This window comes from Glandiceps talaboti, chromosome 10, assembly GCF_964340395.1.
Source record: "Glandiceps talaboti chromosome 10, keGlaTala1.1, whole genome shotgun sequence".
Taxonomy (NCBI): domain Eukaryota; kingdom Metazoa; phylum Hemichordata; class Enteropneusta; family Spengelidae; genus Glandiceps; species Glandiceps talaboti.
This window is the reverse complement of record NC_135558.1, coordinates 19,616,517-19,667,384: the sequence shown is the minus strand read 5'-3', so window position 1 is coordinate 19,667,384 and position 50,868 is coordinate 19,616,517. Positions and strand designations below refer to the sequence as shown.

At 35.1% G+C, this 50,868-nt stretch overlaps 2 protein-coding genes across 3 annotated transcripts; one reads left to right on the top strand and one right to left on the bottom strand.

Moving 5' to 3' along the window:
• Positions 1 to 303: 303 nt before the first annotated feature.
• LOC144441046 (folylpolyglutamate synthase, mitochondrial-like) lies at positions 304 to 47,684 on the bottom strand. Of its 2 annotated transcripts, none has more exons than XM_078130558.1 (11): positions 47,598 to 47,684; positions 13,223 to 13,354; positions 10,597 to 10,715; positions 9,611 to 9,803; positions 9,105 to 9,269; positions 7,192 to 7,269; positions 6,391 to 6,535; positions 5,899 to 6,018; positions 5,409 to 5,559; positions 4,667 to 4,812; positions 304 to 4,152 (listed from the first exon to the last, which is right to left on the bottom strand). In XM_078130558.1, exons 1-11 carry the CDS (start codon positions 47,646 to 47,648, stop codon positions 3,560 to 3,562), a joined length of 1,893 nt encoding a protein of 630 aa, XP_077986684.1. In that variant the 5' UTR covers positions 47,649 to 47,684; the 3' UTR covers positions 304 to 3,559. The 2 variants fall into 2 exon arrangements, with proteins under 2 accessions (XP_077986684.1, XP_077986683.1); XM_078130557.1 differs by lacking the exon at positions 47,598 to 47,684 and adding an exon at positions 22,604 to 22,890.
• Positions 23,177 to 33,704, top strand: LOC144441215 (dual specificity mitogen-activated protein kinase kinase 7-like). Its single transcript, XM_078130773.1, has 11 exons — positions 23,177 to 23,309; positions 25,905 to 26,016; positions 26,544 to 26,610; positions 27,089 to 27,202; positions 27,835 to 27,954; positions 28,488 to 28,595; positions 29,098 to 29,149; positions 29,963 to 30,090; positions 30,580 to 30,660; positions 31,079 to 31,221; positions 31,721 to 33,704. Exons 1-11 carry the CDS (start codon positions 23,177 to 23,179, stop codon positions 31,863 to 31,865), a joined length of 1,203 nt encoding a protein of 400 aa, XP_077986899.1. The 3' UTR covers positions 31,866 to 33,704.
• Positions 47,685 to 50,868: the final 3,184 nt, after the last annotated feature.

Genomic DNA, 50,868 nt, shown 5'->3' with positions numbered 1-50,868 from the left:
TGGAAGGCATTCAGTTTATATCTGGTCATTTTAATAATTTACCAACCAGACACCCTACGAGGAAGTAATGCCCACCAGATATCATAGCGCTTCATTCAGCATTATGTTATTATTAAGTCATATACACATACATATATGCATACACACCACATTTTAGCATGCCTATAGCACTACTGAACCTTACATGTAGTTCAGTCCTGCTAAAAAGAATTGTCAAGAAAATGGGTCAATTTTTCTAAGAAAACAAAAAAACAAACTAGTCTTTTGCAAAATTAATAACAAAATGTTTTATTTTATTGCAGTAGCCAATATCTAACCCACATTATACATTTCATAGAGTTTGCAATGCTACAAAATCTAGTTTTGTGTTTCTTTATTACAAAATGCACCTAATCTTGAGGGAACCAGGGAAAAGATTCATGACAACTAAATTGCCATTTTTTACATTAAATTTGCACACATACTTTTTTAAAACTTGAAACCCTGATTTTTTAGACACCATTAAAACTAAATACAACCGTGACATGATGTGCGGAGAGTAAGGAGCCATGAGGGTTACAGGTCACACCCTGGTTCTGCCAACAATTTAACCTCAAATTGTGCATAATTTTATTTTAATAAAATATTTTTTCTCCATATTCTCCCTGTTAGAGTCTATAAATCAAGGTATCCCAGCCATTTCAAAACTTGTAATCTTTGGATATGTCATATAGGCTCAGCGTTCAAAGTTTAAAGGTGAAGATCATTTATTAACCTGAGTGTGTATGTTCTGTACATTCATAAATTTCTTTTTGACAGCAATGAGAATGGCATATTCCACTGAGGTAAACAACATTACTGTTCATTCAGAGCTGCGTGACAAACTTTACCTTGCCAATGAATTTAGAATACAGCTCACAAGATCACTTCAGAAATAAATATTAAACATTTCACTATTAATAATAGTTGCACCAAATGACATTTAAGACTGCATAAAATATTGCATTTTTATAGGAAGTGTGAATAACTTCACTAAATGTAGCAAATTGATGTCTTTCAAATTAAACGACATTGCCATACATCAAAGTTCTACCCCTTGAGGGACGGTGAATGCATCTTTTAAGATTTGCTGGAATGTTAGTTGTAATGGTTGTACTTGTACTTGGACAATGTTTTGTGCAAGGCTACTATAACTCATAAGGAAGCTTTTTTACATTTCAACTGAAAAGTACACTCAATAAATGTATGTATTTTCCTCTTCTTTGATATGTTTTCATAATGGTAGATACACTCTTATAAGTTAATATGAGAAGGATTTCATGACAAAAAAGTAGAACCCATGATGGTGGAGTGCCAGTGTTCAACACACGCTGGGTATTACTTACGACTAGTTGTAATTTCTGTGGCCACACTTATGAGTAAAGCGACTGTCATCACAGAGGCACAGCAGAAAACAAGGCGAGCATATGTATGAGTATAAAATGTACCTACAACGTCACCTACACTTCACAAAGTTCTGTATTACTGCCCGTTTCAAGTTATCATTCACTGATTCTGTTTGATACAACCACAAACAAACTAAAAAGAAACTACATTTTCTAGACTGAGATAACAAGATCAAAATTTCTTGCAACATTTTGTCTATTATGTAATAAACCATGAATGATCTGCAACTTGACGCGGACATGTGGCATCAATGTTATGATCATCTGTGTTAGATGTCTGCATTGTGCACTTTAGTTCATTTCCTTTACACAAAATGCCACAAGAAACTGATTTAGTCGATCTGGTTATATTTAAAGTGTAGCTGTACAGCTTACTCTTTTCTGCATACTTGTAAACAGCAGAGCTTGTTTTTAGTAACTTGAAACGGGACGGGCAACGTGATGTTTACCTGAAACAACAAATTTCACAGAAATATAACTAAGTTTTATGTCAATGTGTACATCCTGCACTGCTCACAAACTGATTAATCACTGGTACATGTCTTGTAACAAATAAAACCAACATTAAGACTTGCGTAATGTATCCTGGCAGAAAGAAAAAATGGCACACAATGCACATATTCACACCTTGAGACAACACTTAACTCCACACACTATTCAAGTAATAGAGAATACATTGTTCATGATTCTAAGAATTGATAGGACAGTACAGTATAGTTAACTTGGAATGGTAAATCAGAAACAAATGCGACGTTTGATCTATCTACTATGGACCTTGACCACGCTCTCCAAACTGAGGGATTGATATGTTCATAAACAGTTCATAAGTATGAAATTGTCCTCCATTTCAATTATAGTTACTTTAGAATGATAAATTAGAAACAAATCACTCAACATTTCAAGCCATCTACTACAGACCTTGATTACACAATGATTTCATTATTCAGTGTTAATAATAGCTCTCAAAAACTGGCAGAATAAATACATTTTACTGTCCTATTGATTCTAGGAACCATGAACAATACATTCTCCCTCAGTTGTATATATGTTTGCTGACTTGCTGATGTAATTAATGATCTTGGTTTTCAAAATATTTCAGTGTTCCCAACTAAAAACATTTAAAGAGAGACTAGATATAAATTCGATTTTAATTATTAAAGGTTTTCACTTCACTCTTGTTGATGGTTACCAGGCAACTATTAAAAATTAAAAATATGACCACAACTTGCGCCACATGGTAAAGCAAACTATCAGTGATTGGCCTTATAATTTAAAAAAATTTAAGACCGTGGCCTAGAAATTTCAGAAATATGAACATGGGATACATATCGTGTCAAAAAACGTAACTGGCACATAAATACCCCAATGATGGGAATAATATCCTATTCTCAAAAAAATCTTCAAAAATATTGTCAACAGTCAACCTTCAGGATTTCCCCATATGTTTGTATGGGTCCAATGTGACTGTAGGGAAAACAAACCTTGTTGTGGTGAAAGTAAATGCAATCAGATAATTAGGTACATTTTGCAATAATGTTTTGCAGCAATCTTCACAAAACATTACCCTCACATTTAGTAAGACTGATCAAGGGTAAAATCGATTTGTAAACTTGTATTTGGGGAAAAACATGTTTTCAACAAATTCAAATACCCAGATGTCTTATGGTTGAGAACTGTCATCGACTGCATACAATTTCTATAACATAAACAGTTAATGAGGTTTAAAAAAATTTATATCACGCCAGCAAAACTGTAAATTTATATAATTCATTTAAAGTGTTCATTTTTGTGATTAAAAAAAATGACACAAGTGCATTCCATAGAGTCATTGTAATAATTTATATTGGTATATCAAAATCCAGATATTCTGTACACCAATGGCAGTGCAGATTTACCATTACATTCATTCAAATGTGTTGGGTCATTTAAATATTTTAATATATGCACCTTGTTTGTCAATATGCAAATTTGGATATTATAATCTGTCCACCTGGTTAAGAGTTTATATAAGTGTATACATTTTGATTTCAAATAAAAGAATTTAAATTTAAAATATTGGCAAACGAACTTGTAACATGTACTTTGAATGAACTAGCCACATTTCATTGTCTTATTACATTTTAGCCATTATACAACTAACATATATGGATGTCATTGCAGTCATCTTTAGTTGCCAAGTCTGGGTTCAGCACTTTGATCACACCCCCTACTAAATGTAAACTCCCAGTAACTAACACCTGAATGTGTTGTGCATCTAGCACAATGTCAGGGGGAGATGGGTTCTCACGACTCGGTGAGCTCAACCGAGGGTCTTTGGCACATGCTGCCCATTGCAGTGCATCTGTAATACACTGGAAAGTCACAGATTTTGTTTTCATTAGCTTTACTGCATCACCATCACCATTCTGTGCGGCCTTATTCAGTATATTTCCATTTGGTGAACCATAATTATGATAAGGCAGTCCATCCATTTTTGGTACATTTGCATTCGGCATGTTCAGACCATGAGCTTTTAAAAGACGACTTGCATCTGTATCTCCACCTCCCTGAGTAAGGGCCTCGATTGCTTTGACAGAATCAGTTAAAAATTCTGTCCTAGAGGTTGAGGCTTTTGGCGACGGAGGCTGTGAAATTGCTCCGGCTTCTCTTTCCATGGTTTGCCAGCATCTCCTGTGTTTCTCACATCTAGCTAGCTGTTTCTCAATTGTCGTCATAAAGTTAGTTTGATCTGTAGAGGAAAAATAAAACTTAATGATGAGAATCACAAATAACCATTCAACACTATACTTGATTGTTCTCTGTCATATTTGCTTTTCAACTTTTTACTTTGTCAAGTTTATAGCTCCCGAGGATAAAATCTGCCTCGCCTTTTTTCTCCTTTAAATGGCCACGGTCAAGTTTAACAGTCTTGATATTTGCATAAAGCAAGTTCCACTCTCTCTCATTGACAAAGTGTTACACAAGTGGGATAAGCCTTAATAGGTGGATATAATCACCCTGTAATCAAGATACTAGTGTACATGTGAACACTATACAGTTGAATGCACTAAAACTTGGGGAAAAACTCGCAATGAAAAACATCATCCTACTGTGGGCATAATTGTTAACATCCATTGACAGCTTTACCAACATATCACAAATTATAATAGTTGTAATTTGTGTCCACTGTTGTGTGTTAGCCGATAGTTTATATTTCACTGTTGTATGCCATCATGTCCAGATGTTAAGTGAATAAAACTTACCTGCTGATGTCTTTCCATTGTACACACTTGCAATATTTGGACAGAAAGCAGCTCCATCAAACTTACAGTTGACTAAATCTGCCAACAATGTCCTCTCATCTCTGTCACCTGTGGCATTAAAAACTAACACCCTGGCAATTGGTCCTCTGTGAAGAAAGAACACATTTACAGAAGTTAGGGAGACATGCTTTGATACGTGTTGTGTACGAGTCCTTTGCTTTCCTTGTCTCTCCAACTTACTATAGTGGAAATCAAGCATTCAGTTTACTCACATAGACACTATTGGTGTGTAGTCAATGTGTATTTCATCACTCTACTAGTTTGTTTTCTGTCATGTCTAATGCAATACATTGTCCTGTATCATTGTTGCCATGGCGTTTTGAATATCCCTACATGGACCACATTAGAAATAAGGTTTTTCACAAATATTTTTAGGTGTTATTCTCTGTGATTTTTTATACCTTGTATTATAATATGTGCTTTTTTTGATCTAATAAATGCAAATTCAAATTCAAAAGATCAATTTGGTAAATTATACAAGTAGGTGATACTAGTAACTTTGTTTTGTAGATATACATGTAATCCCTGTAATTAACATTGCAAACTGCAAACACTGGAAGTCCCAAGAAATGTATGGTTTCATATAAATATAATTTATCATATTCACTTTGATAATTATTCTTTCATACTTTTTAGGATAAGTGACTCTTGCTTTGAGTGTTCATACTTTGTTAAAACTCACTTGAGTGATTTTGCTTCCTCATCAGCAACTTCTTTGAACCATTTGACACAGGCCTGTATACTGCGTGGTGTATGTGCGCCATCCAAAAAGTAACTCACTCTACCCCGTGTTATAGTTTGATTCCTTCCTGCCCAGTAACAACTTCTTAAACCTAAAACACAAGCAGTTCATCAAAATAAGGTACAAAAGGCCTTGAAGTTGTAAAATCTTACAAAATATCTACTTGTAGCTTGTATACATCATTACATATGTGTAGCCATGTCACATTCTAACATAAAGAATTTGATTTTGTTTGTTTTTATGTGTGTGCCATCTGAATGTGTTGTTCCCAAATGGTTCCGTTACTCTATGCCACAAGGAACACATTCATTGTCAGTTTTTTATGAGTCGGAAACCTTCTGAAAAATTGTAAATTGATACAAAATGTAGTCAGAATTCATGACAGCTGTTGAAACTACTTAAACTAATGGCATATGCAATTAAGTCTTACCATAAATAAAAGTGTCAATCAACCTAAATGCTGGAGCAGGCTGTACACTAGGATCTGATGGGTCCATATAACCATTCAATCTTTTCTGCTTCTTAGATTCAGGTGGTCCCTCCGTCAGAGCTGAAATCAAAGGACAGGTGCATCTTTAGAATAAAAATGATAAGTTTTGGTATCTACAATAACCTAATTAGAGGACATAAATAAAACACGCCTTACTGGTAGGTCAATTTATTCTTGCACATACCTAATATTTATAGTAATGCATGTGTTGTGTCTGGAGTGGAAGTCATGATGTTGACCTGAAGTCAAATGGTTGTTATTCTTATGAACCACCATAGAGTAAATGTATATCAACTAAAAATTCCCCCACCCCCACCCCACCCGACCATTGTCACAGTGATTTAGTCAAGCCCTTTTTTTTCTTTAGATCTTTCAATCATTCCACAAAGGAGTTTTGGCCAAAATTGGGGAGTGAGGAATCATTTTACCTACCTGCTTTGTGTTCTTCAATCCATGCACGACAGAGTTGTATTGCTAATGAGGCATTCAGTTTTTGATGTTCCCCTGCTAATCCAAGCTCCATAGGCCGTCCTTGCCAGTCATAGTCATTTAACATTGGTGTTACTTGTATTGGTGCCTGTAAGTGGGAGTGAGATCAAAGTTGTCATACCTCATACAAGGCCTGCCAGAGGCTGAGTGGTTAAACCAATTGCCTTACTCCAGTCGGGATGGGGTTTGAGCCTTTACAAGGGATTGATTAGAAATTTGCTATACTGTAACTTAGCGTCATTTGGTATACAAGATACAAGAAAACTTTATTATCTCAGTAGAGAAATTACGGTGATGTGGATCCATACATTAAACACATATCAAAATAAAGATACAATAAATACAAAATAAAATGTACACACTGTTTATGTCTTTAAAATGAAATATGATCTTTGACCTCTGTAGGTCAGATAAAATGATAATAACAAAGCAATGCAGAGCAGATATCTCTAAAATACAATAATTTAGTTTGGTTTAAAAATCTTATTGAAGTGTGCACAAAACTTGGTATGACTCTTCCAAGCAATATAGGTTTTTTCCCAGGCACTACAGTTTCCCCCCTGCATTAACACCTGAACCTATGAGGGTATAGGCCTCACTGGATCAGACTTCTTAGGAGACAATAATTCATTATTGAAACTTGAAAGTCTTATTGCCTTTAAAATGTGACATCATGCTTGACATGTTTGTGCGACCATTTCTACATGGACATTTTCTACCCATTATGACATCATGCAACTTTACCTGTAATTCTTTAGCCCGTTTAACCACTGCAGCCATGGCTTCTTCTGGTTGTGGAACTGTAAATGCTGGTCTACCAGGCTAAGTAATATATATAAAACATAACAAAATTGTGGTTACTCCTACATTCTTTGTAGTTTTTGGAGAATGTGCAAATTTGTAGCCTAATGTTTGGATCCGACATTTTCGCTTTAATTTTATTTTATAAGAATTAGATAGGACCATTGATCTGTCCTTGACCAATTTTTTCTATAGCTCTTCTAAATAACAGTTACTGTTTTTCATTACCAATGTTTACTCCTAATCTGACATGGCCTTCTTTAAGTGATGGATAAGGAACGAGGCAAGTGTACAAGGTTTTTACTTGCCTCTACGCACGTTTCCGGTAAAAAAATTAAGATACTCAAATTGACTGCGTTTAACTTTAAGCCAATTGTTTATACATTTTAACACATCAGTTTCTCCTGTACATAATTACATCTTTGCTCTTTGCTATCATTTCACCAAGCGGTCCTTATAAATAATTTTATACATATATACAATAAATTATAATAAATTATAGAAAACATAGTGACTGATATTTTTCTATCATTTTACTAAAATCCCTGTACTAATATGTATACTATAATAATAATAAATTGTGGAAAGATAAGATTTTATAGTGCTGGTAGATGATAACACAGAATTATTGACACACTGACATATCCACCTCTGAAATCAAATTTTCCAAGTGATAATTACCAAGGATAATGCAGTAAAAATCCCTTGATTATTCAAGATGTATCGTACTACATGTACACAGAGGTTGTGGTCATTCTTTTTCTAATGCGTCCCTGGGACACGTTCCTGCCAAAGTTAGCATCAAAATCCCATTATGGTGCATCTTTTCCAAATTTGCATGCACACCACACATATTTCAGATGTACACTAAATATGTTGCAAGTATTTACATGTACATGAACACACGCCATTTTCCCTGCACATTGTATAAACGTACATAGTTCACACTTCCAAAGTCACAAGAATAATTTATATGCAACAATACTCTATATAGTGGTTTAATTTCATCTTTCTAGACTTTCAATTTGCTATGGTAATCACTCTCCAAATACGTGCATCGAGAATGAGATACAGTTGTAAAGGCGTTTGATACAAATTTTGTGTCGCTGAGGAGAACTGGTAACTCGCTATACACCAAGATATTCGTTTATTCTTGAACAATGCCTAAACATAACGTGAACCATGTTCACCTCAGACAAAGAGCATGTAGTGAATGGTAAATTCACATAATGCCATGGCTTCGATCTAGTAATAAAGCTCAAGAAAAAGAAGTTCCAGTTTTAGTGAGAATGAAATGGTGACGTAGCAGTATGGATTTATCTAAGTGAAGTCTTCAGCATTGACTGTCTCCTGATGTGGTTCATTTGATCATCGCTTTGCCCATGGAGGGAAGATGCTTCGGCGTAATATGACCAAGCTATCGATCGATGAAAACCCTTTCTAACCATGACCTCTCGTAAGTTAATAAGTAACCAATCTTAAGAAAACGTAATGATAATATCAGGTAGTTTCTAAACTACCCAAGACGTGCTCTCCACGTCAGGAAATGGTCATGGGGCACATGAAACTGTTAAATTTTTTTGCATACAATGGGTCATATTCAAATTTCATGGGTCACACTGCACGAAGAGATTTAGAATATTAGTTACAAGGACAACTGACTAAATCCTAGCTGTCTTCTTCTACAACTTCGAAGCAACGATAATTGTAACCATACATTTGCCAACAGTAAGCCCCATGTGTCCCCTGTTCATGACACATACCCAGTGACGTATACATCCAAACAAATGCATACCAAGTGTCAAATATGGCATCAAATATGCACAAATAACGCGACCCTGGTACAAACACCTTACCTTGCATATACCTGCTTTATGCCAGGCAATTTTGTCCAGTGAATTCCCCAGGATTGAAGTGTGATCCATTCCTAGCGAAGCAATACCTGTCACAGCAGGACATCGTACCACATTGGTAGAATCATACGCACCACCAATGCCTACCTCAATTATAGCAACATCAACCTGAAAAAAAAAATCTTTTTAAAGAAAAACTCTGGACACAAGTCTAATATAATTCTGTTTTGTTTATGTTATGTGTATAAATTACTGTATTATGTTTTTCTTGGGCCACAAACCGCACTAATTTGAACAAACTATTTTGTGGTCCAGTCAGAAGTTCTTTTTTATTTATTTTTTCAATTCCAATGTGTTTACTTAAATAACTAATTCATTTTCCTCACTGGATATGTAAAATGTTGTTTTCTTTTCAACCTCTGGCAAACAATTAAAATATAGTTTAACAGATATCAAACCCATAAAGAACCGAGAATTGTGAGATGTACGTATGTGAAAAAATGTCATACCTTTTCTTGGATAAAAACATGGAAGGCCATAATGGTGAGAAACCTGAAATAAGCAGGCATGGTATCATTGTGAAGAGGTTTGGTAGCATCAAGCTGGTTGTAAACTTTGAAGAAATAATGGCTGAAATCTTCTTTAGTGAGTGGAATTCCATTGATGCGTATTCTCTCTCGGACTTCAACTAAATGGGGAGAACTACAAAGGAGGCAAATGATATTGGCAGTTATCATTACAGGCATTTTGTCTTCATACATGCATGCTAGACTTTTCTTAACATTTTACAACACTTTGTAGTTGAACTGGTAGTTAGCGGTAACACATATAAACTAGATGTAATACTGCACAGTTCTTTCCCTAACTTAATAACTGGTTAACTAGTATTGCGTAGTTGTGCATAAAATAAGTGTGATTCAGAATCGGCAGTCCTTTCCAGTACAATGACTTTCACTGCATCCAAAGTGTTTTGTAGTTCCTGGGTAGGGAAGGCTATCAATATCCTTAAAGTGTGTTTGCATAAGTTTAGATGGAAGTCACACAAAAAAACATGGTAATTGGCCTTTCCAAAGTTTGCCATAGTGGCACTCTACAAATGTACTTCCTGTCTGTGTATACCTTGGGTATATACATCATCCATGGTATAGGTTACTCAGTTAATCATAGAGCACTGATGCTTTCCTTGATGTCTGAAGAATACGAAAAACATCTCTGACCTGGATTTACACTGCTATAGAATATCAATGGACAAAGCTCTTAACAAACGGTACTATCACTCGTATGAGGTGATGATACCCCCAATTTGAGCGAGGGTGCTGTACTCTCTATTTCCTGTTTGCAGTCTGAAATGGCCTACAACTGAACTTCTCACCACAGCTGAGAAAGTGTGTGTGTGAACAAAGGCCAACTTTGAAAGGAAGGTTGATGTTGATAACGTGTTAGTACCATATGTTATAATCAATGAACAGTACTGAGAGACTAAATAAAACTTTACCTGTAAAATCCAGTTTTAAATCCATTTGCTCGAAGTATGCTTTCACAGAAAGCACAAACAGAACCTTTGCCTTTAGTACCACTGACGTGTATCACAGACAAGCCGTCAATATCGTCCAACTACACGAAAGACAAAGAAAAAAAATGGGATAAATATCACAGAAGATGTACTAATTTTGACATACTGTACATGTATAATCTTAGCTCTTAAAAATTCAAAACTTTGAGTATGTAAAATGTACAACAAATTTCTTGGATTATGTTGGCAGAAGAACATTACATCAGATTCTTAGGTCAGTCTACTTTTACTGCTAACTTGGTGTAAATAATGGGTTGGGTCAAGCATAAAGGTTACCAGTTCCCAAACACATACATGTATACACCTTGGATATAACAGAGTCATTAAAATAAATCAAATTGCATGGTTCGCATAAAACAGATGTAAACTTCGAAAACTATTTAGAAGACATTAAAAACCCACAGTACAGATCAGCAATGACAAAACTTAGAATTAGTGCACATATATAGAAACTAGAAGATACACAAACACCACCTTATCAAGCAGGACATGTCCTCTATGTAAACAAGGTGAAATAGAAAACGAGGAGCATTTTCTATTTCGCTGTACAGGATATCAAAATGAAAGGAAAGAACTCTTTAACAAATTATATGTTCTAATACAAGCACAGATAATGAGAATCTCCTAAAGATTCTTAAAGTTAAAGACAAACATACATTAGTTGAAATAAGAAAATTTATTCAACATGGATTCAAAATTCGAGAATATCATTTGAACAAAAATATACCAGCTGCCTTGTTATGTACACTTACTACCTTTAAGGCCCTCTGATTACATCTGGCCTCAGAGGCTCATCACTATCTACATGTATATAACCAATTTGCTGTGTTGATTTTCACATCCTGAAAGTACTTCTTTTTTTGTTTTGGTCTATACAAGTATTCTTCTTTATACTTAATTGTATTGCATTGTACTGATATCTGGTAACATAGATAAGGTTGCAATAAAGTTATTATTATTATTATCATTATTATTTGCTATTAACTAGGGTATAATAATAATAATAATAATAATGTTTATTTTCGCCAGAAAAAAAAGACACAATATCTCGTACAAAGAGCTCGACATTACAAATAAATTTACAGAGCTTAATGTTATAAATTATTCAGATTAGAAAACACACACACACACACACACACACACACACACACACACACACATGTAAGGTGAACATTTCTGGCGGGGATCACAAATAGTTCATTCGAACTAGTCTGAATGTGACCCTCAGACACAATGCGAAAAATACTTTTAAAGGTGAACGTCTGTGAAAGATGGTCGAACGGTATAAGAAGTATAACAGCTGTATATGCCGATGGGTAGATTAATTAACAGTAAATGATATCTACATAACATAACAGTGGAATAGCACTGAAAAGAGAAGTTTAGCTGGTAAGTAGCCAGTTCTTCAAGTGATACTTAAATTCATGGCGTTTATTGAGATTCTTGATAAAGTCTGGTATTGAGTTCCAGTGTTTGGTTGCAGCGTACTTGAAGCTATGATGGTTCAAAGAAAGATTAAATTTTGGAGTATAAAAATTGTCACTTGTTGCCTGTCGTGTTGAGTAACTATGAGGTAAAATGTCGAGGTAATAGCTTTGTGTGTGTAAGCTTACCTCACATGATATGTAAAACTAAAGGGTATAGCCACACACAATTTTTTTTAGGCCCTACCTCACATGTTTTATAAAGCTGTAGGCCTGGGTATAGCCTTGTGTATATAGAAGAATTAGGCTGCACATTTTGTTAAAACTATTATCTACTAAAGGCCCACTTCGGATTTGGATTGAAATTTAGGAGTGAAAACAGTTGCAAACAAAGTTTAAAACAACCACATGTATATCTACAGCAGACAATTTACTCAAAAATGTAAAGTCATGTAAGAATCCAGCCAGACGTGCATACAATATTTGTACATCCAACACACAAAGATGTCTCTCAATGTTATAACATCACAAAAATGAATCTTTGCCCATGTCAAGTTCTTTCACTGGAGAAGTCTCTTTTGTGTGTGTATGCAAATGCTACAAAACAAGTTAAAGGCCAGTGAATCAATATAGAATCATTCTTTTGCTCTGGACCACACAAGTTTTGCCACACGTGGCACACAACTGTTATTCACACCAAAATGTCAATCCTAATCTCAAGTTGCCCTTTCGTACGGAGTATTTTTTTTTTAAATTAAAGATTAAACTAGTCTGAACAGGTTCTACAAATGTACACCATGCAGTACATGTACTTCTTAATGGATACACCCGTTCATTCACATTAGTTGTCGAGTATTGAGCCCAGTCCTCACAATTTTTCTGACCTTTGTGCATACATGTATTATTGGTACGAGGACTGCGGTTTTGAAAAAGAGGAAACTTAGCTATGGAACAACACAGATTTCCTCAGCTACTTGGGTATCTTCCAGTTTCAACACAAGGGCACTATGGTGCTGTTCAGCGGCAATAATCTCAGCACAGTACTCCTGAATCTATTTGGACCAGTAGAGTTTTACTGTCATCTATTATAATATAAGAGAAAATAATGGGGAAATAAAACTCACAGTTATTCCAGCTCTCTCAAGGTACTCTACGAACTCTGGTAAACTTTTTTCATTGAGGCGTCCTCTTTCTTTGCGGATCTTTTCAAGGACAGCAGCATTGGTTTGTAAGGTATTTAAAACACGAACAGATTCCTGTGAGAAAAGAACAGAAATGAGGATATCCATAATATACAGAGCTCAAATTAAATTCCAATAATAGACTTTCTGGTTCCAAGATAAAATGTAAGGGTGAACATCACATGAGTGTGGTTATATTTTAGTTTATTTTGTCTTTGAAATAACCATGGAGGTATAAGGGGAGATACCTCCATGACAACAATGAACAATGGAACGTCAACATATGTTATCTATAGACAAAAGACAATGTGGCAGCCATGATGAATGAAATACCTCCAACTTGTAAGTGCCAGGGATGGTTAGGTAACATACATTCCATAGCATATGCAGAATCCCTTCTGTGTACAGTATATGGTATATCATATGCAACTCTATTATATGGAATGCATGTAGTACACTGCAGTACACCTTCAAACTGGTAAGTGGTCCAGTGTATAGTCAGTCACTATTCCATACAGCTAACTTGCTATTTTGTGATGGACTATACATGTACCACATGACAAAGAACTTGATAGTAACTAGCTAGCGTTATTGATTGATTGATTGATTGATTAATTGATTGGATTGTAGGTGAACACGACATGACTTCTACTGTTAAGATCTTTATTTCAATGTTTCTGCTTCACACAGGCCACCTTCATCAGGATACTTTAATTGATTGATTGATTGATTGATTTTTTATTTCTTGACAATTGCTTAGGGTAATGTGTTCCAGGAGCAGTGAAAGTCTTTAGTCATTGCAGGATACATGTATATCATACACACATTGTACATTCTCACTATAGTGTGATTTATTTAATTTTATTTACATTATGATTAACATTATAACAAAAAGAATTACATAACAGTAACATATTGCTAGGGCAAAGTATGTCATGTCAGGGTGTCCTCTAGTCTTGCTGCTAGACGTTCGGGCTTTCTTTCGATGCTATAACTCTAAGCGAACGAAGTTCGCATGTGAGGGCCTGCCCGAACAGTCTAGCGAATGTCATTTTCAGACCGGACATTCCATTGAGATTACATTGAGCGGTGGGTTGGGCCATCTATGCATATATATACTTTAATATATTCAATAACCTATGACCTCGGGGAATTTCTTCATGCTAGTGTTGACAAACACATTTACGTCATTACTATGGCTTATCGGTTTATGGTAATTGTGAGTTTGATGAGTGTGTAGACGTTGTCATTCACACATTTCAGTTAACGCATTGGTGGTTATTTATACAAGCCCCTCCTTAAGATGAATATGCATGAAAATTTAGCTATTGTCCTTTGTTTGTGCTTGTTGCTAATACAGTTCTCTGATTGGCAGTTATTTATATCCTGATGACATTCGCTAGACCTCGGATGTTCCATCCTCGATAGCGTTGTTCGGTGGTGTGTCGTATTTTATCGGAAGAACATCCGAGGGCTAGCTGATAGACTAGGTGTCCTCATGTATTGGCCAACACATGACAGAGATCAAGACAATGAGGCTGGAGGCACACCACATATCTTACAGTCTAGATAAGGAACCAATAAATATTTTAAGAAGTTCCGAAGATAGTACAAATTAGCTATTAGGTATGATTGAATAACACCAAAATGAAACTCAGGAATTATGCTGTCACTCTAATCCGTCTGCAAGTATGATTGGGGAAGGGCTTAAAGGGATTAAGCTGAGTTTATACATTGTAATAGTCAGTTTCTTATGCACATTAAAAGTTGCCTATATAGTATTCTACCAACTAAAGTAGAGTTAACCACTTACTATTGGCTAGAAGTCAAACCTGTATTTATATCAATACTACATACATTTGTGTCAATGACATAATATATTATATGTGTACTAAAAATATAACATGTCAAGGAATCCAATATTAGGTCTTCTACTGTGCTAACATTAAGTGATGTTTTTTAATACCATTGGAGGCATGCATCAGCATTAAAGATACAAAATGTATACTACATGTAGGATGGTGTCAATCTAGGTTTAACGACAGTATGTACACTTTTGGTAAAAATAATTACAAACTGCACTTGTGGCCCTTTACAGTGCAGAGTTACTAGTACATGTAATATGTACCCGGTACATCAGTGTACCGGGGTAGTTTGACAACTGGCGTGATTTGAAAATCTCCTGCACAAATTGTATTACAGTTACTCCACAATCTTGTTTCACCATCTACATTTTTGTAAATGGTAGAATAACACTGCACTGTTACTCAATCACACCTATTTTTCATCAGATTTTATCTGCACTACATTAGTCAATCTTAGGCAAGTACAATTTTGGTACATAAAGTTCATACTTCAAATAATACAGTGCAATAGAAGTTAGCTCATTTTCCAAGCCTCCATGGAAATACTCTGGAAGGACTGCTTGGCAATAGGAAGAAGACAGCTGGGTGTTTTTCATGGTTTACTTTCTCATACATACCTTTGAGGGTGATCTGAAAGTTTGCTTCTGTAGAGTTTGAGAATTTCAATCATTTAGTAATAAATCAAAATAACAAATAAACTTCAAACAATTCTGACAGTGTATCCTTATTCCCATTTTAAACAAATTACACACTTAACCAGACAATACTGCACAAACTATCAAAATGAACCTGGTAAACACCAGCCATGACCATGAATGTGAATATATATCTATATGTACTACACACTTGGAATAACCACGGTAGGAGTGGATCAGTTATCTGTATTACAAAACTACTTCATGTCAGAAGTATGCCTATATTATATATTACCCCTTACTTGATTTTAAAATGCAACTGTTATGGTGCAATGGTGCCACTAAACTGCAGACAAATCAGTTCTCCCCCCCCCCCCCCACACACACACATTGTATGAAGAATCGGGGTTTTGCTGGCACTAGTAAAAAGTACCAAATGTAGAAGATAAAATCTGAATTCCATAGAATATTTATAAAGCTTCCTCTTCACAAATGCAAATTGTATTTAGAATTTTCCTCTTTGTGTGTTATCCATATTCTCATTCTAATTGAATTCTTATGTATACAAAATATTTTTATTGTACAATGTACGTCTACCCATTTTAAGCTTGGTGGCATTTCTTTATTGCCCCTGGCCAATACTATGATTTACTACGATTTTCTTTTTTCAAGATGGCAGCATCCATCAGTCATGTAATAAGTGAGTGTGAGTGCTTTCACCATTTGTTTTAGGTATAAGGTAAGCTTTCTGATTGGTCAGGAAATTGCAAGATAACAACGTTTTTATGGCTATTCAAGGGCGTAGTACATACATGAAAATCAGGTGAGTGGCTTGAAGAGTTCAGAATGAAAGGAAACAATTCATGATCAAGATATATGGTGGTTGATACCAAAGGGCCACTCTTCTGATTGACCAGAACTTAAAAACTGTAAAACATAACATTGCCTTTAAACTTCTCATCAAATAATTCATTCAACAACGTTATTCAAAATAGTATAATGTTCAATCATACATTGTAAGTCTGACTGGACTAATTATACACAAGATACATGTAGTTCATCTCACAAATGTAGTAGTGAACTATCATTACTTCTGCTGCAGTATAAATGACTTGCTCAAGATAGAACATTATACACTCTGTATATCAGTTTCATCTTAGTGGTGAAGTCTTATAATTTCTGCAGGGAGAAGATAGAACACATACACTTTATATGTCAGTTCCATCTTCGCGAAGTCTTAGGATTTCTGCTATAGTAGGAAACACGAAGTGTAATGAAAATTGAAGGATTTTGACAAGTGCAAGTTAATGATATCTTTCAGGAAGTGTGCAAAATAGAAAACCCCATAACAATGTTCTTCAATTTTTTCATTTAACAGTATGAACTTAACATCCCAGACACATGCATGAACATGAAATTTATGGTAGAAGTTATCTAGAACTGCATTGCCCAGTTATCCATTACCAACAAAAAAAAAACAGCGGTTCCGACACAAAACAACAGAAAGCGGAAAAATATACAAATAGCTCATGACTGGTTCAAAAGCAAGGAAGTGGGAGATGGTAGCATTTTTGTTGGTGATCGATACCTGGGCAAGGAGAAATTTGTAAAAATTGTGATGAAAGTTTTTTTTCATTTCACCTGACTGGGTTGATTATTCAATTCCGAACTGCTTCTGAGATCTTTGGTCTTCGACTTCATTGCACCTTCCTTGAATAAGAATACATAGACAGTGTAGCAGACAGTTAAAAGTTAGAATGAGTTTGTTCAAGAAAGCAAGCTTTAGTAGAAAAACAACACAACAATATATAATGGGTTGTCGGTGGCCGAGTGGTTAAACCACTTGCCTCTTACCACTGCGGTCGGGGTTCGGCCCCCATTCAGGGTTCAATTAAATTTACTACACTGTAAGTAAGAAGAGTGTCGTTCAGTTTGACTCTACCGAACAACACAGGTTTTTTACAAAATTTAACAACTTGACAGTGACATGGGTGAGAAACTGGTAAATGTTGCATATATATTATGATTTGGGTGGGAAACCTTGAATAAAATTCCCTGGGAAACTTTGATAGATTTACCTACTGTAAAACTGCCTTCAACAAAAATACTATAAGTACAATAATATTGTTACAATCAGCAAGTATGTGAATATCTAGATTTTTGTACATGAACACCACTGGCTGTCCGTTTCATTTATTTTGTTAGGGATTCCCACAAAAATTATGATGATAGAGAAGTGGAAATGCAGTGTTTTTGTTAAAGGGGAATGCCACTCAGAGAAATTGGGGTATTTTAATAAACTTTGAGCTCTGGACCATCATGTCATGATTTTACTAGGGAAACACTAGATTGAAGTTGTGCCGCATTTGCAATGCATGATTTTTGGAATTTTGCTGTGGTCCACATTGTCTTTTCAGAGTCAGCAGAAATGCGTACACAATAGTTTATAATGAATATTCATGGTGTTTTAACTGAAGATAATTATCACTTTGGAGTCATGAATATTCATGATTTCTAATAAAGACAAAATTCCGTGCTGTGAGTCAAAATGATAAAAGTACTAGTATAATAACTATGAATGAAAATTTGTACTGGCAGAGGCAAAAAGTTTTGAAGTCAAATTCGAAAATTTACTGACATTATTTTGGCATCATAAGTTACTCCCGACAATGCTGACGAGAAGTCAGAGAACATTTTGGGATTACTTCCAATTAGTAATTGACTCCAAAGTTTACATTTGTAATTATGAAGACAGGGTCTGACAGAGAACATTCATTCTTGTAATAACAAAGAAAATTTTCTTGTGAGTAACCATATAATACAGGAACATCAAATGTTGGTGTGTCACAAGAAAATATGGTTGTGTGCCATCAATTGCATATCAAATTGGTTTAACAACACTAGCTACCACAGAAATACAGTATGTGAAAAACACTTCAAGCACTGTATTATAGGTCGACATGATTGTAGAATGCTAATATCATCTTTACAAATGTTACATTAACCCTACGGTACTACACAGGCATGGGAGAGCAAAGTCCATATCTCTTCAAATGGCACAGAAATGAGTTCACAAGCTTTTGGGGGGAACCTGGGAGAAAATACTTTAAATGTGGAAATTCCCATTAAACTATTCTAGTATTAAATTTATGTACACTTATAACGTTATTAATCTCCTTGCACAGTTTTAATGGTATTTAAAATCGTTTCCTGGAATTGTACAGTTAGTCTCATTTCTCAATATTTTGGTATAAATTAAGTATGCCATCAAATCATTTAGCCGGCATATCAGGTTTGAGTTGGGCCAACAATAATAAATGATACTTATGTTATGTACAATTTGTTACAAAACAGTTATTGTCCACATAGTCTGTTTTTGTCACTGACATTTACAATTGTCATTTTACTATATTTTTAGTTATCAGCAAAGTTTTAGTTTGTCTTGTATGTTTTTTTTTTTTTAAAGAAATGTAACATTTATAATTAGATAAAGATCACAAAATTTGGGAACAAACCAGATTATTATTTATTAATATCTATGCAGATTCAGTAAGTAGAATGTATTTGTACAAAAACATACTTTGTAATATGCACCAAAAAATCCAACACCCCCCCCCCACCTCATTTTATGCACCTTTAAAGACCCTAGACAGCTTAAATCTCTAGTAACAAAAATAATAAAAATAATTCTTAGTTACCATGGCAATAACCACAATTATGGCAAGGACCTCCAGTACATGTACTACCACAAACCACTAAGTCTGTACATTTGACCCACTTCTGGTGACATTTGTGTGATGTACATAGACCTGCTTACCAACTCTTCTATGGAATGAAAGAATCTTCCGCTACCACATTATGTAATCTTTGGAGACACTATCTACATACACAGATTGAGTATACTGAGGTACAAACAAACTTCTAAAAACCCTGATGACAATTTTACATATCAGGTATCAAAACCATGGTATTTAACTAAGAACAATAGATAAGTTTTGGCTTGTGACTTTTGACCTTTGTCCTTGAAATAAAGAAATGTCAAACCTCTGATGTTTAGCATTTGTGGCTATATTGGGAATGTGAGAGACTCACTGTCAATATGTTACAAACCATACACAGGTGTGTCAATAAGTTTTTGTTTTTTTAACATGGCAGCCTGTGAAGACACAAACAATATAAGCTCTCGTCTCTATAACAATATTGCATTTCAATGATAAAACATCATTGTATGTGTAATTCCATAGCCATGTCACATAAGGATAGATTTAAACTATCGTCTGGTGTTGGATTTATCATATCCCTCTATCAGCTACCTAATAACTGTTATGTGTTCTACTGCATGTACTCATTTCCATCAACAATACATTTGTATAAAGTTGTGATAAAGTAGAGGGCTTTTGAACAATGTGTATTGTATTCCATACAAGTATGGTCAACAAGTAAGTTAAACTGTGGACCATTCCATAGGTTGAAAACATGTTTAGGGTCGGCAGTGAAAAACTACACATGTAGGTGGGGTCAGGTAACCGGAACCAAACAATTTTTTTTTAGGCCTCACTGCTGGTCTTTCTAAATACTGTCAGGTACATTGTATGGTTTATCATTTATTAGAGAAATAACAAGTAAAATTCTATTATCATTATTTCCCTAATATCATTGTCTCCACATGTACAATATAGGAACAATAATGCAGGAAGTGAATACGTACAAAATAAAGATATTTTAAATTTTTCCTAATCAGCTATTGTCAAGAGAACATGCATGTACCTGCTAATTGGTATTTGCACTGCAATGCATATGAGCAGAGAATTTTCTAACGCGTGGGTGCCAGAGAGGGTACTCAGGGTTTTTACATCCATGCTTGCAACTAATATTCTACACCACTTTTACTTTCACTTCAGCAATGAAAGTACTGCGACAACAAGAGTATACACAAAGTATACTGCAAGCACTTGTGCAATACACCAAGTATCTTATATTAGTACTTACACATTATTGGCTTGTTATTACAATATACCAATTATTTCATATTTGGTGTCACTCAGGGCTCAAAATTAACAATAGTCCCAAATCCACAGACTACTAATTCTTGTCATGGGGCTACCATAATTTACAGCTGGTAGCCAACTCAGGCTACCACTGATTGTGATGACTTAAGGTTGGAAGATTTATGGACATGAAATTATTTTAATAACAGTGTAACATACACGTATTTCCAATAGAGGAACTCTGTTTTCAGTTCAGGAATATGGGACTTACAGGTCACAATCCTTGGACTACCACTTTCTGAAATTGGTAGCCCACTAGGACTACCAAAGAAAAAAGTTAATTTCAAGCCCTTGTCACTTGATATATTCATAAACCCTACACGTATGGCATAACACATATGATTATGGACAAAATCAAGAATTGAAATTGTCTCTCTTGTAGATACACAGGTACAATTTGTGGTCTCTGTGTACAGTAAAATGGAAACAGTTTCATTTCCTGCAGGCATGCAATGACAGTGACAGTCCTTGTTCAATAGTGCACCATGGGAAACTGAGACTGGCAATCCATCATGGGTTTCTCAAGGTAAACCCAATTACAGATAAGATTATGTATCTGTCTTGCAAATCATCAGAATGTCAATTAGTACATAATCACAGAACAACATTGAAATTAAGTGAATGTTATGAGCTTCATAACACAGAGACCAATTGTTGTATGAGTGCACTTGGACATCACATGACCTGTTATTGACCCATAAAAACTCCACTGATTATTTTCTAAGGTCAATATTTGGGAATGGCCTGACATTGACCTAATGAAAACCCTAAGGGTTAATTTCAGGTCAATGTCAAGCCTTTATCCTTCACAAGACACATTTTTATTGAAATGAAAAACTTACTTGATCAATGATCAAATACATTGTTTTTGGAAATTGATATAGATGGTCACTGACCAATCACGATAATTACCATTCCATGTATTCGTAAAAAAAAGATAAGTCATCAGAGATGCCTTTGAGAGGGAGGATACAATAGAACAAAAACTCCTCAGAGTCAGTGAGCTTGCATTCAAATCTAAAATTCCCTTATTCCACTTAACATGTCCATAATTGGGTTGTTTTAATTATGGAGGTACACAGGGAGATAACTCCATAATTTTGATCGACTAAACAGTACTCCAACAGAAAACAGTAACTATAGCAACAAGCTGATGTAAAATCTGCAGAGAAACCTACATTGTACCATGCATGGTGTGCTGCCATACATGAAGTTGACTAAATGTGTATTGAACTCAAAACACTGTGATATACATCACAATATTAAAACTCAAAGTACTATGTTACATCCTAATGATATACAGTCACTACATACTTCCCGTCAGATAGATGGTTGCTGGTGACAGAGAAAGCCATGCTAGTTCAGTTACATAATATAAGCTAGATTAACATAGCCCATTCTCTGTATGCACATACCAATCAGGACAGTAGCAAAATGTGTGAACGGAAGTATTTTCTCTTTCACGTGAAAATCATGCCTCGACAGTTATACAAAACAACAATACAATCACACCCGAAGGAGAGTGGTCACGTCACTTCCACTGCGAATGTTCTTTGTTGACCACGCGGTGAATATTATCGTGTATGTTTATATAATACGTACTAACCATTTCTTCGGAGTCGGCAAATCCACTGTTGCCACAGCAAGTGCTGTTACACGCCTACATCGAGTAGAACTCTGCCCCGTGTGGTACAAAGTTCACATTTAGAGACATGAACTCTAAATTTATTCAAGGGCATACACCATGTCAAAAAAATCAAAAGCATCGGTACTTACTTCATAATTGACCTTAGAAACAGTGTCCCCGGCCATCACGGGAGCAGCGATGGTATGTTGCTTTGCTGTTCCCGGTGTCAGACAGGTTGATGAATTTGAAGCCCCTAATGTCTCCGTACACTGAGATACTATAGTCCTATTTCTCATTATACGCCCTAAAACTTTCAGCATCACAGTGGATTTTGTACTGACCAGATCATTCAATGTTAAATTTTAGAAATGTTCAACCAGCTGACAGGTTTATCTTCCATTTGAGATACCGGCGATAAGATCATGTGGTGGGCAAATAGTCACACCGCGCGAAAACCTGCGCAACAGGAAGTGACTTTTGTCCTATATTTGCGCATTCATCGTTCCAAGCTGTAATATTTTACTTGAATCATTTGCATAGAACACTATAAGAAATCATTTATACGAATTTAAATAATAAAAAAGAAAAGTAATAATATTTTTTTAGTATGCAACATGATCCTATTTAGTGTGTATATTACATCCAGTTATACATCTTCGTTCGTAAGTATTCGAACGTGGACAAGCTTGAATAAACCAACACGCATGCGCTAAAGTAAGAAAATGGCGACCTTCTTGGAGAGAAAGTTGAACAGTCTCGAAGCTCGATTAAAAGCCGAAAATGAAGCGAAAAGACGTGATCGTCCGACAATAGATTTTACACTGGACAGTCCAAGAGAACATAAGCCAAAACCAGGTGAATTTTCGTTGCTCTAAGATGAATAGAATTGAAATAATCGTATATATTTTCGTTCGAAGCCCTTTGTTTTTTTCTTTGAATATTCAGTCGATTAACGTTGTAAATTATATAGCTTCCTAGCTCAGTCTTTCATTTATTGTCCAATACTATTTTGTCTTAATGCTGGTCAAGTTTCATGATTTACGAGAAATGGCCACGCAATTAACTCAAGAAAGCTAACCGTCTGTACGAATCACGATCGGGGCATAATCTGTTATGCTTCGATAAATAACATGAATAACCCCCAATGTTTTGAATATCAGATCTATAAATAGACCGGGGTTCCCCATTTAAATCCGACTTTTTTTAAGCGAAAGATGGCTCGTCAACACAGTCTGTCCCCTGTTCCTCGTGCTCTGCTCCAACCGCTGTCGTTTACCCTGCCGAAACTTCATGGAAAGTATCAAATTCAGTTGCTGTTGTGACATAATACATGTAGTGCTAGATTTGTAGTATTACTGTAGTAGTGGTACATACATGATGTCGGACAAAACGCATGTAACGATTAATTCATTATTGCTGTGATAATCATTTCACCATTTCTATTTTTCTGTTCACTATTGTACTGCTCTTTATTCATCACGAAAATAGATTTGATGGCGATTCACAAATTGACAACTTTCAAGGTCAAGCTTCATACATGTAATTATGTACATTGTGCAATAATCAACATTTATTCATATTTAGCTTTGCCATCTTAATCATTTTAGCTTGTGAATGTACACTGTTTTTTTGCATTGTTCAGGTGTAATTTCATATGTGAGGAGGAAGTGGTATACCTGAGTCAGTGAATGTACTGGTCTGCATTTTATCCAAGATGATTTTAAATTTTATCAATCTATTTCATACAATTGCACTGCTGTGACATGACTATATCCATTTTGGTGGTTTTATATTTAAGCATTACATTGTATATATTTGGCCACAGAGCTTTTTCACTTTTAGATTGCTTCATACAGGCTATACATAACATTTGAAGTAAAAGTCAACAAATAAACTCCTTCCCATTTTGGATACTTTTTTCCTGCATAGCAATATTTGAATCCTGTAAGGCACTTATATAATCATGTATGGCAATATTTGAATCTTGTATGGCAATATTATAATCCTGTATGGCAACATTATAATGATGTATAGCAATATTATAATCCTGTAAACCAAAATTATAATCCTGTATGGCAATATTATAATCCTGTATGGCAATAACATAATCATATATGGCAATAATATAATGTATGGCAACAATATAATCATGTATGGCAATATTATAATCTTGTATGGCAATAATATAATCATGTATATCAATATTTGTATCCTGTATTGCAATAATATAATCATGTATGGCAACAATATAATCATGTATGGCAATAATATAATCATGTATGGCAATATTATAATCAATGTATGGCAATATTATAATCATGTATGGCAATATTATAATCTTGTATGGCAATAATATAATCATGCATGGCAATATTATAATCATGTATGGCAATAATATAATCATGCATGGCAATATTATAATCTTGTATGGCAATAATATAATCATGCATGGCAATATTATAATCATGTATGGCAATAATAGAATCCTGTATGGCAATAATATAATCATGCATGGCAATATTATAATCATGCATGGCAATATTATAATCATGTATGGCAATATTAGAATCCTGTATTGCAGTATTGTAATCTTGTATTGCAATATTAGAATCATGTATGGCAATTTGTATAGTCTTGTATGCCAATATTAGATTCTCGATTCCTGAATGGCAATATTAGAATCCCTGTACATGTATGGCAAATCCTATATTAGAAGCTTTTATAACATAGCAAAGTAACTTTTATGTCATTCCAAATGTTTATCGAGGAAATATGCCAACAGCTGTTTACACCTGTCAATATAATTTCCTTTCTAAATGAAATTTATACAGTAAACATCCTGACAAACTTAGGAAGTCTGTAGTTTTACAACTCAATCTGAAATTGCATCATTGTGTTTTAAATTCTTGATAATGTGAAGTTAATGCAAACTTTAAATAAATGATAGACTCTTCAAGACTCAAAGTTAAGATTGTGTTTTGATAAAGTATTCATTTAGCTGGTAATGCAATGTTACATTGGACTGGTGGGTTATCCTCATGTATGTCGAGTAGATATCTAAAGTGTCTGGAGTCTGAGAGGATTATTCTGACTGAAGCCATACAAGTTCATGTGTTATGTATTTATGTATTTATTTATTTATCTAGAATACTGTTGTGTAATTTTCAGAATGATGTAATAAGAATGACATGTTACCACAATGATACGTAATATTCATCTTACCTTGTCTATAGACCCTTTCAAGGTTTCTCCCCAGGAATTTACAGCGTACCAGGTCCCACTCTATGATTTCATGTAAACAATTGATTTTCTACTAGTATACAAATGCTCATCAGCTCCATCATTGTGCTCTGGGGAGAACACTGCTTTCTATAATACTAACCTAAGTCTTGTAGCTTTTGTTGAGTGACACTAATGTCAAATTAATGTATTTGTTATTTGATGTCACAGGTTTAGATTTATCAGGTAATGGGTCAGCAACTTCACAGGGTAGACAGAAAAGGAAAGAGTTTATATTTCCAGGACCATCACCACCATTTCATCAACATAGAACTCTTGACGGGTAGGCACATCACTTTCTGCTTTCCTGATTTTTTTTTCTTGTAGGAGCCTATCAAAAATATCATGAATGTTTTCCCCATTTGTTTTCAGCTAACTACCCCACTCCCTGGTAAGCCAGTTGACCCCCCCCCCCCCCCATCTATGTTAACTCAGATTACAATATTTTTATCTGACTGAGTATTTGGACAATTCTTCAACTTTCTTTAATTCTTCAACCTTTGTATATCTTTATGAAAAGTTATTATGAAAAACTTGGTTTCACTTTCATACCCTGTAAGTGCTATTTCTGAAATGATCTACAGTTGTGGCATAGACCAGAATATATGTACATGCTTTCACTTTCATGTCCAAGAAGTGTCATTCTATTTGGTGATCTACATTTGTAAGATAGACCAGCATACATGTACAAGTTTCACTTTCATACCCTATATCTGTATTTCTATCTGATTATTTACATTTGTAAGATAGACCAGCATATATGTTTCACTTTCATACCCGTTATGTTTATTTCTATCTGATTATTTCCAGTGCTGATATAGACCAGAAATTACAAGAGATTATGAAACAAACGGGAAAACTTACATTTGAAGATAGAGTAAGTTTCAGTCATTACTTTGTGAGGATTATGTGACACTTTGAGACTTTTCAATTATTAGTCTTTTTGGGCAAGTGAAAGTAAGTGTAAAGAGAAAATACTGCAAGCATGATGAGTGTATATACCACTGAGCACCTACACTGGCACTCATGCAGCACGTGGTTATGTTATTATTACAGGTAAATATGATTATCCAAAAAAGCAACTTTATATAAAAGTGATATGGTTCAATCACGAGATTTCATGTACAGGCATTGATTGTATGCTCATTTGCATGTCATTTGCATATGGATGCACAACAACGTTTTCGGTATTGCATTGCCATTGCAAGTAACACTAGTATGCAAGCACAAAGTGTAAGTCATCCAAAGTACGTAATTATATATAATACCATGTACTATGCATATGCACACTGGTGTAAGGAATCTCTGGTACATGTGTAATAATAGTGTGTTGTTATTTATACTTCCTTCTGTAGAAATATGTTGTAAGTTCTACTGATTTACTAGATTTAGGAGAAATTGGCAATGGTACTTGTGGACATGTTGTTAAAATGCTGCATCAAGACTCTGGAAAAGTCATTGCAGTAAAGGTAAGTATTTCAACATTGTAGGAGAGCAAGTGTTGTTCTACTATAGCTCAGCTATTTTAGCTTACCCGTTAACACAGTGGACTTTCCCATCTACTTGATTATTATGGATTTTTTGGTAAACAGTGTTGTGAGAATTTTATGTTTTAAAACCCCTATAGTTATAGGTATACCATTTTGCAGCTAGTTCAAAGACAATCGGAACTTGATTAACAACAGTTTACAGCTAAAATGATGTCGGTTTGTTGTTTCACTAATGGGATATTACGTTTTTGACACATAGACATATTTCAACTCCAGACTAACAATAACAGAGACACAATAAACACAGTAGGATTCTTTGCCCAATCATAAAATAAAATAAAAAAATCTACCTACCCCACCTATTTTAAAATCGAATGTAATCAGAACCACACAAATTTTATGCCTTCTGTATGTTTTTCGTAATAACTATTATATCATGTGTGTTATTATCAATATCCCATTTCAGTTTTGAAAACACCAGAAATATGACTTTGTGTGATGCTTCAATCAATGTCCCTTCCATTTCAGCTTGTCCACAAGCAAAATATTTTAGCATGCATGTACCTAGGCATGAATCTATTTTGATTTATTCTTTTTCCCCCGATTTTCAGCAAATGAGAAGGTCTGGAAATAAAGAAGAAAACAAGAGAATATTAATGGATTTAGATGTAGTATTAAAAAGTCATGATTCTCCATTTATAGTGCAATGTAGAGGAGCCATAATTACACCGGTAAGTTACATAATTTATGAAAATGAATGTTCATGAATTCTGGGTTTATACATTTAGTTACACAAATTTCTACTCACAGCGTCAAAAGAAATGTTGACACACAATCCAAATTTTTGCCAACACCTCATCAGTATCATCAGGGGTGAAATACTTCTGAATTAAAAGTTGATGATGTTGGTGAGATATCAGAAAATTTGGGATTCACTTCGCGTTGGACTCAACGTGGGTATAAGTTTTCATTTGCATGGGCTTCATTTCATGCGGAACTCCACAGGGTATAAGTTTTCATTTGGGATTCACTTTGTGTGGAACTCTACAGGCACAAGGTATAAGTTTACATTTGTAACTAATAACTTGTGGGAGAGAATATGTATATATTATCAATCTTTTTTGCAACAAACAACAATCAGAAAATTCTAAAAAGTGATAACTTGTTGAAATCAGTTTCCGCTCTGTTCAAAAACCTCACACAGCATACTTCCATACTTTTCCTTCATGAATTATCTACATTGTACTGTATTACCATTTACTAGAGTGATGTCTGGATATGCATGGAACTAATGGCAACGTGTGTTGAAAAACTTATGAAAAGACTGCAAGGTCCAGTCCCTGAAAGGATACTAGGAAAAATGACAGTTGCAGTAAGTAAAAAAAATCACCAGTTTAAATTCACAAGAACTACTTCCATGCATTTAGGTTGACCGAACATAAATACAGAATACATATACTGGGGTATATACATTATATATAAATACAGATGTATGTATGGACCACAGTATATATCATATATATAATAATATTATATGAATATGCTTGAGTATAGATATAGTATATACATATAGGTAATACATATTACTAGGGTATATACATGGTATATACATAATTATATAAATGTGTCACCTGCCCTATATGTAAATACAGGTACATACCAGGTATATGCAGGGTATATAAATGTATGGACCCTGAAATATTTTACTGTGTATTATTATGTACCATGGTATATACATGTAGGTAATACATAATACTGGGGTGTATAATACATGGTATGTACAAAATATATGACTGTACAGATATATCCAATTTCCAAAACTGATTGATTGATTTAGTTGTTTTTTTTATTCAATTCTTTGATTATCTTTACAGATTGTGAAGGCGCTTCACTATTTAAAAGAAAGACATGGTGTTATTCACAGAGGTAAGTTATATGTGGCAGGTCAAAGGTCATTTATGTCATTGTGTCAAAGGTCATTTATTTAGACAGTGTCAAAGGTCATTTATTGCATTATGTCAAATGAAAATGTTATTCATTACTTTATCTCAAAGGTTACTTACTTAGATCATTCATTACATAGTGCCAAAGTTTATAGATTACATGTCAAATAGGTGAACCATTTGATTGGCCTACTGGACCATCATGTATGTTCTGGTGGGCTATTGTTCACATGTGCTTACTATATACAAATTTTTTTTTTTTTTTTAATAAATTTTGGCATTCTTTCTGTATTTATTACATGATTTCAAGGATCATTTATGACATTGTGTCAAAGGTTATTTATGATAATTATGTCATATAATATTTATTACATCACATCATGTCAAAGGTCATTTATTACATGTCAAAGGTCATCAAATGATGTAGATAAAGGTATATTACATTTAGTATATAAGTACAAGGGTGGATTGAATTCTTGACTTAGTTTCACACCAAATGTTTTATCAAGTTTTCGTTGCACTAAATAGTCCAGGATCTGTAAAAATCTGTGAACAAACACACACTAAACAAGGACACATGAATTAAAATTGCAAGACAACCTGTGAAATTAAATTACATAAAAATGACCTGTGAAATTACATTACATAAAAATGAAGAGGTAGTGTACATGTAGTGTCTCAAAACACAGATTTATACCTTATGTCGTAAAATGATGCAAATGGCACCATTAATCAATGTAAGTGAATGTCACTAACATTTCTTATCGTAATATGAAATGTGGGTTTCTTTTTTCAGATGTCAAGCCCTCCAATATTTTACTAGATGAGAATGGCACAGTGAAACTTTGTGACTTTGGCATTAGTGGTAGGTTAGTGGACTCTAAGGCAAAGACGAGAAGTGCTGGCTGTGCAGCTTATATGGCGGTAAGTGATCATTTTACAACATATTCATTGTAGTGCAATGTACCATTTGCATATAGTCGTACAGGAAATGACATCATAGGTATATTGGATTTGAAGATGAGATTTGTGACCTCTACCATGCAAGTGATGTCAATTTGCACACTGACAGGAAATGACATCATAGGTATATTGGATTTGAAGATGAGGTTTGTGACCTCTACCATGCAAGTGATGTCAATTTGCATACTGACAGGAAGTGACATCACAGGTATATCGGATTTGAAGATGAGGTTTGTGACTGCTAGAGTGTGAGTGAATTCAATATAATTTTCACATAGTCATACAGGAAATGACAACAGAGGTATTAAGGGATTGAAAGTGAGGCTAGTGACCTCTACTGTGTGGTTGATGTCAATATACAATTTTCATATTTTTTTTTATCAGGAATGCAAATCTGTGTCTATCGGTTTCTGATATATTTGTTCTTCTTTCTGTCTGTCTTCCTTTCAGCCTGAGAGGATAGATCCACCCGATCCAACTCAACCAGGTTATGATATAAGAGCAGATGTTTGGAGTTTAGGAATCTCACTGGTAAGTGTGTTGTCATAGCAACAGGGATACTAATTTGTGAATTTCACTGGAAATCTGTTGTCATAGCAGCATCAGGTACTAGTTTAGGAATCTCACTGGTAAGTCTGTTGTCATAGCAACATGGTTACTAATTTGTATCAATATCATGGGAATATAACTGATAAGTTTATCTTCGCAATGTTGGCATTAGTCTCCAAATATCGCTGGTAAGGTTGTTGTCATAGCAATGTGTGTACTAGTCTCTGAATATCGCTGGTAAGTTTGTTGTCATAGCAACATAAATACTAGTTTCAGAATATCAGTGGTAAGTTTGTGACAGCAATGTGTGTACTAGTTTAGGAAGTCATCATTTTGTTCTCTGAAATAGTTTAACATTGTTATATATATATTATATTTCATTTGTTTTATTTCATTGCAGGTTGAAATGGCCACTGGAGAATTTCCATATAAAAATTGCAAGACAGACTTTGAAGTTTTAACCAAAGTATTACAAGAAGAACCTCCCAGACTACCTAGAGATTTTAAATTCTCAATGGACTTTACATCGTTTGTTTCAGATTGGTAAGTCATTTGATTGTATTGTCATTATTAAAACCAACATTTCAACAAAATAAAGTCTTGGATCTTTAGAATAAATGGTTAATTTGTGTCATTTTTTTGTGTCACAGTTGTGTAACAGTGTTAGACCTGATTATGAGAATACCGACAAATTCATCATTTTCAACCAAACAGCGATAAATCTTTAAATCTGATATCACATCCGGCATTTTTGGCAAAAATATGCAAATTATCCAATTTTTTTTATATTTCGTGGCGTACAAGTAAACTTTCACCTTGGTAGTAAAGTTCAGCTTATTCCCCTCCCCTCCTTCCCCCCTTGTTTTTAAGTTGTTCCTATCTGCTGTACAACAAGTCACAGTCTGAAAAAATTTATATTTAGTCCATAGAGATTATTTTGACATGCCCACAGCCTCTCCACCCCCCCCCCCCCCACCCCCCGAAAAAAAGAAAAGAAAGAAAGAAAAGATTTTGACCATTTGTTTACATTTCTTCTCTCTAGTTTAATAAAAGACTACACTAAGAGGCCCAAATACAAGCAACTTCTGGAACACCACTTCATCAAAAGGTATGAAGTTATGAACGTCAACGTGGGATCGTGGTTTGCTGAAGTTATGGCTGCAACAAACAGTCCCAGGCCACTGTAGTCTCTACTCTCTGTCTCTGTACTCTGAAACGCGTTTCCAGACTTGTAAATATGTTCACAACATGGTGATGACAAAGTGCGCACCAAAAAGACTTATTTCTACAGGGTGACCAAAAATTAGATGTAAAAGTCATACAGTGCTGGCAAGTATAATGTGGTGTTTGCACTGTAGACATATATAAACAAAGAAACTACAGTCGTATGAAGTTGGTTATTGATGTTATTTGTAGCAAGCACCCTGTTTCTTTTGTCTTTGATGTTAACCACACAGTCTTACATGAGCTTGTAACTTTCACCCCGTAGATAAATATTAATGATTGATGCCAGCACTCCTTTTTGTTTATGACTTTATCATTTCAGTTCATGAAACCATGAACTGTTACATGATAAATTATTGCTGTACATGTAAAGCACTAGATGTGATATGTATATGTCACTGCCAAGTTTGTGATATCTCATTAATTATCTCTATGTGTTGAACTTATTTCCTGATGGAGTGCTGTGTGGCCAACATTACATCCACAGTGAAGTCAATTTCTACAGTCACTGCATTTGCGGTTCCGTATACTTGACAGTCACACTATAGAATTGCACCAAATCTGGAATTGCAGCAATTCCGTTGTGTGGCCATCATGTATACGAAACCTAAAAATGCCACCCTTTCATGCAGTGAATCAATGTAGTTATTTTAACTGTGATGGTTTCTGTGTTTATGTAGACATAAAATTAGATTACAATAATTTACATCTACAAAGCAACCACCATGCTATCCTTGCCAGTGCTGTATGTTTTCAGAATTCAGAGAAAGTTTTTGACACCCTGTAGCTACCTACACACTGTAAATTAGATTGCAATGATCTCGGTCTTTAGTTTACATTATATAGCCTCTCTGAAATCATTTGTAGTCAAGATCATAGTGTTATTGTACGTAACTCTGGTATTTGAGTCTTCAGTTTTCTAAGAATGACACAAACTAAAACTATTGTCGCAATATGTTGATACAACTGTGATAAGCGATTGAATGGATGTTCATTGGAACGCTATCACCCACTTGTGTAACCCTGCCAAATGGAAGAACAGTATATTTAGTTTGCCTCTAAAGAAAACTGAAGGTTCGATTACCAGCGTTGTATTGTAACTGTCAAATGACAAGTCTTACCAGATTTATTTGCCTCCAAATCACCAAGAATTACTCAGAAGTTTACTTTCTCACAATTTTAAAATTATAAGAATGTTGTGAACTTCTTCCATACCTCAAAGAATTCTTGAAAAATTCAGGCTGCAGTGCAGCACGAGAATGTTAAAAAAGCAACAGTTATTGGCCGAGAAAACAGAGAACCTGATAACAGTGGTTGTTTTCAACCAATCAGCAGCTTTCACATGAAAACTAGGTATGGTACCGATGAATGAACAATTCTAAAAAGTGTCGTCTGTCAGACAGAAGTGATAAAATGATGTGTGAAATTATGAAAATTGATAAAATGATGAACTTGAAGTAAGAAAAAATTACCTCAGTCTGAGATTTCATTGTGTGACAAAGTAATATCTGGTGAAGACCTTGTGCCACTCTAACATTGTTCAACTTACTCTCAGTCATGTCAAAGGTTGATCATGTCAAATGTGTTACTAACACTATAATACAATTCCTTATGGATGCATAGTATCTGTTGCTGTATATTAGCAAATATTAGTCTTGTTGTACATTGGAATTAGAAACTTAAAATTTGTAGTACTATAATCGATGTCTGTGACTATTTGGTGGTGTTTTCCCCACCCCACTACTGCTACCAAAGTCTGTCAACTTGCCAAAGTAGCATGTATCTTTCTCCCTCTGTGTCTGTCTGTGTGTATATGTGTACATATGTGTGCATAAGTGTGTGTCTGTCTGTCTGTATGTATGTATGTATGTATGTATGTCTGTGTCTGTCTGTCTGTATGTATGTGTGTGTATATTTGTGTACCACATGTCTGTCTGTCTGTCGGTGTGTATGTATATGTATGGATGTATGTATGTATGCATGTACATGTGTATGTGTACATTTTGTATGTATGTATGTATATGTATGTATTTGTATGTATGTGTGTATGTATGTATGTACATGTGTGTGTATGTATGTATGTATGTATGTGTGTGTGTGTGTGTGTGTTCCTACATGATTCAGTTGCTCTGTGGACATTTCATACTAGTATAAATATACATAGAGCAAGTGAAGTTTCAGAACAGGGAAAGTCAGTTTCTTCTAAGTGGTGATTTTAACACCAGATCAAGAAATGTTGTTTGGCAAGTCGATATGATTTTACTGTATACTACTGAAATCTAGCCTGTCTCCATGCATTGTCCCAAATAGTGTGTTTGCTTTTCTGTATATAGACTAAAAGCTCGGCCGCTGAGGGCGCTCTTCTCCCTAGCCACAAACAGGGGGAAGAGATTGTAAGGACGCCCTCAACGGCATTTTACAGTCTAATCCTTGTGAAGAAGACGACAAACTCGAGCCAATACCTGTAGATAGGCTATAACTGTTCAAGAATCTTACACTGCATCCCCCCTCTGATTACAGAATGGTTCATTCTTACTTATGTAGTACAGGACAGTCCATTTTATAACGGGTGGATTGAGTTGAGTGTTTGTAAAATATGACCATAAAGCACTTAGGTGTTTAGATCAAGTTGCCACATCAGTTGGTGATAATTGTGTGTTTGAATTCATTGGAATTTTATCCCAAAACTATGTAATTCCATGGTTAATGTTTGTCATCTAAATTTGACACAAGTGAAATGTGCAATCACAAATTTTTCACTGAAAAAGTTAGAATATGGAATGTAGTCTTAGGTAGTACAAACCAAATTTGATCAAGCCATTCACCATGTTGTACCAATAGTATGGCAGTCATTTCATCTGATCAAGCCATTCGCCATGTTGTACCAATATTATGGCAGTCATTTCATCTGATCAAGCCATTCACCATGTTGTACCAATAGTATGGCAGTCATTTCATCTGATCAAGCCATTCACCATGTTGTACCAATAGTATGGCAGTCATTTCATCTGATCAAGCCATTCGCCATGTTGTACCAATATTATGGCAGTCATTTCATCTGATCAAGCCATTCACCATGTTGTACCAATAGTATGGCAGTCATTTCATCTGATCAAGCCATTCACCATGTTGTACCAATAGTATGGCAGTCATTTCATCTGATCAAGCCATTCACCATGTTGTACCAATATTATGGCAGTCATTTCATCTGATCAAGCCATTCACCATGTTGTACCAATAGTATGGCAGTCATTTCATCTGATCAAGCCATTCACCATGTTGTACCAATAGTATGGCAGTCATTTCATCTGATCAAGCCATTCACCATGTTGTACCAATAGTATGGCAGTCATTTCATCTGATCAAGCCATTCACCATGTTGTACCAATAGTATGGCAGTCATTTCATCTGATCAAGCCATTCGCCATGTTGTACCAATATTATGGCAGTCATTTCATCTGATCAAGCCATTCACCATGTTGTACCAATAGTATGGCAGTCATTTCATCTGATCAAGCCATTCGCCATGTTGTACCAATAGTGTGGCAGTCATTTCATCTGATCAAACCATTCATCATATTGTACCAATAGTATGGCTTTCATTTCATCTGATCAAGTCATTCATCATGTTGTATCCTATAGTAAAGCAGTCATTTCATCTCATCAATCCATTCATCACATTCTACCTTTTGTATAGTACAGGAGTCTTTTCATCTCAATCCATTCATCATATTGTACCTATAGTAGGGCATTCATTTTATCTAATCACACCATTCACCATATTTTACCTATAGTATGACAATCATTTCATCTGATCAAGCCATTCAACACATTGTAACCAAGTGTGTGAATCAATGTTACAAATGGATCTGTATGCCATTCATTGTATTGGACCAAGCCATTCACCATATTGTACCCAGTAATGTATTTTCCATGAAATCTTGAATGGATGTCGTCAGTTTTGACAAGGAATTATGTGAATGTAAATAAATGTGTATTTGTCAAATGTCTCTGGCTTGTCTTCTTGTACATCTGTAATACAAAAAACCAACATGTAACGAACAGGCAAAATTTAGTTTCTTGCTTTAAGTTTGTTGAAGTAATTTATATTATGTATAAAACCGTCAAAATATCCTGCTATGAGTTAATGATGTAACATTTCCAGGGTTGGACATTTTCCTGTTTCTCATAAATTGAACAGAAATCTAGACATCCCTTATTCTCGGTAGTTTTAAATACTGCAAATATGAATCCCAAATTGTACAAACACCGCAAGGTATGCAACATAACACATTCAGATAATAATAACATTAGAATAACTTGGTCCTAGAAAACCCGTAAAAGATCAACCCAGATCTGTGCAGTTAGTGAACTTGGGATTAGCAGTTCCAACTATGTAGATTCAAAAAGAATCAGACACAATAGATTCTGCTTGTTTTGTTAAAAACGAGTGTTGTCTTGGTGATACTTGTTTAGTGTTTGTACTTGATAAAATACCAGACTATCTGAAAACTTATGTTACTATTGACGTACCATTAGGTGGCTGGTGTCAGAAATCAACATTGAAAGGCTGACATCATCACATGGTCAGTTTGACACTTTTTAGAGCATAATGACATTTACTTTGATTGGCTGCAACCCACTCTGGTTGGCTTGTAGAGGATATTGGGTAGATAGGGTCGAACAGTCTACACATGCAACTACCCAGGCACCTTTGGACTGATTTATGCACGTTCTATTGCATTAGCAAGTAAATGCGATTCACAGGGTCAGAACTGATAAGGTAAGTTTATCACTTATCAAATATCTCGTTGTTTTCATTTAAACGCTGTACGTTTGCCCAGTAAGCACACACCATACTGGATGGTCAGTCTTGACCTCTTTTCTGGGTTCATGTGTCTGGTGTTGAGTATTTTACGGTCGAAGGGAATGTACTCTATCGACAGTGTCCCTTTTAGACCATAGTTACAGGTGTGTGAATCTGCCATCAAAATACTTGTTTGTCGGTTGAATGTGTCAGGTTAGATCCAAGCAGCAGCAGTAACAACGTTAACAACAACAACAAAAACATGAAGTATTTTCTGCTGATCTAGGGGTGAGGGTTAGGATTTGTCGTACAGCTACCTAAATATAGATCTTTGAAAGAAATGACACGTCATGCTTTTCAAACGATCTACAGTTTAAAAAAAAAGTACCAAATGATATATGAGGTAATGTAACCATGCACCACGTGACGTTCGTTGCATTCATACAACATTTTAAAATCAATTAACACTTGTTGAGCTTGACATTGGGCCATTTAAAAGTCATCGGATCACTTTCAAATTTGTACCAGTGGTAGTCCATGATGGGAGATTTATATCTTTGGATGGCAAAAATGGGGGTCCACAGTCTAGGGCGCCCTCTAGAGTTGTCTTGGTTTCGTTCGAAAAAAGCATGTTGTCAGTAAATGAATCCCTGACAATATCATATTTGCATGAATATAATTTTTTTCAGGTCATTTTGATTTTTTTATTAATATGGTGTTTATATTCATGTCAAATAATAGGAATATTTGTGTTTATTTCAAGATTAACAATCAAAAAAGAAAATTGCCATATTTTTTTTCAAATTTTTTGCTATTTCTCCTTTTAACTTTTTGAAATAACTTGACGAAAGATAAACCTATTCATTCATCAAATAGATGAAAAAATGGGGTCGCCATACAAACTTTTCATATATTTTACATCAAAGTCGCATGGTTACAATGCATTCCAATGTATTTCAATGGGTATTTATGGTATCTTGTTGTCACATTGGTTGCCATGGAAACAGTAAATAGCGGCAATCGTTGTTGTAACAAATGCTCCCTCCTAATAATAATATGAGATTTGGTTGGAAAACTATAAATGTGTGTAACTATAGTTACCATAAAAGAATACAACTTGAAACATACACCCCGCGAGAAACCAAGATGGCTTCCCCCTATTACAATTACTGGAGGTATGATCAAACAACCATAACATAACAATGTATGTATGTATGGATGGATGTATGTATATGTATGTATGTATGTATGTATGTGTGTATGTATGTATGTAAGTGCATCACCACCAATCTGCCTTGCAACCTGAGAGGATGCAGTAAAACTTGAATAGGTAAAGGCTACGTACAGCAGTCAAAGTACACAAAGCAAGAAACAGAAGACTTGATTTGATCCAATCATTCAGAGACCATTTTTATCCGGGGTTTTTTCAGATTTCAGTTTTGCTTCCTCTTAATTTCATTGTTTCCTTATTTTAACAAACTACTTGTATTTTATTTTTGGATGTGATATTATAAGAGTTTTGTAATATTATTCAAGCAAGCAGCTTGTATAGAAATGAATAGAACTTATAATCGACTTACCATCTCTCTTACCATATACCAACAAATGGATCGTTTGAACATGTTCATAAGAACCACTTTTAAAGACACGTGACCTGACAAATCTTACCAAGTAGAAATTTTGTCAAAATTCCAGAACACTATATCAATTATCTTGAGAAATACGAAAATGGTGATGATAATCACTATTATCTTCTTTACAATGCGTGAACATTCAGTCATAATGAGCCTAGTCGAATTCATCAAAAATCTATGTACGCTCATCATGGTACACGTATTAGTATATTTATGATAAAAATATGGCATTCCCATCAAGACAATATAAAGCATATATTATTGTAATTCCATCTAGATCAACTGTCTGCCCACAATCGAATCTTGTATACTGAAATGAAAAGAACAGTTATACGTTACATGTTTTACATAAGGAGGTATTATTGTTGCTGGTGGCAGAATGAGCACGGCGCCCGATTCTGACATGGCATTGTCTGTGAGAAGGAAAGGGACGTTGTCAGAATCGTGGCAGACCTACTCCGTCTAACAGCTGGACTATTTCAGCATAATTATTGCCTGCTGACGGAGTACAGGTCCCGCTTACACACCGTCTGCAAGCAGGATCAGTTATATCACAGTGTAATTTGGGGCACCGTGTTAAAGGTTAATGTCCCTTTAGTTAAATTTGGAAAAACTCACCAAATTTCGACACTCTTTTCTTGAACTGTAAGAAGATACACCTGTACGGCGGCCCAGAGATGACATAGAAACAATACATTTGTGGAAGAAATAATACATTTTTTGAGAGCAAAATATTCAGTACAAGGATAAAAAATTTGTTTCATATGACAAAACATTATTTTTTGGTTCAAAATAGAAATATCAAAGCAAAAAGTTCAAATTTGTAAGACAAAACTTCCTTTTACAAAGCAGAAAATTTATTTGCATAACAAATTTTTTTACTTCATGAGCCCAAACAATTTTTTTTACAGATCCAAATTTTTTTTTTTTTTGAGGCCAAAACTTTTTTTTTTTTTTAGCTCTGGATGTGTATGCAACGAGATTTGAGACTAGTCTGAGATATACCGCAGTATCGTAATGGTCGCCGGTTGAGATGTATTCTCTATATATAGCGTAGTACCGTAATGGACAAGCTAAACACATCGCACGATAAAAATGTGAGAAATTGTTTGTGTACATTAGCTGTGTCCTCAGTCAAACACACGGTCAGTAATTAGTGATCTAGGAAACTCTGCATGGTGCTGTACCATAACATCGGTGACGGATCCAGATCATCTCTCCCAATTTCAACTTGTCCCATTTCAACTCGCCCAAGTGTCAACTCGTCCCGATTTCAGTGCATGGGATTCCTAGACTGAATGTTATATTTTTCAGTATCTGTTACGACAATAGAGGTCTGGTTTTCCTGCCAAAACAAGGGAGGGATAAACCATGGACCATAAACCAAACTGAAACGGTTTTTACGTCTTTGAAGACGTAGCGTCTTTTATATTTACTAAAATACATGCGCATGCACATCATATTGCAAAGATCTGTAAATTACTCTCCTACGTGATTTTGAATGAGTGGGAAGAAATTGGAGTTGACAAAGGGGCGAACTGAAATTGGGGCGAGTTGAAATTGGGAGGAAGTAAATCGAAATCCCATGTCGACTAATGGAAATTTATGAGTCCTTTAGGACCAGAGACTGTGTAGTGATTTTATTACAACCTGATTGTGTACGTCATGTCATTGACCTTGTGTGTCACATGTTTGTCATTGTTATTAGGGTCAGATCTAGAGTCAGCTGTATTTATAATTATGCAGCGCAACTACATTCGTTTTGGAAGCATACGCTCGATAGGTCAGCAGTGTCACCAGCGCTAAAGGGCGATTGATGGGGTCAAAGCACTAGATCAATCATTTGATTGTTAGTGTGTGCGTTTTCTCAAACCATTGATGTCTCATCGATGCTAAAATCATGTTTGTCAAGTTACAAGAAAAACAACAATGATAATTATCAGAAACCGTACAACCGATCGTGGAGAAAAAAAGTGAAACGCTACGTATACTTCTCGTATTTAAAAATGAGGCCACGACCGTTTTACCAGTGGAGAATCGACAGTGAAAACAAAAATACTTCTTCTTCACTGGGCCATGACCCTGCGACTGGTCGTGGACAGCAATGGAGCCCCCGGCCGGCCGCGGCCATTACATATCCCTGTATCAGTATAGTAACGTCCTGCCAATTTAAAATTATTGAATTTATAGTTTGTTTTAAAGCCTACAGTTCAAATTGCAACAAATCATACAAGTTGTATAAAGACTATCTACATTGTGTCCCCATGAAAGAAGTATCCATGGTAACATTAATAAGATTTCAATGAGAGGTTCTACCAAAATCAAAATACATCTAGTAGCTACAGCTTTTGGGCCTCACAGTGTGTGCAACGCCATTTTATCATGTGGCTAGGTACGTATACTGCATGCCGTGTTCAGTGGATCAACAGGTACTGATATGATATGAGTTATTTCCTTTTTCATAGTGACCATACTCCAGAATATAACACTAGCAATTTCCTTACATGAAATCAACATTTAACTGTTTCAACAATGTGAGAATGAAATATAAGGTGCGAGATCAATATATATTTCAAATCAATGTAGGATGAAAAATTAAATTCTTTAACTTTTGGGGTGTTTTTTTAGTTGTCTAGTTCTCATCCTGCAGAAACGATTTTACTTTTTAATGGGTCTGTTTGTACCCCTAAACATGCAATTATTTCTTTTTTAAAAATATTTCCTAAATTGAGAAATGCAAGAATTTTCACTATAGCACAGCACTAAAATCAAGTGTCAACATAAGATCTATTTTTCCTCACTACATACTGGCTTTGTATTCATAGTATTACTACATACTGATTTGAAATTGGATGGACATTTTTAATTTTGGCCAATTAAGTTAGGGGGTGGGACTAAATGTTTTTAGCTTTTTATCCTACATTGAACTATTGACACCCCTAATGTGTTGATTTATCATACATAATTATGTACTGACAGAACTATCCCTTGGTACCCATGTGTTCCAGTATTATGAAATTTTGAGTCATGTGAATTGTGTCCAAAAATGTTGAAATTAGGGGTGGGGTCATAATTATGAATATTATGGCCACTTTGGCTTTGGGAGAAATACATAAACCCTACACATTAATAGTGCAGTTGATTTATCATACATATGAACTGACAGAAATATACCTTGGTGCCTGTGTGTTCCAATATTGTACAATGTCAAGTGATCTTTGTTCAAAATGTTGAAATTTTTATGGGGTGGAGGGTAGCATTTTTACTGGCATTTTAAAGTTAGCATTCACACAATGATTTTTGTTGTATAATCATTAAGAGGCATTAGTACATTATACATATGTGCCAAGTTGAACAAGCTCATTTTAATTTTTGTCAAAATTCAACAATATTTCATTAAAAAAATTCTGTCAAAATGTCCAAATTTAGATGGGGTGTGGGGTTACGATTTCAATTCCAGAATTTAAACGGACATGGTGACCCAATATTATTTTGTCATTGATAAATAGCTGGAATAATACATTGGACTTTTATCCTTTTTTGCAGTTTTCTTACATTTTTCTTTAAAAATCGTAAAGTAGCTGGGGATAAAATAACATAGCATTTTATGAAATAATGAAAAGAAATTACAAACAAACATGTCTGGACATAATACACATTGCACTAAAATTTGTAAGTTCATTACGTGCTCCAGGGATAATCTTTAACTGCCAAAAATTGTGATGTAGTTAATTGTTGTAAATCTACTTATTTTGACCCAAAACAACATGTGTAGATACAAGAAACGGTCATTATCTTGAAAACAAAGGTTAAGGTGGTGACATAGCATTTTCTTTGCATTTATTTTTTACATATTCAGATATCACTGCTTAGGTATGCAAAGTATAAAAAAAAATCTATCGACTTTTTTGAATTTGACACCTCCCCCTTAATGAGCTTTTCGTCTGCCATGTCGAATTATACGTCACTCTGTATTTGCATAACAATAGACTTTCGTCAGCGTTCGTTCTGAAATGTGTTATGTTTTCGGCTGTTTTCGTTCTAAAATTTGCATACGTCCACTTTCGTCGACGTAAAATATTGACAAAAGATAATGAGTTTCGTCGATTTATACGACGCATTTTATTTGCATAAGGATATCATTTTTTTCCCACTGTCTACACAGTCAAGTAACTTGTTTTGTGAATGTGCATAAAGCCGATGAAGCGAAGAAGCCGAGAACAAATAAATAACCGATCTCCACTCCAAAAGTGTTGCAAAAAGCTGTGAAACCTTAACAAATGTTGATGTAGTCATGACGTATACTATTCGACGATCGGGTCGTTGTGTTATTGTCGACCAGCACCATTACGAAACCCACTATACATCCTTTATAACTGGCTATCAAGGTATCAATAATAATAAAAGTGTTCATGATCACAATATTCCGAGTCCACCCCTGTCATAAATTCTGGTCGTTTCCTATTTGTGCAAACAATTGCCTGTTCTGATGACGTTGGACCCTTATTCCACGTCTTACTACAGGGCGAATAATGTAAATGTCTTGTAATTTGCACGAACACGATCTGCTATCAGTTGATACTTGTTAGCACACTGGCCCATAGCTTCCAAAATCAATTGACGTTCGGTACGTGTCACAGGAACCCGGATAGCACGTCCGCACCAGGCCATTTTTTACTAATTCTAACATATGTTAACATGAATTCCATATTTAAAAAGAATTAGAAGGAAAGTGAGCAGATGGTTCAAATCATGAAAAATAATTGCGTTCTCGTTTCAATCTTGCAAGCCCATCAACCAATCGCCATGTTCTTTTAATTCATAAACACCTGCAAACAGATGTACAAGAAAATGTATTGACAAATCTGTAAGCTTGTGATAATGAAATGCAAGTTACTTGACAAAGGAAACATTCTCTTTCGCCCACTCGGGCTGAAGACGTTAAATATTGTGAATAGATTAATGAGGTTTCAGTTGATTTATACGTGTCATGTCATCTATTCATGCTTACGTTCGTATTTGCATATCAATAGTTTTTCGTCTGCATGTATCGTTCGTCTACGACGCAATTTGATCGTGTTGTTATCGGTGCATCGAATTTCAAATCGCGTTAGTTTGTGGGTCCAATACTTCTATTATTTTGTTATATTCAGACGTTGAAGATGAATCCATTTTCTGTTAATTTGTCAAAAGTACATTTTTTCTTTGAGAACTGAGCTTCCTCCAGCGTCTTCACATCAGTGGAACCAAATTCCAACAAATTTAAATAATTGATGTGTACGTATTGTGATTTGTTTATGATAATTTGTGTAAAAACAATGTCTGATAAAAAATTACATACAATACTGTATTTCAGGCTATTGGATCACCATAATATTCGGATTTATTACAAATTTCGGCAATTATTACAAACGTCGGTTTTATTACATGAAAAACGTGATTTTTTATTACAAATAATAAAATTGTGGATTAATAATAACACCATATAAACTGATTATCAATTAAGTACTAAATAATGATATAAAGCTGCCAATTAATGGTAAAATAATGACAATATCATCAACAAATTATGAAATATTGAATTAATAAGTACAAAATAATGATAACACTAATCATTAAATAAAGATAAAAAATTACATTATTATCACAAAATGAATAGTAACTACAAAATAACGATAAGACTGTCAATTAATGATACAATAATGACAATATCATTCAAAAATATGAAATATTCAATTAATAAGTACAAAATAATGGTAAAACCATAAACTAATTATTGTATGATTATTATTATTTCACAATAAATTAAGGTTTTTAAAATCATTTTTCATTATGTAAACATTATTTAATGGTCACAGTGTGATCGGGATTTCACATTATTTATTGCAGCGATATTGACATTTTTATTTCTATGTCATCAATCATGCCATCATGTTCAACTCAACACATCGTAAACTATGTTCCCGGGCCTCTCCTGTGTCATTTCTTCGAAGTTCCCCAGTAAAGGGCTGATAGTAAATAATAAGCACTCAAAGAATGAAATGGCGCCTTCAATGCTGAGCAGTTTGCTCCAAGATATTCGGGCTTTAGTTTGAACTTTAGACTTTGAAACTGAGGTCAACTAGTTGATAATTTATGCAAAACAGTTTCCACACAGGGAGAACTTGCGTATCTAGCTGTAACCTTGAATATTCCCAATGGTGTTTTCGATAGCATAAATAAAGCCATTATCATTTTAAGAGCTAGAGGAGGCGATCAGGCTAAAAACGTAAACATGTACTACGAAGGTCAATTCAAGCTAAATAACGATGGTAAGATAGCAATGCACGATTAGCCGACATCTACATCGGATTTTAATCAGATTGTAGCACTGACTATACTTATACAAAATGACTTAAAAATAAATGTTTTCAACGATTGTTTAAAATTTTCAAGTGATTGAACTGCCCTGAGTTGTGCCGGCAAAGTGTTCCATAAGTGTGGAGCACAGATTGAAAACGATCGACCACCGTAAAAAACTAGGTTTTGTAGGTTAATAGCACCACTCGAAGTAGAACGGAGGGTGCGACCAGAGCCTCGGATTGTCAACAGCTCTTCTAAGTCACTGTGCCATGACCATACGACCGGTCGTGGAGAAAAGTCATTGGAAAATACACGCCACGACCATACGACCGGTCGTGGAGAAAAGACGGTGTAAAAAATACATGCCTATTTTTTCCAATGACTTTTCTCGACGACCGATCGTATGGTCGTGACATGTATTTTTTCCAATGATTTTTCTCCACGACCGGTCGCGTATGGTCGTGGCCCACGACCATACGATCGGTCGTCGAGAGAAGTCATTGGAAAAAATACATGTCATGACCATACGATCGTATAAGGTACTGTTATCCACGACCAAAATTTGGTCGTACGACCGGTCGTGTAGCGTAGGCATTGAAAACAGTGGTTCATTTTGGGGCGGGAAAAGCAAAGACAGAGTCCCTGTGGCATCAAACATTCGAAACTTAACTTCATATAGATCGTCTGTCGATCCTAAATTCAGGGGAGACAGAAAAACTCGATTTTAGATTGAGCATAAATTGGTAGAATCCTCCTTGATTCCTTTCTCGATGACAACCCGCCAAGTACCACTGCGGGCACTGCCATTTCGAATAAGAAATCACGCACAAAGGATTGTAGGGGCAAAATTAATTCGGGACATACACAGAATTAATTCAGCACATAGAAAAACTTAATTCGGAACATACATAAAATTAATTCTAGACTACATGAAATTAATTCTAGACTACATAAAATTAAGACCGGTACATAAAATTACTCGAAAACACATTTAATTAATTCAAGGAATACATAAAATCAATTGTAGACTACATAAACGTATTTACAGTATATAAAATTAATCAACTCACATTTAATTAATTCAAGGAATACATAAAATCAATTGTAGACTACATAAACGTATTTACAGTATATAAAATTAATCAACTCACATTTAATTAATTCAAGGAATACATAATATTAATTGCAGCAACCATACAAACTAATTCAAGGAATACATAAAATTAATTCTAGACTACATAAAAATAAGTCCAGTACATACAATTAATCAAAACATGTGTAATTAAGTCAAGGAATACATAATATTAATTGCAGTTACTATAAAAATTGATTATAGTCCACATGAAATTAATTGAAAACACATTTAATTAATTCAAGGAGTGCATACTATTAATTGCAACCATTATAAAAATAAATTCTAGACGACATTAAACTAATTCTAACACATTGAAATAATTTGGGGAATATATAATATTAATTACAGCAGTAGTTTTATTATTTCTACATAATTGTGACCAGAACGGGCCGCCATAAACTCCCACGCATTGTTGATATACATGTAGTATAGTACACCACTGCCTTCAATGGCGGCCACTGAAGGCATCGCTACCTTGGAAAGTTGGTCCGGACGTTGTGGAGGTCGACTTTTGTACGGTTGCTATAGCGCTGCATAGGAGCTTACAATTTACAATGGTGAGGTTTTCATTTGTCCATTGGCGGTATTGACAAGAGGTGGCAAACTAGTTTACTAAATACAGAAATACAATAAATTAATACATAAACTTGCTGGCGCTCACTGATAGACATGCTTATAAGCTACTCCACCTGCTTGATTACGTACACATGTACTGATATTTTGGGTTCATTTACTAGCCCTTTGGTCTAAAATCGGGTCTGTTTTTTCGAGCTGAAGAGGCTACAACATGGAGTTCACGCTATATTATTTTCAATATTGCTAAGCGCGTGGTCATGGTTGCTAGGGCCAATCATGATAAACAATTCTCAATCTAAACACCACTAAGATCATTCCCATTAAATTTCAACCCATTCTACTCAATTATTTTGGAATTCCAAATTTTTGACCAAAAGGACGAAATTTCATACCTAATTCACATATCACTGATGGGATCATCATGTCATGAACAGTTCTGGAGTCTACATTTTTTACCAAAGATCATATTTTTCAAATCACCCAAATCATCACCCATCGGTGGTAAGATCAGTTTGTTTTGAACAATGTCCCAACTAGACACCCAAGGTAATCGGTCCAGTGGTATTTGACTTTAAGTTGTTTACACACACACACACACACACACACACACACACACACACACACACACTTCAGCTCAGTTGAGCTAAAAATTAAAACATTGCAAATTGTTCTTGAATAGTGTGTGCAAATTGCATGAATTTCGGTTTTTGTTGAAATGTTGTCCAAGTTCCCGATATTTATAGTACTTTTTATTAGTAACTCTCTTATGTAAAATGTTAACGTCTGTACATCCCATCATACGCAGTTTTCCCAATCCATCGATGTGGAATTCAATGTGTCCCATTCTGTTGTAAACTGGGTCAAAACCAACGCTCCTGGTTGTACTGGTTCGAGCCATGAAAAAATTATCTGTGCCATCAGCGTAGAAACATTCGGGAAATTCTTTTACAGCATGGTATTTCTTGTTACTGAGAACCAAACAGTCTCCGTCATCATTTTCATAGTTATTAGTAACTTCAAGTGTACGACAACCTAAGCAATCTGTGTTCGTTCGGCGTTTACCGTTCGCATCTCCAAACGTCCCACCGACAACGTCAATTGTCAAGTTTGGATGTTTGAATTTTTCGAGGAAATTTTCAAGGTGAGTTCCTTCAGTGAACACAAAGTCGTCATCTACCCAAACAAAGTACTTGGTTCTTACCTGACTGAGTGCTAAATTTCTACCAGCAAACCATCCTTCTGCAAAAGGCATAATGTAATGCTTTACATTAGGAATGTTAATTTTTTCAGGAACCTCGGAATCGTCGGCGACAATGATGGCCATATTCGGATAAAATTTATGTATGCTAGATATTAGTGTTTTGACTGAACCATACCGTTCAAACGTTTTTGTGATAATAGTTACCAATGAGTTGATATCACCGGAAGGGCCTGGGTCGTACAACGTTGGTACTGCCGGTTTTTTTATGTGAACGTGAACAGCGATATCAAAATTTAACATTGTGATATAGATTATATCTCTTGTATTGATATCATAAACTGTGCTTTTATAGTTTAAATTTGCCAAAACTGTATTGAGAGCATGTAGTCCATCCTTGTTAGCTGTGATAATCATTTCGGTAGAGTCATTTCCACTAACTCCCACACTCGTATTACCCTCATGTTTGAATACAACTAACACTCCCTTCAAATTTTTACATCTTAGCACAATCCGAAGCTGTTGATCTTCAGGTAGGAAATCAGCGATAGCGACGTGTAATCGTAGACCATGTAGACGTGTTGACTTGAGTGGTTGAACGGTAACACCACCTGCAGGATATCGTAGTGGTGTAAAGGCTTCACACATCATCAACGGATCGCTGGATTGCCTATGCTGTCTATTCCACTCTGTCAATTCACGTTCTCGCCGTAGTTTTGCCGAAGAATTCAACTTGTCTGTAATCTTCGTGTTCGCACATTTGCATGGTGACTCAATCTGATCGTCTTCTTTTCCAACAGAAATATATTTAGAAATCGGTGAAAAAATTCTCATGTGTGGGTTTCTTTCGAAATATGCTTGATTTGGTCGAGGTCCAGAGTGGCTGTTTTTCACAATTCTCCATTCCATGTCTTCAATGGTGGTATACCAAACCGTGACGACAATACCAATTATACCAAATAAAAGTAGAATAAGCCACGTTGTACGAAACGCTACAGTCCCCATGGCGTACAACCTAAACACCTAGAACGTCACAATTCCTATGCAAAGGTAGATACTATAACCAGGTATTATTTTTCCTGTGTAAATTTTCACTTGAGAACACGACATTTCCGTAGAACTTAACAATTTTACCCTTTAGTGTCGATTTGTGTTGAAAAGGGGAGATGGTGACGCGTTTCACATGAATAGCGAGGTTCAACAATAGGCCTATACCACTATTATTAGATCTAGACCAAGACCTATTTAATACTAAGTGTCTGCACATACATTGGTGTCCTTACCCTACAAACTTTGGACAGACGTTTGTACATACGACCTAAATACATGCACCTGAATTGGTAATGTACTACGTAAGTGGTTTAATACTACTAAGCATTGCTGCTATCGTCTGTGTCGTTCAGATTCTAGATACGGCCATGTTCAAAGAAGGAAAGGTGGTGTGGTGGTTGGGGTTTTTGTTTGTGTTTTTTTTTGCCTTTTTCAAAACTGAAAACAGATCGCGACAAATCGACACGATTGGTGAATGCATGGGACGATTTTTCAGTCAACAAGACCACCAAATTTAACATATATTTGTTTTCTCCACCTTGTTCGAGAAAAAGATCATACATTGGAAAACCTGCGACAGCATCATCAGAAAAGGGATGAGACACTTAGTTGAATTACGTACGATACATGGAAATAATTCAGTTGGGTGCGTATCGGTACACGGTCTCACGCCAGCTTACCGATCACAGTGTTCATCACGCTGTTTGGTTATGTTTGGTTAGGCCTACATTTGGTACAAATGACAATAGTTCATGTTCACAATACTTACCTGCAATTCTTTCTTTCCTTCAAAATGTTAGTGATCATATACAGTACAGTGACCATTTATAGAATCACAAAATGCTACATGTTTGAACATTTTGGGTGGTAATGTAGAACAATCAGTGCCGAATGCTGGCTTTTTTGCCAAGTTAGGGGTACAGCAAAACGATTTTTTTTGAAAATCCTCCAGCCTGTATTTTATGCAAGCTCCCCGGATCATTGCCCTAACCTAGAATGAACAAAATGTATTAAATGTATTTTGTACAAGCATCCTTGATGACCGCCAGCCGACCCTAGAATGTATTTTGTGAACTCTTAGAATGTAAAAAATATATATTACATGTATTTCACGCAAATTCCTGGACGCCCGCCCACCGAAACTATAGTGTATTTCGTACAATCATAAACTGTAAAAATGTACTAATTGCATTTCATGCAAGCTCTCTTGAACATCGTCCGCCCCCAGATTGTATTTCATGCAACCATAGAATGTAAAAAATATATTGAATGTATTTCTTGTAATATTTGTAACTTCTGTCAAAAAAATATCAAACGTGTTAAGAGTAAAATGTAAACCAGATTTAAACTGAATGCCTCCCACAAGTGCAAAATCATAGGTTTTTGGGTCAACATACATTGTTGGAATACAAAATTGTAAACTATAGCTATTCTACATGACGTATCCCTTACTTGGAAAATTAATTATATGAAACTAAAAGCTTGTACAGTTAACATATTGCCTAATTATTTTTTTTTTAAACATTGATTATGCAGATTAACCATATATATATATATATATATATATATATATATCTCTCTCTCCATATATATATATATATATATATATATATATATATATGGTTGATGTATGTGCCAAATTGTATGGAATTTTAAACATAGCATTTCCAAAGATACAGCTTAATTACTGAAGATCATTAATTATTCAAACAACTCAATGGGGGGGGGGTTAAGAAAAATTGAGCATTCAGGGGGGGGGGGGCTATGAAAGTTCTGATGATCTAGAAGGGTGCTCCAGAAATATTATGCTCAGCTCATGATTTGAACCAAATGAAACATCAGGATCGGTCGTTTACTGAGTAAATTTAAAGATTTCTCGCTGTTTTGCCACAATACCTTCTAAAGCCTATATTCAGCGAAGAGTTGGGTGACAGCCATGCGAATGTATTTGTATATGTCTTCCTCTGTGGGCATATCTCTAGACTCTTGTGTCTGTCTGTCTGTCTGTCTGTCTGTCTCTCTCTCTCTCTCTCTCCATGTTTAAATATTCAAACTTCAGGAGCAGTCGTTTGCCTTGTACTTTGCAAAATTGTACACTTCATTTGCCTATTATACAGTTAATTATGAGGCAGTCAATAGCTAAGTGAATGTGTGTGTGTCAAACTATCTCTGTACGTAATAAGTTTAAAGTGCAGATAATATAGCCATACTAGTACTGTTGTAA

What these genes read in the sequence shown, in the direction of transcription:
- LOC144441215 (XM_078130773.1), top strand. Translation starts at nt 23,177, where the DNA reads ATGGCGACCTTCTTGGAGAGAAAGTTGAACAGTCTCGAAGCTCGATTA. An exon ending in AGAACATAAGCCAAAACCAG is followed by an intron (nt 23,310 to 25,904) that starts GTGAATTTTCGT and finishes TTGATGTCACAG; the next exon opens with GTTTAGATTTATCAGGTAAT. An exon ending in GGAGTTTAGGAATCTCACTG is followed by an intron (nt 30,661 to 31,078) that starts GTAAGTGTGTTG and finishes ATTTCATTGCAG; the next exon opens with GTTGAAATGGCCACTGGAGA.
- LOC144441046 (XM_078130557.1), bottom strand. Translation starts at nt 22,774, where the DNA reads ATGCTGAAAGTTTTAGGGCGTATAATGAGAAATAGGACTATAGTATCT. An exon ending in TTTAAAACTGGATTTTACAG is followed by an intron (nt 9,804 to 10,596) that starts GTAAAGTTTTAT and finishes CCTCCTTTGTAG; the next exon opens with TTCTCCCCATTTAGTTGAAG. An exon ending in ATGTTTTTATCCAAGAAAAG is followed by an intron (nt 9,270 to 9,610) that starts GTATGACATTTT and finishes TTTTTTTTTCAG; the next exon opens with GTTGATGTTGCTATAATTGA.